Consider the following 70,612-nt stretch of genomic DNA (forward strand, 5'->3'; position numbering starts at 1 on the left):
GTTTGATGATACCCAATTACGGACCTTCTTCTGGTTGAAAAGACTTAGACATAATTGTACTTGCTTCATCGCTTGGATTTATCAACTTTGGTTTCTTTTTGACATAGTCCTGCCGCAGAGGTCTAGGTATTTGGAATGAAAACTGAGCTAAAGTTACACCCTGTGCAACACACTCTGGATTCTCTTGGAGGAACCTGCCAAAGTAAGACATGGAGACTTTAAGACAGACAGGTCAAAGCATATGTAAACAATTCAGAAATAATAAAGAATAGAGACAGTGCGTAACTGGTATAGTTAACAAACATACTATTCATTTGGGGTATCTACTCATAAAAACTATAAATAAAATAATATTTGTTGTGTAAGTTCCACATCAAGAATTCAAGATGTTGCAACTTTTCAGTTTCCACAATCCAATTCAGGGGAAAGAAATCTAAAGTTCAATGGACAAAGAATGGCATTCAAGGAAGTTTTAAAGAAATTAGAGTGGTGTACCTATCAATTTCAACCAGAGACCTTAGTTTCCTTCCGGTAGGAGAGGTATAGTACCTGAAAACAAATTGAAGAAGGCAGCACAAACAATATTAAGTTCAGAAAATGCAGTAAGAAATGTATAACTTTGTATGTCCCATATGTACCTAATTGTACCCATGATAATGCAGGCATGCATTGCAGAATTTTCCTATCTTTGTGATATTTTGCAGAACATTTTGGAAACTTCATAACGTCCCAACCAAAATGCAAGTGCAAGCTCAAATAAGCACCTATGTTTTGGGTTCTTTTCTATATCACTACTGATGATTTGAAAGGAAAGATGGGAGCCATAGAAGAAGTTGGGGGGGGGGGGGGAGGGGGGGGGGGTTGATCAGAGCAAACACAGTACTGAGAGAAAAACATTACTTACACATCAGCAAATTTGGTGCCCCCTTCACCCCTTATCCTGATCTGCCTCTCCCAACCAGGAGGGGGTTGTGCAATATTGGGTTTGTCAATAGCCCAAAGCCTGCTGCCATCCTGAGATATATCTTCTGGGTCATTACACGTTACATTGGGTCTCCACTCACAAGCTCGTTTGCACACAAAAGGTTCCTGTATAATACGTTCACGAATTTCTTCATACTTATGTTTTGTTGGAATAAGTCTCCATTTGAAACATTTAGCACATTGGACAGTGAATGCCCCAATGGATGGTGATATCCCCCTTGTTATGCCTGATTTCTGTGAGCGGTTTTCACCCAGTTCGTCTAGCTCTTTATCTCCTGCTTCAGGGTTGAAAACGACCATTTGATTTGATGCACTCTCAGAAGAAAAGTCATCATTGTCAACTCGAGAGCCATTAGTATCTGAAGGCATAACAACCTGACTCTTCTTTGATGATTGAGGAGATTTAGAACTTTCCATAGGTTTTGTACAAATAGTTAGAGCCTAGGTACCTGCAGTTGGTAAATGTTAGAATTACATTCTATGAACAGAAAAAACAATCCCATGTGGAATATGCGCACATTATGTAAACAACTTGTGATGCTTAAGTCACTAGTAAATAGGGCTCGAAAAATATAACATAGAATAAACAAAAACATACAGCTGAGTGCAAGCGAGAAAAAAAAAACAAACTGAACAAAAAAAAGATGAGTGAGACATCATTGCTTATTTATTCTTTCACAAGTGATGCAAACTATAATCAATTCATTTAGATGAATACTGCCCTTTTAATTTTTGTCCCTTATTGCTCCGCAAAATCAGTAGTAGCTCTGGGAAGATTTTTGAAATGCTTTGGAGTCGGAATATTTATTCAATAATCCCAATCCGATGGTCAAAAATGAGAGATACATATTGGGTAGAAGATACTAGCTGGGACAGATTTGAATGCAAAAAATGAAATGTGAGGTACAGGAGTTGTTCTTTATCTAGTTTCCTTTTTGTTAGGTGGCTTGAATTATGGTCCATATCAGGTGCAAACCAACCCTTTCGTGCAAACCGTGCAAACTTTAATCTAGGCCACCGGATCCACATCCAAGGGACAGGAGGGATTGGGTAATTTTATACTTAACCGCCCGACCTAATCACACTTTTGCAAATTCCCCCTCCCACTCCCCCTGCGCACCCCCCTTGGATGTGGATTAGGTGGACTAGATTGAAGTTTGCACGGTTTGCACGAAGGGGTTGGTTTGCACCTGATATGTTCCCTTTTATAATATGAGTTACGGACTCATGATTCATGAAGTTCAAATATTTCATGAAGAATAATAGTATGATGCATGATAACCTAGCTTCTTGTGGGTTTCAAATCCATTAGAGTGGCTATTTTTTATGCTGGTTTGCCAAAACCTAACGCAACCCTCCTCCTTTACCCGGGCTTGGGACCGGCTATGCTGAGACGACTCAGGAGAGAGAGAGTCTTCCAGTCAGCATAGGAGAGAGAGACTCTGTAAAGAAGGGTAGAGGTAGACCTAAACTGACGTGGGATGAGTCGGTTAAGAGAGACCTTAAGAATTGGAATATCTCTAAAGAGATAGCTTTGGATAGGAGCGCTTGGAGACTAGCTATCAATGTGCCTGAACTTTGAACTTATTTCTTTCGGGTTTCATCTCTAGCCTACCCCAACTTGCTTGGGAAAAAAGGTTATGTTGTTGTTGTTGTTGCATGATAACCTAGCTTACATAAGCAAACGAACCAAATTCGTTAAAATGCGGCAATGAAGACTCACGTGAAGTACCTCATAGGCAAGAATAGCTAGAACAAGCTTTCATACCAAGTTACAAACTGTTGTATGACACAAAATCAAGAAGGATCCCTAAATACAGAAAGCTTTAAGGTGCAGTTGTGATTGCTTATTTTATGCTCCAGTGGATAAGAGATTGTTTGTACAGCACAATGCACACAATATAAAGCTGCATATTCCTCGTTAAACATTCAACTCTATGAATTCTCACTGTCGACCCGATACAACAAGCAGATCCCCAGCACTAGGAACCCATCTCAAGGGTTGGCCTAGCCTAACACAAACCATTAGACCCAAGAACATAAAGAAACTTCAACGGTGACCTATCCATCCGCAAATTATTCCACGGGCGTATCTAAGATGAAATTTAAGAGACAACAGAGGTGTCTGCAAAGAACCCTATGCACAGAGCCGGAGCTAATGCAGGCGTGGCAATTTAGAAAAATGAACAGCAGCCGCGCCTAAGGTGGATCGATCCTGCGCCGTGAAGGACCTAATACAGGCATGCGGGGATGGATTGGACTGCCACGCAGCAAGCAAATGGCAGCCGGCTGAACAGAGAGAGTGGATGATTTGGATGTAATTGCTGTAGAACGGAGTGAGTTCCTAGAGCACCCCGTTCCAGCTTGGCAAGGTCACTCACCAGCGAACGAAGAAATTGATTCGACCCCGGACGGATCTCCACCCCGCGCCGGCCCAGTGCCTAGGATGCGAGCATGCGGGCGGTCCCGAGCGGCGGCCTCAGAAGGGATCGAGTGCCGGAGGGGACAAGGGATGGAGCTGAGGCCGGGGTGCTCTGGCGAAGAACGGCGGCCGGCGGGGTTTACGGCGGAGGGGAGGGGGTGGGGATTTGGGGGTACTCGCGTTCTACGCCCGGTGCCCCCCCGATCGGGTCTCGGTCCGAATGGGAAACCCTTCGTGCCGTGGTGGTGGTGCCAGACTGCCAGCGCCCTCGGGGCCGAGACGAACGAGAGGAGCCCAGTGTCACTGCGCCCTGCTACGGGAGCGACCTCTTCGTTACCGTCCGATCACGATAGGACGAACGCGAGCTGTCTGCACCGCCGTCCGATAATGAAGATTGGGAGTTTTCTTACTGTCCAAATTTCTTCACTAGTAGTATCTTTTTGTCTTTAAAAAAACCAGTATCTTTTTTTTGAGCAAAACTGAGATCTTTTGCCATTTTCCAAACCTATTGTATTCCTTAGAAAACACAAATTTCTTTTTTTTTTAATAAAACAACATATAGAGTTATCATTACTTACTATTATTGTAGTTCTTTTTACATAAAGATCTGTGTTGCCTATTGAGATTAATTGGTTATCTTTAGCATAAGATCTTGAAATTAAAACAAAAAAAATCAAGCGTTCATTTTTTTGAAATAGAGGGAAAATTTGAGCTTTTTATCTACTTTGATGATTTAGTGTATGATCTTGATATAGAAATGGCCAACCAATTATTAGTGTTCATTTTTTCTCATTACGATAAATCCTTCCACATAAATTTGCGAGGAGGGTAGGTGCTCACTGTGGTAGGTCCAACTCCGGTGAGCTCTATTAGGGTTAGGGTTGGCACTAATGGGATTAGAGTTTGGAATTTATTAATTATTTATGTTCGTAGAAAGATATGTCCAGGGAAATCACCACCTTGGTAGTGATTAGTGAAGGTTGTGGCCCATGGGGCAGGGGTATATCCAAAAGCTCAACATTAGGAAGGGGCTCATTTTCTCTTTCTTCTTTCTCCTTTTCAACTATGTTGGAGGAGATATGAGGGTTTTTGACTTGTGGGTAGGGGGGTCATCTTCATTTTCTTCTTCCTCCTTTTATTTCTCATTTTTCAACTATGGTTGGAAATTGTGGAGGGCTCCATGCCCCCCCCCCCAAAAAAAATTGCCTTGGGTGATGGAGGTATGGCTGAGCGTTCGAGTTACCCGAAAAGTTCGGGTCGGGTTTTTTGGGTTTTCAATATTTCGGGTTTTCCAAACTGTAGCCCAAAATTTGTAAGAAAAAAACAAAACCCGACATTTCGGGTTCAGGTTTACCCCAACAACCTGAATTGCCGAGGGTAAAGAAGGAGTAGGCTGGAACATGGAGGAGCCTACAGCGGGCAGGCGACGAGGAGGCCAGAGTCCGAGGAGGAGGGGCGTAGCACTGGACAGCGAGGGGTGGGGGTGGGGGGAGGCAAAGGCGGATCTGCACGCACAGAGGACGTCGGCACTCCACTCGGCACTTCGGCAGCACGACGGCGACCTGCTGGTGGGCGGTGGGTGCTGACTGCTGCTTCGGCGTCTCGCCGGTCGCCGCCCGTCGAGTACTTGAGATGCGTCGCCGCCCGTCGATGCGGCCTCACAGTCACGGGCGCTGGAGCGTGGTGTGTGGCGGCTGGAGCCTGATCCAGATGGATGGGCGCCTGGGCGTGTGAATCTGGGGGTGGGTGCTAGGGTCTACGGGGGAGTGGAGGTTTTGGGCCTTTGGGGTGGGATGTGGGGTGCTTTGTGGGCTGGGCTAAAAACACTAGGTACTGTAGCTATTCGGGTTTGTTCAGAAATTCGGGTACCGGGACTCTAAACCCGAATTATCCATAATAATTTCAGGTACCGTGGCTTACAACCCGAAGTAGTGTTCGGGTTTTTCAGGCTCGGGCTTTTCGGATTCAGGCTCGGGTTTTTTTGGTTCGGAGTTCGAATTTCGGGTAATATGCCTAGCCATAGATGGAGGCCTAGTGGCAGTAGATCCGAGGACATCGTGTATGTCTTGCCGCTATGAAAGCACGTATAGCTACTGATTTGGCGGTGCAGCAATCGAAATCTCCCATTGGTGTCTCAGACAGGGATATAAAATCAACAATGATTTATACTTTTTTATTTAGTGGAGAAGGAGAGTAGTTTTCTTTTTGTTGTTCAGTTATAGAGGTATATAGTAACAAAAGTGCTTATATCAACAATAACAGAATAACTGTGGTAATGTAGTTGTTCTAAATGCCTCATTGGTCTTCGAGCTCAAATAATTTACTTTGATCTTCCTGTCTCCTGAGTTGAAGTTATTCCTCGTGGACCGCCTCCGCTACATCAACACTACAATTCTCACGAGTCACCTCATTTATCTTACGTAGTAGTATCTCCTTAAACTTCTTTGTCTGATCGTACTCTTTCCAACACGCAAGTGGCCTACGATGGAACACCAATTTTCAGCTCGTCCTAGCGCACAGCCCGATTGCAATTAGTACATTGTTATACGCGCATGGTTGCACCATGTAACTATGTAAGCCATAAGTCCTCTTTTCTGATTATTATCAGCAAATCAGTTATAATAGCTACACGACAATGGAGCTTATGGAGGAACATCCTAGCTTTCCTTTTCTCCATGTCATAACAACTTTCCTGAGTGTTTCCAGTTCTTATGGTGAACAAGAATTGCATTGCACTAACAATTTTTGTGAACCATGGACATCCACTTGGTTGGTCAAACTTTTCGGCCGGAATGTTATATTTGCATGGCTTCGCAATTTGGACCTATTTCTCTTATTTTAAAAAAATCAATTTGGAGCTATTTCCATAAGCATGTTTTCTAGCACACGGTGGTGGAATAAGAAGTTAGATCCACATCATCCACCAGTGCGCGAAGGGAGGAGGGCAAGGCGATGCTTTGCAACGCGGTCGATCGGTGGTGGTGTTCATCATGCCGCAACCGCAAAACCCCAGTCAGCACCGGCATGGCTGAATGGCCGTTGAAACAGAGCTTCGCTGCATCCACCGACGCGACGGCGCCATGGCCGACTTGCTGTTTGAAACGTCCGTGAAGCGAGTGCATCCACATGTTTTTTCGCCACTTCAATTTCACCACGGACCCACGGACATGGCATCTATCTGCAAGTATTTAGACCGTGTTTGGTTAGGGGATCGCCCCTTTGACCACTAATTAGAGGTATTAAATAAAATCTAATTATAAAATAACCTCCACAATTATAGTACTGTAATGACCTTTAATCGCATAATTGCGATTAAAAGATGATTTATTACCTTTAATCGCATAATTAAAAGATGATTAGGTGTAATTACTGTTGCATCACTATAACCAATTATGGTAGAATTTAATTCATTAGATTCGTCTCGAAAAGTTAAAAAATTTTACAAATAAATTTCGTTTAGTACTCCTTTTTTTGAAAAATTTTCACCTTATGAACCAAACATGGCCTTACATAGGGTCGTAGGCCTTTTTCAAACTTGAAAAGAAAACATCAGTTGGCTTGACGAGAAAGAGGTATCAACATGATGATCGAATGCGCCGCCACTTCGCCGAGATCCCAGCAGGCCAGCGAGCACAGTGCCACCATCGTCGCCTCGGGCGGAAAACGTGTGGCAGGATTTCCCAAAATCACATCCTCTGCTCGGCGGCTCACGCTTTCCACAGCCCAAAAATCAAGCAGAGCAACCGGAGCAAGTATCCTAATCGCTATTCACTAGCACGTCTTTCCTGCTCTGATTCGCGCCGTTCACCACGACCACGTGACCGGGCTGGGCTGGTAGCTCGCCGCCGGGAGCTGCACCTGTTGCGGCGCCACGCAGTGCTGCGGCGGCCACTGCTGCTGCTGCTGGTGGTGGTGGAACGCCTCACCCTGCAGCGCGACGCTAGCTGCGGGGGGCGTGGGCTGGTGCTCGACCTCCATGGACGCGCCGTCGCCGTCCTGATCAGCGTCCACCATCTCGTCGGCCGTCGCCGCGGACCTGGAGGCGGCATGGGCGTGGACCTGGGCGGGCGCCCACGGGACCACGGCCAGGTTGAGGTTCTCGTCCCTGGCGGCCAGCTCCTCGAGCAGAGCCCTGTAGTTGCTCGCCTCCTGCAGCATGGTGCCTGCTGGATCAAATCAGATCAGAATAATTCGAATCAGATTAGTTTCAGGCTTTCAGACATCGATCAGAATTTGCTCGAATTCGTACGGGGGAGTGGAATAGGCAAAGGGGGGGAGTGGAATAGGCAAAGGGGGGAGGGTTGGGACACGTACTCCTGAGCCCGTGGATCCAGTCGGGGCTGACGTGGAGAGAAGGCGCCGGGCGGAGCGGGCCCTGCAGGAGGCTGCGCGCGGCCTCGGCGGGCTGGTACACCACGATCGCCCGCTCGTCGTTCACCGCCGGTGGCGCCACGTCGCCGCTCATCAGCACCCCCTCCGCCACGAACGGCACGCTCGCGCCGGGCTCGACGAGCGGCGCGCTCACAGCGGCCTCGACGGGCGGCACCTCCGCGTCCTGCAACGCGACAGTAATCCCGACACACAAACGCACGCGTTAGCAACCTCATCGGTCGGAACGGAACCAAGGAGAGAGCGAGCGCAAGCGGGGCTAGGGGTGCGTACCAGTCGCCGGATCTTAGTGGCGGGTGCAGGGACCCCGTCGACGTCGAGCCACGGCTGCGGCCCCTCCGCGCCCTTCCTCTTCAACGACGGCAGCGTGGCGTCCACGGCCGGCGCCGCCTCCACCCCGAAAGCCTGCTGCGGCGGCGGCACGCCCGCGCCGGGCACAGCAAGCGGCGCGCCCACGCCGGACTCGACAGGCGGCACCTCCGCGTCCTGCGCAAACCCAACCCAAACGCCGCGCGTTAGCGGCCCCACCCACCACCGGAATCAACGACGAAGGAGAAGGAGAGCGAGAGCGGGCTGCGTGCGCGTACGAATCGGCGGATTTTGGTGGCGGGGGCGGGGGCCCACGGCTCCGGCGCCTCCGCGACCTTCCGCTTCAGCACTGCCGCCGCGGCGTCCATGGCCGTCTCCTCCAGGCCACCGCGCGCCGGGACGCTCCGCTCTCACCCCTCGCTCGGCGGCGTGGTCTCAGAATCGCACCGCGAATCGGGTCGGGTCGCAATGGCGGCGGGTCTCCGTGCCGAACTGCGGTCTGCGGATGCGGGATGCTGCAGCAGCAGCGGTTGCGCGCCGGCTGGATTAAAACTGAGGGGAGTGGGGAGAGTTGGAGAAGGTTCAGCTCGTGAGGGATCGCGAGGGCTCTAGAATATTTCCGCGGCGTCGTCTCGTCTCCCTTATATTTTTCGTTTCGCTTCCGTGCTCCTCGTCAGATGCCGCGCTGTGTGCCTGTGTCAACGCGAACCTGCGTGTGCGCACGGCACCGGGGCTTGGTGGTGCCCACCGTAACTGGGCTCGGGCTGGGAGTGGGACACGGCGCCCACGTGGCCCCCACCGAGAAGATTTTTTTCACTGTGTTCTGCTGGTGCATGGGCGGCTGCTCGTTGCTGCTCCTCCTGCATCCAGAAGCAGCTGTGCAGTAGTCGGCTGCTTTTTGCGGCCGCCCAGCAGGGCTGTTTTCATATGTCACATTTTCATGTGCAGTAGCCGTTGGGTGGCTGCTTTAGACCCTCCAGCCGTACGGCTTGATTGCACAGCCGGAGCCCGACAGCTGGATGCAGCCCACAGCAGCAGCCAACGGACCAGCCGAACACGGTGTTTATCCACTCTCAAGCTTCCAATTCCTGTACGGGAAAAGGGAAAATCGTAGTAACCGCTGGTTGAGGAAGTGATCGCTCGTGAGGGTCGCAGAACGATTGATCGGCGAGGATGAAGCCGGAATACTCTTTTAGGCTTTTACATCATTATTAGATATTAAAAATATTGTGTCAGGCGACTACCATTTCTCCTTGTTCTTCTTGTCTGTGGGGGAATTTTCCGTTCAATTCTTAGCGTGTGATGTTTTCTCCTACCAACAATGCACGCGTAAAAAAATGTGAAATGAACATATTGCGATGCACCGAAAATGTCCTGAAAGGCTACACGGCTAGTTTCATTAACTAGAAATGCTCGCGGCGTTGCCGCTTGTGGCCAGTGGCAGGCCTTTCATTTTTTCTAGTTCCTCTAGTGAAGTGAGGTTTTTATATTCTGGTTCCGAGATCTCTTGCATGTGGGCTCATTTGTTTTTTTTAGCAAAGCATTGTAAATGGTGTATCTTAGAGCCTGTCATTTCATCATCTACACAATGCTATGTAGTAAGAGCATTAATTAACCAAAGTTGTATCCAGAAACTTTAAGCAAAAGGAGCGGTCCACATCGGTGGTCCCTTTACAACAAAATATCCAGAAACTTTAAGCAAAAGGAGCCATTTTGAGAAGTTCTGAAACTCGGTGTAGTCACTGGCTGAGACCATGGTATTGTACGATGCCATTCCCGCAGCCTTGACCTTGGCAGTCACCTCCTAGAAAGGATCAAAAGATAAGTAAGTGGAATAGAATAAGGACATTTATCGAAGACATCAATAATAGATTGCACATACATAATGATAATGGGTGCAGCACAGAAGGGCAAATAACAGAATACTAGGTAAAAATGAGGAAACGACCTAAAAACAAATAAGAGGTAAGTAAATGTACCATATAACAAATGAAAGAAGAAAATATAAGCAACAAGCAATATAGGAAATGAAATGAATGATAAACTGAAAATTGCAATATTTAATTACAGTAGTAAGAATAATTTACTTCTTGAAAATTTTGAAACTAATACTAAAAACTATGATATTTTTAAAAGGAACTCCTACAATATTTCTCCCAAGAGGCACCATGGGGACCCAAAACGCTTATGGCCCATCAAACAATACTCAGCCCAATGGCACAACCTCAATGGCCCGGCGTATATAAGCAACCTCCTTCTCGAACCCTAACCCTATTTGATCCCTCCTCACTCCTCAGCTGCAGGGACAAGGCAGGCGGCGGCCGCCACCACTCAATCACTCATTCTGCTCCTCCCTCGGTTCTTAGTTCTCTCTACTGGATCACGAAGACCACATCCGTTGCTGCTTTCACAAGTCCCGAGCAAATTTGCATCCATGTGCAGCAGCTAGTGAAGATTAATAGTGAGCATCAAGTAGTAAAAGTACTAATCTGCTTGATGCGTTAGCTTGTGGTTGTTATTTGATAATGTGCCCTCCTCGTGTTTGGATCTGCGGCCGTATACTTGACACACGGTTGGATTTATTAGCTTGTGATTGTTCCGTACTCGTGCTTGGACCTGTTAACTTATGCTGGAGTTTTTTTTTCTCCAACAGAGCTTCGGAGCGCGGCGCCCAGACGGCGGGGCTGGCCAGATCCGGCGGCCTCGACCTCGGCCCGCGAGGTCCTCGAGCCTGCGGGCCGTCTCTCTCCTCCTCCATTGTCCGTCCATGGCCGTGGCGGCGGGATCCGTGTTGGCGCGCACTGCGGCGGAGGCCATGGCGTGGCAGCGGGCGGGTCGCGGGGCGCGTGGGGCCGCGGCGAGCGGTGGGCCTCGCAGTGGAGTTCCCTCGTGCCGTGCTCCGGGCGAGCAGCTCCGCCGCGGGCAAGCAGGCCGAGCGGGCGCGACCCTCCGCCCCCCTGCTGTGGGCGTCAGCGAGGTCGGCACCTCCTCTCGACCACCTGCGCGGCCCTCCCCTGCCGCGGCCGTGAGCGCAGCGGCGGGGCGGAGCGGCAGTGGAGGAGGTGGAGGAGCAGGGGCGGAGCGGCAGCGGCAGCGGTCGAGCTCCCGCACGGCGGTCGGAGCGCGCGGCGGCGGCCCTGCGGGAGGCGACGGGCCTCCTCCCTTGTCCTCGTTCCCCCTCCCTTGCTTGGAGCCTGCCGCTCGCCTCCTTCCTCCCTCCTCCGTCCACGGCCGGATCCGGTGTGGGCCATGCGCGCGGCGCTGGAGGCTCGCGCGCTGCGGTGGAGGCCATGGCGTGGCGGCGGGAGGCGCGGCTTGCGGCGGCGGTTGGCGCATGCGGGGGGCGGCCGCGAGGAGGAGGTGCTCGGCCGGCCGCGGGCCGTTGGTCGCCGGATCGACGGCCACGATTTTTTTTGCTGACGTGGCACGATGTGGTGCCATCTTTTGGCGCGTGAATCGTAGTAAGAGATTCAGTCCACTGGTCCCATGATTTACGCTTGACCTTTTGGGCCGGCCCAATACACGATCGACCCAATACACTCCGTCTCTGTGACAGAATCAGATGGCCCAGGACTACAAACAGTCCGGACCGAGTTCAAGTTTAGCCCACGGTCGCCGCGCAAGCTCGGGTCTCTTCACCGGGCGATGCACACAAAATCGACACGTGCGCCTCTAATTTGACCTGCATATTCCGTTGTTTAGGGCTTGGTAAATAGCAACTCATTTGGAAAAAGAATCTTTTCCAATGCATGGTATGTCCAGATTTCCTTTGGGGTACATAAGTGGTGGTATGTATTCATTGATTTGATTTGCGCTTGGCTTTGGTATCTTCACCATGCGCATCTTAATAATCTTTTTTGAAGCAGGTTCGCTGAAGCCAATTTTTTTTTATCAAATCTATTTTATATATTGTGTGTTTGACAGGATTAGTGCTGCATTTTATAGTTTCCGTAGCTCCTGGCTTGAGATGTTTGCCTGTTGAGCCTCTGCAAAAAGACATGTCGAGAAGTTCTCTGAGGTCACAACACTACAAGAAAACTAGTCATTCGTCCATGAGCGTTAGTACCGGTACTAAATGATCTCGCGGGTGCATTTAGTACCGGTTCTAAATTTTGACGCGCTCCTGATGCCATTTAGTACCGGACCATAACACCAGCCGGTACTAAAAGTCATCATTTAGTACCGGTTGGTGTTTTGGCCCGGTACTAAAATGACGAGGTCATTTAGTACCGGTCAATAACACCGACCGGTACTAAAGGGTAACATTTAGTACCGGTCGACGTCTTGGTCCGGTACTAAATAGACCTTCATGGCTTATTTAAAAGGAAAGCATCTCGCACTTAGTCACATGTGATGCATTGTTGGGATGGCAAAGGAAGTTACATGCGAGGCCTGACGTTGTGAGTTTGAATCCTCACAATTGCATGTATTTTTTCTTCTTTGGGTTTTGGGTGGTGGATTTAGTACCGGTATCCTGCAGTACCGGTTGCTTCAACGGGTACAAACAAAGCCCTATGACCGGTACAAATAGCCAATTTTCTGGCTGTGCAATTTGTCATTGCGTGTGATCCTCGTTTTGAGATGAATGTTTTCTCTTTGTGTCTTTGCTAAAAGGAATGTCCCAAAGTTACTTTTGCGGTACGCAATTTACTGCCTGTAATCCTAATCCATGTGTGATATGATGGATCCAGAGATATAATAACAACCTCATACGAGTAGTTTGATGTCTACTTTGTTTTTCAGAATATCCTGCCTGAGGTGGAGAAATGAAGGGCCAGCGAACTCTAGTACTCCAAGTACATTCCGTTTGTGCTTTGCGAGATTTGGATTTGATCTTGTTGTGTGCTTCGTACGTGTCAAGTGAGTACAGTACCCTAGCTAGCTAGTACTAGTGCATTATTACATGCATCATGCATGTTCGTCCTCCGTTCTATGTATATTCTAAGGGCAATGTCAATGGCGATGGCAGTGGGGAGTGTGTGGGTACACAGGGACATGGACAGCCCCCCATTCCAAGGGTGAGAAATTTTTGAAAAAGAGGTGAGATGAAAAGCAGGCAGCCTGTGAAATAACTGGTGGTGTTTGCACCGGCCAGTAAAAGAGCAAATCCTTATCCCCGGATTTGTTTTTCTTTTCCACCAAAAAAAATAAAGCGGGAGCACTTGGGCACACTTGGCCTACGGAGCAGCAGCTAATAACCAAAGCGATCGCCTAGTCGACCGCACAGCACAGGCACAGCTCTGCTAGCATTAGCAGGTAGGTGTGGCCATGCGTGACGCTCCCATGCACGGGGCGCGCGCGGCTGAACCGGGACGACGCCCCGGCCAGATTCATCACTCGGCCGGGTGAGCTCGGCTAATCAAGCTACCTCGAGTGGGTGCGTGCATGTCAGCGCCCATTTTTATTCACCGGCCGCCCTGCTTTTCTCCCCTGGATTCTGCGCATACGGCATCGAGTGGGTGTTTAGCTTAGCATCACTTCCTCCATAATGTCGCTTTGCTAGTACAAGATAATCACAATAATGTGATTGTGAAGCCATTTGTTTTGTTTTGGCGCCTTTTGTTCGAGAAACCGTCAGCCTTTTGCTACTACTACTGCTATATATAATTGTTGCGAAAATGATGGTTCCAATCCCGGTTACATATCGATATGGAATGAATCGAGAATAATAATACATGACAATGATTGTGATGTTTCTCTCTCCAACTCCACTTTTTCGTATTCTTCTCTCATCTTTAGCTGCCTCGTTTTCTCAAACAAGAACACCAATGCAAAGAAGGTTTTGATATGGCCGGACCATACTACTACGTACTACTATATGTGTCAATCCTGACAGGAGAAATAAGAGATCGAGACTGATGAACAAGTGACCAATGAAATTAAACTGTATGCTAATAAATGCGTACAAAGATTACACTGCCATCTTATTCACTGCTGTCGTTTTTTTTTCTTTTTTGGCAAGCTCCGCGCGGTTCAGCAAAAGCCAAATAAACTGGTGGCTAGCTCTAGCTCTTGCTTTCAGCACAAGATACGGTAGTGCTATCCCACGTGTAACATGGCACACGCAGCTAGCTTTAATTCGCGTACCAGGATGCTGAGAATGGCATGCTGGCGGGGCTGCCTTTCAACCGATCGGTCTCGCTGCCCCCCCGGCAATTGGCAACCAACGCAGACATGCACGAAAGCGGCCGGGTCAAGCGCTAGCTCTCACATCGATCGCGTGTGCTTGCAGCTGCAAGCTAAGGCGGTAGCCATGGATGGATTGGTGGATCGGATCTCTCCAGAATAAATCCCGGCGGAGGAAACGGGTAGCAGCAGGGGTGGCTGGCTGCTCGAGCACGATGGTGGTGAGTGACGAGTGAGGCAGCCAGCAGCTGATCGGGTGATCCGTGGGTGACCACGCCGCCGTGTGGAGCGAGCCAGCAGGCTTTCCTCGTCGTCGCGACCAAAGTAGGAAGGCGACCCCAACCAATGACCGTAGCACGTACGAGGGACAAGGACGACGCAGCGGTCGACTAGCACACCATTCAGTTTTACTTTAGATTTTTTTTAAAGGTGGACTAGACTAAATCATGTAAAAATAGTGGCCGAACAATTCCCTCGATCTGTCCGACAACAATGGCAGCTAGCCTGCCGTGTGCGTCTGCCCCGGTGATGTCAGGCGAGGAACATATCTTTGCTTGTCATCACGCGCATTCCATGCATGTCAGCCAAACCAAACCAAACACCGAACAGGAACGGTGCGGCGATTCGGTTACGAGGCCGGGCGGGGCGAAGTCGCGGCACCGCCGCCGGCGCAACCGGCGAGCCGGCGGGACGAAACGGCCACGCCACCCGGCCGGTGATCGACCGCGTTCGTACGTTTAGACTATATATAGCCAGTACTACTAAATGGAGTATTTTAATTTCTACTACTGCAGATTACTGATGATCTCCTCTACTCACTTGCTCTAATATAAAAGCAATTACGTACTGATGACCTGGTATGTATTCGCCCGGCCGGCTTTCGTGCCGCTACTTTTAGCTGGTGATTGATCACTACTGCTGCTGCTGAAGATTGTGGCCTCTGTGTAAGACGCCACTAGCTATCTCCTCCGTAATCCGGCTGTTGCTCCTCTATATATAGCTGCGCCCGCACACAGACAGCTCGATCCGGACGCCTCCCCACCCCCACCAATCCGACGCGTCACGAGATCAGCAGAGCCGAGCGTTCCGCTAGCTAGCTAGCTTGCTAGTACATGCGTATAGGCAGGCTCTAGCAATTAATCCATCTGCTGAGGCGGCAGGGCGTAACCTCCTGAGATCGAGCTGAGCTGAGCTTGCGCAGCAGCTGCTAGCGTCGTCCGCCCGTGCGTTGGTTCGTTGCAGGTCGTCCTCGATCGGTCATGGAGTGGAGGGACAGCTTCCTGGACCTGGCGCTCATCCCGCTCAGCCTGCTGCTCCCCATGGCGTACCACGTCTGGCTGTGGCGCGAGGTCCGCCTCCGCCCGCTCCGCACCGCCGCCGGCATCAACGCCGCCGCGCGCCGCCTCTGGGCCGTCGGCATGATGAAGGTACGCAGCGCGTGCTCCTACAGTTCTATCCATACTCGCGCACACGCGCGCGCGGCGATAGCATTGCTCGTCGACCGAGTTGGCTTGGCGCCGCCGCCGACCGGCCGGCCGGCAGGCTGGCTGCTGAATAGTGAATACTGATACGCGCGCGCGCGCGTGCAGGACAACGCGAAGAACGCGGTGACGGTGGTGCAGTCGATGCGGAACGTGATCATGGGGTCGACGCTGATGGCGACGACGGCGATCCTCTTCTGCACGGGCATCGCGGCGGTGCTGAGCAGCACCTACACCGTGAAGAAGCCGCTGAGCGACACCGTCTTCGGGGCGCACGGCGAGTACATGATGGCGCTCAAGTACGTGGCGCTGCTGCTCGCCTTCCTCTTCGCCTTCCTCTGCCACACCCTCGCCATCTGCTTCCTCAACCAGGCCAGCTTCCTCATCAACACCTCCGACTGCCTCTTCTCGGCCGGCGGCGTCGCGGACCCGGAGCGCGGCGGCTCTGGCGGCGGCCTGCCGTCCGCCTGCAGGGACTACGTCGCCGAGGTCATGGAGCGCGGCTTCACCCTCAACCTCGTCGGCAACCGCCTCTTCTACGCCGGGGTGCCGCTCCTCCTCTGGATCTTCGGCCCGCTCCTCGCCTTCCTGTCGTCCGCGGTCATGATCCCCATCCTCTACAACCTCGACATCGTCGACCTCAAGGGCGCCCACAGCGGCTGCGTCAGCGCCAAGTCCGCCGAGGCCACCAAGGGAACCGAGTGCACGCACGCCATCTGAAACCTGATCCGCTGATCGAGCAAAGCAAAAAACTCATCGAAGCTGGGAAGAACCTGAACTTGTTCTGAACAAACCATGTGATGTTCTGTAGTATCTTCGATTCGTTTCAGTATTCTGCTGCTGATTGCACGACGGTGTGTGCGGGGCTTTCTTGTACCACAGGTCGCGAGCTTCAGCCAATTGTCCAAAAAAGAAAGGAAGCCGAAATCGCAATAACAAATTACTTTCTTTCTTGTAGTTCAGAAGTTCTCAACTTTACTTAAAATCTTACTAAAAAAACGCTACTTAAAATCAAACAACATTGTATTCTGACAGCCATGGCACCACACTAGGCAGATAGGCCTGAATCAACACGTCCACGCATCGTACAAGGACTGTCTGTTACTTCATGATGGGAATAGCAAGAATCTGGAGTCCAGGCCTGACTTGGCAGCCACCGTGTTTGAATGGTTGGTGCAGGCGGCGGCGAGGATGACTTGCCACGACAAACCTCTGCGTCTGCTGCAACCCAAACTTCGGTCACAGGTGAAGAGACCCACCGGCCTCAATCTCACGATGCAGCCGCTGGTCCCTGCCGGTTCCGGAGCCCATCAACGACACCTGACCAGCCAAACGCTGAAACGCGTCGTGGTCTCGTGGAGTGTACGAGGTTTACAAATCAATGAAACCTGTGGCAGCAGATTAGCCAAGCCGGTCATGAAGGTTTTTTTCCCCCCGGCTCCCGTTTCTGGTATGCAAACCGTGCTTCAGAGTTCAAACGGCAATGAACAATGCTGCTGCGCTTCAGAGCTGAATGCCAACAGAAAACCACACATTTCCAAAAAGAAAAGGCTCATCAAAATCACAGGTAGGTCTAACGCGTACTTGTTCTTACCACCGTGTCTGAAGCCCTGAACTTCGGCCCCGCATGTTGCAAAGTGCCTAAGAAAGGTGAGAAAGATGAGTGTGTTCTAGCCGCAAGATTCCATCATCAAGTAAATTTAGGTAGCATGTGTACGATCAACCACAACAAGACAGATTGTGAGCTTCAATGGCGGCGTCTATTATCCAAAGTGACGATAGTTAACTTCACAGTAAAGTGAACCTAACAGGAATCAGCAGAATGGCAGTACTCTCGCATGCATTTCACTCAGTGATCCAGCTCGACTGCAACGACTTCTTCTGTGACGCCCACCACCTCCTCAACCTCAACCTCCTTGGCTTCATAGTCTTCCTCCTTGTCGCTGGCCTCCCCATCTCTGAGCTCCATCCTATGTGCACGATCCTCCTCGTGCAGCTGCTTCCACTTGGCTACCCATGCAGCCCACTCTTCCTCAAGCTGTGTCCGCTTCATGCGCTCCTGCTGAGTCATCTGGTTAGATGCATCCCGATCCTCTTGTTCATACTTCTTGCTGTACTTCTTCAGGTTCCTCGTGATCTCCTCTTCCTTCTCAGGAGCCAGTAGTGTTGGTGGTCTGGGCCGCCAAGAGAACTGTTGACACCATTCAGTTGAAGTGAAAGGCAAGTTATTACAATAAAAACAATCATACAGAGCTACTTTGGTTCCAACAACTAAGTGATAGAAACCTCTACCTGCTATAGACGATACTTTGACAGCTGGTAAAGCAGCTTGCCACTAAACGACCATATTCGAAAACCATTCTCCATTTCATGGACGGCTGTAACCACAGTTGCAACATATCTGAACACAAATAATTCTAAAACCATCAGTTCCATACTTTCATCAGATTAAAGGGTATCTAAACACATAGAAAGCACGCACCATCATTAAAAGCTGCTTATGAAATTTTCAGGAATTTGCAATTTCATCTATATGATTTGCAGGTGTATGTGTTTAAAGCTGACAAAAAATTTAGAAACTCTAATTTAAGCTGTGGAGCCACAGACTAAAATTTGACAATTTGAGACTAAATGGTGGCACATCCCTATAAGGGTCAGACAAATTTTTAATCCAGCGCTTGGCTCACCTTCCAGTAGGATCCCACTTGATGTCAGTAGCCATAAAATGATCTCCTGTTGCCATTGTCTTAAGTTCATCAACATTGTAGAACTCCAGCTTGCCACTAAAGCCCTTCAGTCCAGCAATGAGAATGAAATGCCCAGTAGGACACTAGTACAATGCATTAGCTTCCCTGGACTTGAGAGTAGTAAGCTTTGACACACGGCTAGTGTTGGCTGCTTGCATGCAGTAAAAGCTAATGTCAGGCTTAGGACCATCACCATGAATGACAGCAAAACGATGGCCTTTGGGCTCCCATGCAAAGGCAATGATCTTGTCATCTTTGTTGTCCAGTTCAAGGACCTCAATTGGGATGTCCCTTTCTTTAATTCTAAAAAGCTCAAACCCTGTGTAAGTGCTCTTCTTTGTTTTTGTATACCTATCAACCTGGACAGCAAGATATTCCCCGTTGCTCTGCCAATACATTTTGCAATCACTGACACTGAAAAGATTTTTCTGCCGCAGCTCCTCTTTTCCAGGAATTTGCACAAGACTCACCTTTAAGTAACAATGCACAGATTATAGCCTTCATCGTTAAATATTGAACAAAAAACTTATAAGAGGTTCAGAGCATATATTTACCCTTGCAGGGTGATTTCCACCACCCATTTCAGGCACAAACAAGGCTACCATAGGATCAGTGGGTGACCAGCAGAAGTCAACTACATTTTCTATCTTCAAAGATTTCTTGTCAATAAGGGAGAATGAGTCGGTTTCATAAATAGATATGATATTCTTCCCAAGCCTTGCAAAATACTTATCATCCTTACCACCTCCCCACCTTGGAAAACATAAAAAATAAAGTAAGAATCTAAGTGAGAACTAAACAAAAATTGATGAATTCATTCATAAACAAATGCAGGGTTTGGTGCTTTTACCTGAAGCAAGGCCATGGAAGACCAGAGAAACCAATGTTCTCAGCAGTGGTAAATTCATCAGCGCTTCCCTTGAAGTCCCGCATTAATTTCCCAGTTCTTACATCAAAAATATTCACGACAACCTTCTACAAGATTAAGAATATAAGTCAGAAAGGGAAAGTTAAAAGCACAAAATAAACTTATGACAGTCTCTTACATGTGTGTCTCTAGGATTGCTGGGTTTATGGCTGCTGTATGTTACCAAAAACCTTTCACCAGGAGAGAAGTCTATATGTTCCACCTGTTACAAACCACTGTCAGGTACAATAACTAGTGGATTAATGCAGAGAATTTAGAGTGATCCCAATCCAAAGCGGTACCAGTGGATGAGCAAAGCGCATTAAACGCACAAACTTATCTTCACCACCCCACACCTGTGATCCCTGCCTATGCACTGTCGCCAAGTACGTTCCGAGAGGGGACCATTGAATGAAACTATCCGTCCAGAACTACAAAAAGTTAGGTAGAAAAGCAAGTATATACGTGAAATTAGTTTTACCCATGGAAGTACCACACAACCAAGTTGAAGGTTAATTCTACTGTAGCAAGTAAATGTTAAACAGTACCTAATGTTGATAAATAAGCTCAGACGTCAACTGCCTTGCATCATTCCAGTAAACTTCCGTATATGTATCAGCACGCATGACAAACTGATCTCGGGCCTTCTCATCAGTTAGCCACTTATGCAGATTTTCCTGCAATACACCAATGCAATACAAAGATATTAAGCAATCTAACATTACGAAGATATTAAGCAATCTAACATGGAAATCTGTTTTTTTATTTTCCTAAAAATGTAAGTGTAAGGCAAAAGACTTACAACAGGAGTGTATGGCTTAGTTTCAGCAGCCGTCCATTCATCAGGAACTTCCATATACCTCTCTAAGTCATCAAATATGTTAACTACTAATTTGTGAGACTTGTCGAGTTTGTATCCATTGCCTATTTCCCTAGCAAGTTGAGCTTCCTGAAGCGCCAAAACATAGATGCACAAATATAACTTAATTACAAAACATTTACCATTATAATCTATCTACCATGAGCATTATTAATTTCATAGGACTCAATAACGAGGTGCCTACACCCATGATGGTGGCAAAATGAAAACGTGGGTGCCAATTGTATGGATATCAAACATGGGTCCGAACAAGTGATGGTGACACAGATGACTTTCCGATTAAGATAGGACTACATCAAGTATCAGCTTTGAGCCCGTATCTTTTTGCCCTAGTGATGGATGAGGTCACAAGAGACATACAAGGTGATATTCCTTGGTGTATGCTTTTCGCTGATGATGTCGTGTTAGTTGATGAAAGCCGTGCGGGAGTGAATAGGAAGCTGGAGTTGTGGCGGCAAACGCTAGAGTCCAAAGGTTTTAGACTTAGCAGGACTAAAACTGAGTGTATGAGGTGTGACTTCGGTGCCATTCATGAGGAGAGAGATGTTAGTTTGGAAGGCCAAGTAGTGCCCAAGAGGGATACCTTTCGATATTTGGGATCGATGCTACAGAGAGATGGAGATATTGATGAGGATGTTAGTCATAGAATCAAAGTGGGATGGATGGAGTGGCGCCAAGCATCTGGCATCCTTTGTGACTAGAAGGTACCTCAGAAGTTAAAAGGCAAGTTTTATAGAACGGCGATTAGACCGGCAATGTTGTATGGTGCGGAATGTTGGCCTACAAAAAGGCGGCACGTCCAACAATTAAGTGTTGCAGAAATGTGTATGTTGCGTTGGATTTGTGGGCATACAAGGATGGATCGAGTTCGAAATGATGATATACGGGATAGGCTAGGGATAGCACCAATTGAAGAAAAGCTTATCCAACACCGGCTGAGATGGTTTGGACATGTCGAACGGAGATCGCCAGAGGCACCAGTGCATAGTGGTATCCTAAAGCACGACGGTAATATGAGGAGAGGCAGGGGCCGGCCGAAGTTGACATGAGAAGAAACAATTAGAAGAGACTTGAAAGACTGGAGTATACCTAGAGATTTGTCCTTGGATAGGAGTGCTTGGAAAGCCGCGATTCACATGCCAGAACCATGAATAATGGTCTTTGTTGGGTTTAAACTCTAGCCTACCCCAACTTGCTTGGGATTAAAAGGCTTTGTTGATGTTGATGTTGATGTTGACAAAACATTTACCATTATAATCTATCTACCATGAGCATTATTAATTTCATAGGACTCAATAACGAGGTGCCTACACCCATGATGGTGGCAAAATGAAAACGTGGGTGCCAATTGTATGGATATCAAAAGCACATGCAGCACAGTTGAAAAGTGCAAGCAGAGCAATTGTATTCGTAAATACGGCATGAGATATACTGACTGGTATGCTGATATAGAACAACCCTAATTAATAAGGTGTGGTTCAAATTATAAGAACATAAATTTGGACACATGCCCCAGGGATGACTTGTAAGGCAATAGAATCAATGGAAGCCATAACATCGATAAAAAACAAAGATATAGGAAAACAAATGCGACTGACAAAAGCAAACTACCTGTGGGGTATTGTACTCAGTGAAACAGTAGCCATAGTTCACATTTGTATCTGCGTTTACTGGCATCCAAAAGCCACCTTCTTTGATTGCACTAGCGAGGCTGAAGATCTTGCGTATAACGTTCCCAAGTTTCTCAAACTTTTCCGGAGGAACAACTGGCAGGTTGTCCACCACAATAGTGTTGGCAAAGCCCATTTCGACCTCTGGAAGGTCCTCATTCTGAAGTATCTCATCATCATCATCACTGCAAGTTAAATCAATCAGCAATTTAGAAGACCGAGGAACATGCCAACAGGACTGCACATTCCAGAGTGCCTAAGATTTAATTTGATCAAGTGTTACCAAATAAAGGAAGTATGTGAGCAAGATAAGTATTTACAGTCATTCACCCATGCTTAGCCTTTGATGCACCCAAATATTTGTGAACTGTACTATACTCCTATAATCTCCCATCATAACTCAGAACCAAGTTAGAAATGGTATATCAAACTCTTTTAGCCATGCTTATTGAACACAACAAATGCAACAAGAAGATAGATTAAAACTGAAAACAACCTAACAACAGAATTTACAATTTGCAAAATAATGCAAAATACCAGAAACTCGATTTGTTAATTGCATCAGTTCAGCAATTTCGATCGAATCTGCGTACCCGCTACAAACAAATCAATATTGCACGAAATGTACCATGGAGGATGACATCTGGACGAAACTAACATAGGGCAAGATGAACTCGTGTTTGCAACAGATGGGGAGAGGGGAGTCCGAGTGAGCATCGCGCATGGCTACCTGGGGATATCGAAGTCCTCGCCAGCGGGCAGGGTGATGGCGTCGAGATCGAGGGAGGAGAGGTCGATCCCGAGCTTCCGCGCACGCGCTTCGAGGCCGTCCATCAGCTGGGGCGGGTGGTGATAGAAGCCAAGCTGGGCCTCCACCATGCTGCCTCCTTGGTGCAAACCCTGCGCGCACAAACAGGAAGCGCGAGGACCATCCCTCAGAAACGGCATCTCGTACGAGCAAGTGAGGGCTTCCTTACCTTACGAACGGCAGAAGAAATCGGGCCGGGGCCGGGGCCGGGTGGATTGCGCTTCCAGCACCAGCGGAGAGCCGGAGAGGTGGAGGCGGCCGACGAGTGCGAGGGGAGAAGCCGTTCGAAGTGGAGGGGCACGGCGGAAGGAGGCGCGAGGTGCGTCGGGCCGGACAAGGGCAGCGGAGGCGGCACGGGCGCGGCGCGGGGGGGGGGGGGGGGGGGGGGGGGGTTGTTGGGCTGGCGACGCCGTCTAGACATCGCACGCGCTGCTGCGCGCCGTTTCATCGCAGAAGGTTTCCCGCACCTGTTTACTGCCCGTTTCGTATTTCCACGGTCCATTAACCAACACGTTCCATTTTAACCCCGTTATCTACTTCCTCTTTCTTAGCCGACCCATTAACCGCGGCCCATTCATTTTGATCACATCCTTTGTTTTGAAACGAGAAACATCATAACCAGCAGATCTCTTCAGCAGATCAAACATTCATTAGAATTCTGGAAATATTTTCAAACATACTGAAACATTCTCAAATGTTTTTTGGCTTCATTATGAAATGTCTGAACTTCTTTGATTTTTTTGGAAACATTTGGAAAAGTTCCGAACAATTTGTAATGTAATATGGAACAAAACTTTGGAACATTTAAAGTTGTTTCAAACAATCTGAAATGGAACCAAAAAAAAACTTCTCTATATGTTCCGGAACAATTAGAAATGTTTTCACGACCAGTTCGAATTTTATCCGGAACATTCGTAATAGTTTCAAAAATAAGTCTGAATGGTGAACAATGGAACGTGCAGAATAGTTCGAAACAAATTAGAATTGTGAAGAACATTTAAAATAGTTTTAAATAATTTGCCCACGAAGTTTGGGCCCATTAGGCCCATTAGTTTCCCCCCGCGCTGGCCACCCAAACAAATCCTTCTGCGATAGCTACGCGTGAATTCACGCGCGCTAGGGATAGACGTCCCCGGGCTGGCTCCTGGTTGGGTGGGTCAGGAGCCCATCAGGCTGGGGGGCGTCGGGCTCGGGCTCGGGCTCGGCCTGGTTCAGGCTCTGCCATAGTCCATGGTGCCACTAGTGAGTCACCGACGTATGAGTCCGAGTCCACATGTCCGTGACTCAACTGCAAGAGAAGTACCGCAGAATCCACTCTGAGCCACGCAGCCTCGAGGGACGGGGCTCTCTTTGTATCCGTTATCCAAGTTTGACGAGTCAAAAATTCAGCAAGTTCGATCAATTTGGAAGCTCTTTGGTCAAGCCAGGATCAAATGCGTCTCCATCCGAAACTGCAACAAAGGTTGCTTACAGTAGTAGCGCTTCAGGCTCGTGGAGTTCCGGCGTACAACGACGACTACATGCATATCTCCCTTCATGCTTCTACTTGACACAAATTTGTGTAGGTTTACAAAAGATCTCAAGCATGTAGTATTTCGTATGTGTAGCTTGGTATTCTATCACGGAGAAACTCTGCCAAACTGCCTCTAGTATTCAATCTTTTTTTTTAAAAAAAACTTCATGCAACGTTGCACATTGAAAAGGACATCGTGGTGAATAAAATGATGGTTAAAATGACATGTAAATCTAAACACACTCAAGTTAGCAACCTGCCCGTCCCATGCAGCACACCACGAACAGAGCGTGCCGACTGCCGAACAGAACCAACCCGAACCGCAGGCCGCCGCCAGGCGCCCACCCGTCGAGGGCGGAATGGCTTCGTCAGCGGCGTGCCCCGACGCGGACGAGATCCTGGAGGCCATCATCACCCGCATCGACCAGAAGTCACACAAGATCGAGGCTCTCCTTAAGCAGCAAGTCCCTTTCCCTCCTCTCCTAACCTTTCCTCCTCTGTTTCTCGAGTCACCGGATTTTTCTGTGCGGCGTTGGGCAGGTCGAAGCCGGTGGAGGCGCTGAAGACGGCGCTCGAGGGATCGCCCCTCAAGACCCGCGACGAGCGCTGCAAGGTTCGGCGTTGATTATCGGTTTCATTTCTCCCATTCATTCATTCGATTATGGGTTTCTTCATTGGTGGGGTTGGATGGGCGCAGTCCGCGAACTGGATCGTTGTGCACTGCGCGATGATGGCGATCAGCCGATCAGGGACGCCGAGGGCATGTTCAACTCACTGGATCCCGAGTACTACGACATCCTCATGAAGTAAGACATACACCTCTCCTCTGCTCCCTTCCCATGATCCCATCACTTGCTTCCAAGGTCTTGGTCAGGGAAGGTCAGTTGTGTGCAATTTGTGTCTTGACAATTAACATTTCCTAGTTGATGAGATCCCAAGATTATTAGATATCGATGTATTGATCACCCGTGATTGTGTCATGGTATTGATTACATACATTAGTTGGAAGAGTTCCATGGTGTCAGATTTGTGCGGAGTACCATCCAGGTGGTTGAGAATACTTGAAAGTAGCTAGCTACCTGTTGGGCTTTGAGGTCTAGAAGTTGTTTGATTGTGCAAAATCTAAGAGTTACATGTGAGAAACACACAATGGAGTCTTGGATTATTCCATTACTTTTGTGGTGGTCAAGAAGCTAGAGCATTTAGATTTTTTTAATCATGACCTAGTTAAAAATTATTCTCATTTAGGCTGCATGCAGTCAATATATTTTAACATTGTCAACAGTATCTTCACACATCTTTGGATGCACCATAAAATTAGTTGTTTTATCTCAAAAAATTAGTATAGTTTCATTGGTTTACAAATAAATTAGAATAGGAATTGTTGATCAAAGTAATGCTTTAGACTGGATGACATACAAATCTAGGAATATGTAGTACAAACTACAGTGCATTTATTGACAAAATGACAATTAGCAAGTCATATTGTACTTAGTTTTACTAAGGCCCTGCATCTTAATATATGCAAGTCTGGCTTAATAGTACTTGCTGCATGGTCATGTTTGAAAAAATGAATTTATGCGCTGATTGATATTCCTACGCCTGTCCACTTCATCACATTATCCTTATCTCCATTTCTTTAGGAGTGTTACAACACCACTTACCGTATATTTGCTGTTAAATTAAGTTGACTAAACACCATCTTACACGCATGTTTCAATTTATTTGTGTCGCTGAATTGCTGCCTCAATATCATTTCGGGTGCTTTTATAGTTCAAAACTCCAAGATTATCTGTATGTAAACACCGATGCGATACAGGTACCTTTATAGAGGTTTATCTACTGGAGACATGCCTACATGTGACCAGTGCCTCAAAATTCATGAAAAACTAACTGAGAAGGCAGGCCTAGGATGTGTATTGCGGTCACTTGCTGATACTGTAAACACCGTCTGAGCTTCATCTCAGCTAAGGGTGGACAGAACAAAGTTTAGTTCCTGCTCTATGTTGTGGTATATCTGACAAATTAGCTGTATGAAAAATTGTTAATTATATGTTTTACATTATCACTTTTTTTTGCCATCTCTCACCTGGCAATTTCAGTTAGAGCATCATTGTACCTTACTGGAATGGCTGAACATATGTAATATTACGACATTTTCAACTCTTTGTACTGGCCTGTTTTCTTTGCTACTTTAGTTAAAACTTTAGGGGGCTGTTTGGATCATCTCATTTTGGAGGAATTAAAATCTACTTGATAAAATCGGCTATTTTTCTTAGAATTCAACATTCCACCACTTTCCAACTACTTTCCAAAGTTTAGATATAAACCAATCCTAAATTCATAGGTTGGGATATGGAAATTAATTCTATACACCACCAAGTTACGTTTCTATTCTGTAACTTATAGCACGCTCTTTGACCCACTCATCTATAGTAGAAATATAACACATAAGTATCTCCCTCATATGGCCAACACTAGTATACAAATATATTCCGTATATAATCATATTAGCTTAATAGATTTGTATATAAATTATGATTATTAGAATGGAATTCAATTCCAAGATTTCAAACGGGGCCTAGGAGATTTTTGGCACCATCAGATGGCTGGAGCACCAAATGGATGTCTTCTTGGCCCTAACTGTTAAGCTTCCAACATATTGTTCTGTTCTTAATGCTAAAGCCTAAATGTGCATCATCTGGCAAGTTGAACCCAAGTTGTTGTGCATAAATGTGCCTCACTGCCCAGCCTCTTGATGTATTGTGGCGGCCAGCGTAACGATTATATGGGAGATAGTAACGGTGGGAGATCGTACAGGTAAGTGGCACAACAACCTCGTAGCGTGGTGGTGCGCGACGCAGGTGTGCGTGCCACCCGGAGTCCGGGATTTCCTCTGCAAATAGTCCTCTTGCATGGAGCCACAAAGATATTGCTGACTCACTCGCCGCCTACAAAGTCTCGGATAACTCCGGTAATCTCTCGCGAGACACAAAGAGATTGAGACCACCTACGAAATCTTGGATGTCTCCTTTCATGTTTAACTGTAAGTCATATCTACAGTGCAATTGTAGGTCTAGTTATGTACGATTAGTGTGACTAGGGTGTGCATGTGTTGTCTGTATAGTTGTATCCAGATGAGAAACGTCAAAAAGGAAAATCCCCCATTTCTTGACCTGGAGTCAAGTTGCCAGCCAAACACCGATGCTTATGGTTGCTGCTAGAGGCGGAGCTACCCATCACGCAGGGTGGGGAAGCTGCCCCAGCTACCGGCGGAGCCGCGCAGCAGAACCCTCCCTACCTTCGGCCCCTGCCAAGTGCCAGGGCGATAGCATTCCAGGCGGCGGCGACGCCGATTTGTCTATCTGCTAGAGGAGGAAGAAGACATGTTTTTGGGCTGTTGGCTAGTCAAGACGGGCAGGTGGCCCATTTGGTTTTTGGCCCACTGACCGCAGTCAAGTTCCCCGTAGCGCCCGATGCCTCCTCCCCTGCATCGCTCTTCTGTCTGCTCCGCCCAACGCCCCGATACCCGATGGCCGGCCAGGAGCCGACGGAGGAACCCTAGCCGACGGCGGCCAGCTCCTCTCGCCCCTCCCCTGCATCCCCTCCCTCCATCTGCAGCAGCGGCAGCGCCGGCGCCGCTGTGGCTGCGCCTCGGTAGGGCCAGGCGCCGGGGGGAGTTCGGCACGCCGGCACCCTTGTGGAAGATGGACGACGAGGGATCTCGGGAGGATGCGGCACCTGTGGGCGCTGTGTTGGCGGCGGCGAGGAGGAGTCCGGCGTCGGCCTCGGCGCGGCAGCTGGGCGCTAGGCTCTGGAAGATCCACAACGTCGCGCGGGAGGCCCGCCGGCGCAGGCCGCGGCGCGGGAGGGCGTCGCCGCCATTCGGGAGCACGGCAGCAGTGGGGAATTCGACCAGGTGAGAGTCTCCCGTCCGTTCTTCCTTCATTCACCCGCGTGGCATGGCAAGCAATCGAAGTGGGATGGAATTGCCGCCGATTAGGCTTACTCCTTTTCTGCTCTTGCGGCGAACATGCTCTGCCCCAGCTAAAATTCTGGGCTAGCTCCGCCACTGGTTGCTGCTCCACCGTGAACTTCTGGAGTGAAGCTGAAAAGCCTAGAGCATGTCTGATGAAAAGGCTAGACCAAGTTACATCGACAAACGCTTGGCACTGTTTACTCTGTACAGTAGACAAAACTACGTCCTGCAAACGAAATGAAATGGTTAAACGTCAAGCACTCAAGCCTTCATTCTGACGCAAAACACGGTATATCCCTTTTATTTTTAAGGGCACCACCAGGCACAAGTCAAATTTTGTCAGCTTTCTTCCTATAAGGGTGTTACCTACAAAATATTTACAAGGCAAAATTGGCTTGCACTTCTACAAGCGGTATGATCACTGTGTTTTGTCTGTATGGTCCCATTTTGCTCCAATCCAACGGATGAAAATGGGGAACAAAATGCCCTAAGAAACAATTTACAGACATCCGCAGAATTCCAGCACAAGGAAAATCAGTTGCGACAGTCTTTTCACTGAATCAATGGTGGTAGGTTCTCCCTCTGTAGGCATCAGCCGTTGCCAATCATACAGCACCCAGCCAGCAAGCAGTTAGCATTCCTCTAGAAATTAGCTTTGCAAGACGAAAACTCATGGTTCAAGCACTTCCTTTACCAAAATCACTTCACATAAGCTAAAGTATTCATGAGATCAACATGATCCTATCAGCAGGCTAAATGTTGTTTACAGTCTGCAGAACAGATGAAATGTCTGCTGCCACCTGATTACAATTTTACAAGTGTGTTAGGTTCAGAACAAACCAAAAAATTGCAGTAAATACAAAAACAGATAAACACAAAGAGATAAAAACTTAATACATAGCGAAGCTTCCTTTGAAAAATGACTTGGAACAAAGGATCAGGTACAGATATGCTGTTGTGGATATAGAATCATAGAAGAATGATTAACCAATCGTATGCAGCCACAGTATAAAAGCTACCATTAAGGATATTTAACCAGAAGGGGCAAAAATTTATCAAAAAAACAAGCAGCAAAAATGATCAAACATGACAACAGAAAAAGAATGTGCATGGTGCAGACATGAGTTCTGTATATAAAGCACAGCAAACATTGGTGCACAACTTTCTCTGTCTTAATGGCAAAGCACTGACTAGCAAAAAGGACATAACCAGTTCTGTTTTAGTCTGCAGCATGGTTAAGGTGGCATGAACTTGCCTTGGCTTCTTCTCATTTCTTTTTCTTGGTATGATGAGTCGACGATGGTATAAGGGCCGAAGAAAGCAAAGAATCAACATCCCCACGTTGCCGTTTTCTTTCTGCAATCAAATCTTTTTTACTACTTAGTTTAGTGGATTGGCTTTTCTTGAGTTCTGGCACATGGCTACTTGCTTCATTAAAATGAGATGGACATGAGGGATCCACTTTTGTTGAATTCTGAGGTCTTGATTGTTCAGAGAACCTCCTATTTCTCTTGGCCTTATTATCAGGTTTTGTTGGTGGACAAGCACCATCATTCTTATTTGCTGGATCAAAAATTCCATCATGATTAACTGAGGGATCCACTTGATTTGGATTATCACATCTAGGTTTCTCAGAAAACTTCCTTGCACCTTTAGCCGCTTGTATCAACTTCTGCAGATCAGGAACTGAAGGTGGAGAAACATCATCTTTCTTGCTTGTTGATTTCAAGTTGAGATCATGTTTCAATGAGCCCTTGATGGTTCCCATATCATTGTTTTGGCTTGCATTCTTTTTATAACTATCATGGGTGACCTTCGGATTCTGAAACAAGTCTTGGTTAGATGAGGCCTTACTAGTTTCCTTGCAAACATTCTGCTCCACAGGTATATTCAATTCCGTCTGCCTTCTGACACTGGAGCCTTCACGAGAGCCCCCTTTCACTAAGCCTTTAGAAAGCTCTAGATGATTATCATTATTCACAGTCAACTTTTTACCCTCCATTTGGTTTCTCATCACAGAATCCTGACCAATGTTTTCTTGCCATGAGCTCTTGGTGGGTCTGATATTATCATCATTCTGCTTTGATTGTTCTTTAGGTATTTTACCTTCCTTTTCTACATTCCTCGCAGCATGTATTGATTGCTCCTTCTGGAGTGGAGAATCAATTCTCTTTGAGCCCATCATAGCAGCTTTTCCATTATCCTTCTTAAGATGACTAGTGTGGTAGCTACGAGTAGTAGCATGTATATCTCTGGAATGATGTTGGACCTTTTCAAACATCAAACCATATGGCCGCTTAATTGAGATGAACAGATTCCGTTCTTCAGCATTCTGCACTAAGGAATCCCAGTGTGAATTTGTCCGCAAGGTTCTTGCATTTCCAACGATCCATAGAGAAAGCCTGGCACGTGTCAGTGCAACATTCATGCGTCTAACATCTGCAACAAACCCAATACTGCGTGCTTCACCAGTGCGATGCCTATCATCTGAGGATTTTGACGCTCTAACAGTGGACAACACCAAGATGTCAACTTCACGACCTTGAAACCCATCCACAGTATTTATCTCCATCGCAGCAACTATCTCAGGCCCAAAAAAGGAAGTGAACCTTGAACGCAGTAGAGAGAGCTGGTTTCTATATGGAGTAATGATCCCTATTTTCCTAGAGAACTCCAACGGATATCTGTTCACGAAGAAAATAATGTGCCTCAGTTTTCTGCACAGTAATAAACCTTAGGCAGAGAGAACCAATCCTCTCACCTTTTCTTTAGAAAAGTAAGTATTGCAAGAGCTGCGTCAGCTTCAAAGTCGTTACAGAGAGACTGTAGCAGCATTTCTTCCACAATTTTCACGACCATCAGCAATATCAAAGAACATGTATGGACCAAGATAATCATGATCATGGAATGAAGCTGATTTCTCAGCCATCTCAGCACCATCAAGCAGTTTATTTTCGTAGAAATGTAAAGATGGAAATCTGCTAATCGCTGGATGCATGCGGTACTGCAGACAAGGCAATAGAAATGATGCACAAGGAATTAGCCTAAAAGACTGCTATTTCGCTTTATCGATACATGAATAATAAATAAATAAATAGATATATAGATAAATAAATAAAGATAAAACAAGGGTCAGGTTCTGAAATTCGTGATGGAGAGAATAATTGTGTGTATTCCTCCAAACCCTAGAAGTGTGGGATATATAGTTCATATACAAGGGCCTCTAGATGAGCCTCTATACATGGGCTCAATATACACCAACACTCCGCCGCAGTCTGAACTACCGGCGCAGCGGTGTTCAAGACTGGACAATAAGAAAGCCAACACCCCCTCACAGTCTGAACTACCGTCGCAGCGGTGTTCAAGATTGGACAAGAAGAAAGTACAAAGGGCAAATACCCCCCGCAGCCACAACTAGCCACCTGCTACGTTGAGGCTGGAGCGAAACTCCGAGAAGGTCGAGGAGGATAGTCCCTTGGTGAAGATGTCAGCAAACTGGGAGGTGGTCGGGACATGGAGAACCCGAACATCGCCGACGGCGACCCTGTCGCGCACGAAGTGCAAGTCTATCTCCACATGCTTCGTCCGCTGATGCTGAATGGGGTTGGAGACTGGAGAGATACACTGCGCTGACGTTGTCGCAGTAGACGAGCGTGTTCTTAGCGAGCGGGCTGTGGAGCTCCGCCAAGAGCTGTCGTAGCCAGGACGCCTCCGCCACGCCGTTAGCGACAGCACGGTACTCCGCCTCGGCACTGGAGCGGGAGACAACCGGCTGCCGCTTGGACGACCAGAAAACCAGGTTGCCGCCCAGGAAGACGGCGTAGCCGGAAGTGGAGCGACGAGTGTCCGGACAGCCAGCCCAGTCAGCGTCGGTGTAGACAACTAGCTCAGCAGAGGACAAGCAGTGAAGAACCAGGTCGAGGTCCACAGTGCCACGGACGTAGCGAAGGAGACGCTTTAGCGCAGCAAGGTGTGACTCCCGAGGATCATGCATATGGAGACAGACCTGCTGAACAGCGTAGGTGAGGTCCGGCCTGGTGAAGGTGAGGTACTGCAAAGCGCCGGCCAGACTCTGATAGGCAGTAGGATCAGCCACCGGATCACCCAGATCAGCAGACAGCTTCGTCTGAGTATCGACAGGAGTGGAGCAGGGCTTGCAATCAGTCATCCCAGCCCGCTCCAGAATATCAAGAGCGTACTGCCGCTGGTGAAGGAGAAGGCCGGACGGACGAGACTCAACAGTGACGCCCAAGAAGTGGTGGAGCTGACCAAGATCCTTCATAGCAAACTCCTGCTGCAGAGAGGCGATGACACTCTGAAGCAACTGCTAACTGAAAGCTGTGAGCACAATGTCATCGACATAGAGCAGCAGATAGTCAGTCTCATCCCCACGGCGGTAGACGAAGAGAGACGTGTCTGACTTGGCCTCGGTGAACCCCAATGTCAGCAAGAACGTGGCGAACCGAGAATACCAAGCCCGAGGAGCCTGCTTCAGACCATAGAGAGACTTGTTGAGCCGGCAGACCATGTCAGGACGACTGGAGTCCACAAATCCCGCTGGCTGGGAGCAGTAGACTATCACTGACAGAGTGCCATGAAGAAAGACATTCTTCACATCCAGCTGGTGCACAGGCCAAGAGCGAGAGAGCGCAAGCGAGAGGACCGTGCGCATAGTAGCAGGCTTCACCACTGGACTGAAGGTCTCATCATAGTCAACACCAGGCCGCTGGGTGAACCACCAGAGAACCCAGCGAGCCTTGTAGCGCTCCAGTGTGCCGTCAGTCCGACGCTTATGCGTCCAGATCCACTTGCCAGTGACCACATTGCAACCAGACGGACGCGGCATGAGGTCCCACATCTGGTTGGCGAGAAGAGCCGCGTACTCCTCTTCCATCGCGCGACGCCAGTGTGGATCCGCCAAGGCGTCACGGACAGAGGAGGGTACCGGAGAGACCCACGGCTCTCCCTCGGTGGCGGAGAGAGTCGCGGCCTGAGACGCCATCCGCCGAGTCACCATGGGATGGATATGCCGAGGATCCCGATGGATGACTAGCGGCGGTGGCGACGGCTCCGGTGTAGGCGCCGCAGAAGCCTCCGGAGCCGGAGGCGTCGCTGGTGTCAGCGCCGAACGACGCCGGCACACCTGCACCGGCTGGGCGTACCGCGGCGGCGCCGGTGTCGGCGCCGAACGACGCCGGTACACCTGCACCGGCTGAGCGTACCGCGCAGGTGCAGGAGAAGGCACCGGGGCCGCGCGTGGCGCAGCAGGAGAAACCGGGTCCGCGCGCGGCACGACCGGAGGTCCGGGGGCCGCGCGTGGTTCGACCGCGGGCATCGGGACCGCGCTCGGCGCAGCAGGGTTCACCGGAAGCGGTACCGGTTTACCAGGAAAACCTGCAGGGAAATGACAGACAGGTAACGGTGGCTGAACCACCGGGTCAGTCGAAAATAGGGACTCCAACTCGAGGTCAGGAGAAGGAGTGGAGGAGGTGGAGTAGGAGAAATCTGACTCGTCAAAGACGACGTGTCGGGAAATCAGGACGCGGCGAGAGGTGAGGTCAAAGCATCGGTACCCCTTGTGGTCATGATAGTACCCAAGGAACACACGAGTCGAGCGAGGCGCCAGTTTGTGAGAAGCGGTGGCGGAGGTGTTAGGGTAACACGCACACCCGAAGACCCGAAGGTGGTCGTAGCGAGGAGGGGTACCGAAAAGAGCGTGGTGTGGAGTGGGAGCAGGAGAAGCAGTGGACGGAATGCGGTTAAGCAAGTAGATGGCGGTGTGGAGGTTCTCCTCCCAGAAGCGTGGGGGCAAAGAAGCCTGGATCAGAAGGGTGCGCATGACGTCGTTCGTCGTGCGAATCATCCGCTCAGCCTTGCCGTTCTGAGGAGAGGTATACGGACAAGACATACGTAGCTGAACATTCCGAGAGAGGAAGAAGGAACGGGAGATGGAGTTATCGAACTCACGCCCGTTGTCATACTGGACGGCTTTAATGGTGAGGCCGAACTGAGTGGACACCCAGGCAAAGAAGTGGAGGGTGGGGAAGGTCTCAGACTTGCGCGCAAAGGAAAAGTCCAAGAGTAGTGTGAGAAATCATCGATCACCACTAGATAGTATTTGTAGCCAGAGAGGCTGAGAACAGGAGAGGTCCACAGGTCAAAGTGAACAAGATCAAAGGCATGCGTCGCATGCGAGGAAGAAGAAGAAAAAGGAAGTCGAACATGGCGACCAAGCTGGCACGCATGGCAAAGGTGCTCCGCAGGAGCCCTAGTACACGGAACATCAGTACTACGATTGAGCTGAGTCAGAACGTCGCGACCAGGGTGACCAAGACGGCGGTGCCAAGTGGTGGAAGACGGCGTCGCGGCAAAAGCGGCAGATGAAGAAGGAGAAAGTGGTGCAGCGGAAGACGGAAGGCGAAGAGTGTAAAGGGGCCCCGTGCTGTCACACCGGAGGAGCGGACGCTGGAAGGCCGAATCCTTTATAGTATGGCCAGAAGAGTCAAATTCGATGGAACAAGAATTGTCAGCTGTAAACTGACGAATGGAAAGAAGGTTATGAACCATCTGAGGAGCAACAAGAACATTGGGAAGACAAAAAGAACCAGAAGCATAACCCACGGCAGTGACAGAAAGGCAAGACCCATCACCAACCATGATGGAAGAAGGACAAAAGGGGTGTGGGGGTCGGACAGAAGAGAGGATACCGGCATCTGGGGTGGTGTGGAAGGAGGCACCCGAGTCGGCGATCCATTCAGTGCTGACCGGCGGCGTCCGCCCCATGACGCTGAAGGACTGCGCCAGTGCGGCCTGGTCCCACCCCCCAGGCCAGGTCGGCTGCTGGCTAGGCTGAGCGAGCAGGGTCCAAAACGACGCGAACAGGGGAGCAACACCGGTGAACATGGCCTCCGACTGGGGCTGAGGACGAGTCCCCCCGCCCTGACCCTGAAACGGCCACATCGGGATGCGCCCTGACCATGAGGCGCTGAAGGATGGCCAGGGCGTACCTCCAGGGCCAGGAGCAGGAGTGGGAGCCGGAGTTTGGGTCGGAGTGCCCCGACGGCCTCCACCAGTACCACCCGGAGCGGGAGTAGTGCCAGCACCACCACCACCACAACGTCCCCCTCGCCGACGACGCCCGCGGCCTCCCCCACCCCCGGTCTGGCCGGTGGGAGGAGCACCAAGGAGGGGGTCGGGCGAGTCGATCAGGGGTCCAGATCCAGAGGGCGGAGCCTGGTGGGAGGACGAAGCGCCGTACTCGGGGAAGGGGACGGGCGGGACAAAGAAGTAGGGCTTCTCCGCGGCGACCCGACGAGTGAGAGCGTCGGCCGCGGAGCGCTCGCGCTCCCAAGCGAGGGCAGCCGCGCGGACCCGCTCCTGAGCCGCCGTAGCCTCGAACTTGGCGGCGAGGAGGGCCGCGGCGAGAGCAGCGTCGGCCGTAGCAGCATTGGCGGCGAATAGCGCGTCCGCGGGAAGAGGCGCCGTTGGCGCGGTCACGGGCGTCACGGGCGCAGGAAGAGGCGCCGCGAGCGTGGCCACGGGCGCAGGAAGAGGCACCGCGAGCGCGGCGGCGGCCCGGGCGGTGGCGGCGCCAGACACGCCCACGACCGCGGCCCTCGCGCCCTGGGCTGCGGCAACAGTGGTGCGGAGGGCGACGGCGGTGGCGCTTGGCGCGGCCAAAGGTGTGGCGGCAGTGGCGGCAGCGGCGGCCCCCGCATCCTGGGCGCCCACGCCCACGCCAGGACCGCCCGGGGCAGCGACGGCGCAGACGCCGGCCAGAGGAGGGCACGCCGAGCGGGGTCCGGGATGGACGGACGCCCACGGCCACTCGCACGGCCGCATGCCACCTCCGAATCCCCGTATGACTGCGAGTTCCGAGTCACGGCGCGCCGGCAGGGCGTCGACGGCGGCGCCCGGGGCCAGGGGCAAGGCACAGGCGCGCGCCAAGGGGCCGCGCTGGCGGCGCCAGGGCCATGCAGGGGCAAGGCGGCGGCGCGGCCACGGGCCCGTGGATCCAGCGGCGCCGGTGGCAAGGCAGGGGCGGGGCCCCAACGCCAGGCCGAGCGACGCCGGCTCCCAGAGCAAGGGAGGCGGCGGCGCCCAGACCACACAGAGCAGGGGAGGCGGCGGGACAGGGCGGGGCTGGCCGGATCGGAGCCCAGGGAGGCCCGACGGTGGCAGCCCCCGTAGCCCCAGCAGCACCTCCAGGCGGCGGCGGCAGCAGGAGCAGAGGAAGGGGCGGCGGCCCACGCGGCGCGCGGAGTAGAGGAAGGGAGAGGAGGGAAGGAGGAGAGGGGAAGGGAGGAGGAGGAGGCCGGCGGCCGGCCGGCCATGAGCCAGCGGCGGCGGCAGCTGCTGGTGGCTGGAGAGAGAGAGGAGAGAGGTGAGAGAGACCTAGGCTAATGATACCATGATGGAGAGAATAATTGTGTGTATTCCTCCAAACCCTAGAAGGGTGGGATATATAGTTCCTATACATGGACCTCTAGATGGGCCTCTATACATGGGCTCAATATACACCAACAATTCGTGATATAGAAAAATTTTGAGGACCCTGTTACTCCATTTAATAATGTCATCAAGGTTGTTATTGTTCAGCACTAGGATTGCATAAAGCTATTTAGAAGCAGATAGTGTAAATTGTTTGGATGGCCCAGCAATACAAGGCATCTAAGCTGTGTTACAGAAACAGAATGATGTAATAATAAACAACCTGCTTAGTCAGCATAATCACTGGGTAACCAGCTCTTTGCAGGCGTTCAAACATGCTGCACTCATAAAGAAACTTGCTAGCCAATCCAGACATCACAGTAGCAGGTAGCTGCTTTGGATCACCAACCTTCACAGGAACATTGCTAAGTAAATAGCTAGTTCCAAATAATTGTACAGGAAAAAATGTATTATAAAGTAACAGAGTACCATTATGCATTTAGTTCCTCTCGATTTCAGAAGCTGAAGTGGAATCAGGGCTGCAGGCTCAAGGGCCTATAAAGAAGAAAACAAAGAAAAACTTATTCTTTGGTTCAATAGAACATCTGAACATACAGCTAGAGCGATTCAAAGAGCCCAGTAAGCGCTAAGACAATACCTGTGCAGCTTCATCAATAACAACAACATCAAACAGAGCATGCTCTGAAAAGGTCCTGTATTTATTAGATGCAGCAGTTTCTGAGCAAACTCCATATATGTCACCCCCGCATCCACTCAGTGTAGTCACAATAATTTCTGCTTCCCCAAGAATTGACTTCCGTACCTTGTGCTTTAGAAACCTGTTTTCATCAGCTATTTTCTTTTCACGTGCGTGAGCAGTGGCAAGTTCTGCAGAAACTTTCCTTTTCTGTGCATACAAAAAGTTAAGCTTTCCACCAAACGCTTCATCAGAAACTTCATTGGCCTCATTTTCATCAGGTACAGGAGAGTCATCTTCACTTCTATCAGACACAATTAGTTTTTGCCTTGACTCATAATGTCTAATTCTGTCCACGATCTTCTCCAAATTAGCCCTAAGTGAACTAGAGGATTCAGCATCAGATGAATTTTTGGCATCATTATTAGTCTTCAGCTCATCCGATAATCTTTGTTCAACAAGTGTATCAATGAAGAAAGGCAATGAATTAGAATGAACTGTCTTTGCATTACCAACTCTCACTATGTAAGGCCTATACATCTTTCCGTCAGCATTATACAATCCCTCACTGAGTCTTGACACAAGCTCATCAACTGCAGCATTTGACTGCGCACAAATTAAAGCCCTTCCTTTAACAAACCGCTCTGACGTTCCAGGACATTCTGTCCGAGAATCCTTTTCTAGTTGTTTAGCAAGGGCTGCATCCTGCCAAGCTCTAGTTACAGCAGCAGATTGACTAATCTTTGCTCTTGGCTTGGTAGAATCAGTACTATTCACGAATTCATTTCTTGGTAACTTGTAAGGATTATCCGAATGCAAAGATAGCAGTGCACTTACAATTGCTACAATTGTTCTTGTTTTACCTGTACCTGTAGGGACAAAAACAAGAAGAAATTTTTACGCTGCTGACATGCGATGACTAGAGTTGCACAAATTTGCTGATAAAAATTGTGAAAGGACAACCTGGAGGGCCCTGAATAAGGGACAGATCAAAGTTTGTTTTAGAGCTTGTTGATCCAATGGCAATGCTTACAGCTTGGAGCTGACTTTCATTATAAGATGATTTCAATACTTTCCTCAAAGGGTGTGCAAGTCGATCGAGATGCACTTTTCCAGATTTATGATAGCTTCCAGCACAAGAAACAGGATTCAAGATTGCTGGAAGCATTGGGATATCATTTAACGATGAGAGAGCACTGAATTCACGAATTTGAGGGGTCATGCTCATAACCCGATTTAAGAACCACTTACTTCTTTCAACAAGAAGTCGTTTCACTTTATTTAAACGTGCATCATTACTAGAAAGAAAGAACTTTATCACAAAAATAAATGCTTTATTTTTATCATTCTCATGCCGCTCCACCTGAAAGAACAGAAAAATATTAGACATCACTTAAAAGAGTTTAGTTCATTTCAGTAGCAAAAATGATGGGCAATAATTGCACCTTGCCAAGCACGTGGACTTGCTGTTCTGGGTTCTTCATTGGATCTTTCATGAGTAGTATTAAATCATTCTCCATGCAGCCTTTGAATTTGATAGACTGACTATTCTCAGGGCGGGCACGGACGATAAGGAATTCATCAACTCTTTCAACTGAGAGGATAGATATGCATCCGCACATCATGTCATCAGGAGGGGTCTCAACATAAGAATTCTGCAACTGAGCCTTAAACTCTTCTAGAACTAGTGGCTGGAAAATCTCAACATATTGAGCTTGTGAATCAAAGCATACAGGAATTTCTTTTAAAGAGGGTTTTTTCACAGTCTCAGAAGAAGACAGCCCAACAACAGCGAAGTAGTCCATTTCCAATATATTTTTAAACCAGCTACCCAGTTTAGGCGGCTGAAGTCGTCGAGTACTTGTAACCTTACCACCAGAACCTTGTCTTCTTCCAACAGGCACTGGAAGCTGAACAACTTGTCTCTTAGGAAGCAATATACTAGGCTTTGATGAAGGGATTTGTGGCCTTCGGCAATTATCAAGTGCATGATCCAAAGGATCATCTTCATCATCAGATATATCCCTGAAGATTGACTTAAAATTTTCTGTATCTGACGACAAAATCGGACGCTGTGGTTGAGAAGTGCCACTAACAGATGATTTAACCGACTTTGGTAACAGGGAATTATTATTTGCATTTTTTGGAAGCCTCGTCTTTTTCATTCCATCTAACCCTTGTGAGGCAGCAATGTTGCCTCTACTATCTGTTGATACAGGTCTAGAAGAAGCACTAATATTACTAGCTGGATTACATATCTGTGGTTTTAAAGGCATGTGTCCATCGTTGGTCAGCATTCTTTGTTCAGGAGGCTTAACTTCTTTCAACATATTGGAGGCAGTGGGTGCATCATTCTCCATAACTGATGATAGGACCTCCTCACTGGACACATCAGCAGCCGGTGAATTATCCTCACTGTCTGAAAGGAGTATTATTTCATGAATATCTGGTGAATGGGAGGGCTCTGTGCCTAAAACATTCACAAGATTGTCCATGCCAGTATGTCTCCCCTGAAGTGGAGAAGGAACACTAACAATTGGTTCTTTGAACATTGGTGTCGTGGGCTTTTGGGGGTACCCACAGCCGGGTGGCGGAACGCACCCGCCTTTTCCCCGAGGGGGAGTAGTCGGGGAAGTGCTAAACTATTAGGCCGATCTAGCTTCGGGGCAAGAACGCAAGAACACACGGATTTAAAGTGGTTCGGGCCGCCGGAGCGTAATACCGCCTTCGCGCCGCCGCAGTTCTCCGGAGCGACCGGTCCCTTGGCGTATGGGACTCCAGGCGGGTGGGATCAGGCAAGCCTGATCGCCGCCCTCAACCAGATGGCGATCCAGGGGTCCAACCCCTGGGTCATGGACACCGGAGCGACATCCCACATGTCCTCCAACGACGGTATTCTTCTCTCCCGTCTCCCATCACCGCCGTCCTCCATTACGGTCGGCAACGGTCAATCAATTCCTGTGCTTAGTCGTGGCACGTCTTTTATACAAATAGCTGATCGCCCTTTTCATCTTGATAATGTTCTTGTCGCTCCGCAGCTCGCTCGTAACCTGTTATCTGTTAGACAGCTTACCCGCGACAACAACTATTCAATTGAGTTTGACGCCTTTGGTTTTTCTGTCAAGGATCTCCAGACCAAGACGGTCCTTCTTCGGTGCAATAGCAACGGGGACCTCTACACCATCCCGCATCGCACGCCTCCCCGCTGCCATGTCGTTGTCGTCTCCCCGGAGCTGTGGCACTCCCGTCTTGGTCATCCTGCGCCCGCCGTCGTCAATACTCTAAATAAGTTATCAGCTATTCAGTGTAATAAAGCAGCCTGCCGCATTTGTCATGCCTGCCAGCTTGGCAAACACGCTAGGCTGCCCTTTGCTAGTTCGGTCTCTAGTACCTCTGCACCGTTTGAACTCGTTCATTGTGATGTCTGGACCTCTCCAGTTCCGAGTATTTCTGGCTATAAATTTTATCTTGCGATAGTTGATGATTATACACATTATTGTTGGACGTTTCCTCTTCGCCATAAATCTGAAGCTCATGAGCACATTGTTCAGTTTATTGCTTACGCTCACACACAGTTCAGTTTTCCTGTGCGCTGTTTTCAGGCAGATAATGGCACCGTGTTCTTGAACAATGCCACCGCCACCTTCTTAGCTGGCCGCGGCATCCTCCTCCGCACCTCGTGCCCCTACACATCCGCCCAGAATGGCAAAGCTGAGTGGATGCTTCGCACTCTAAACAATGCTGTCCGCACGCTTCTGATTCATGCCGCCATGCCTCCCTCCTATTGGGTCAAAGCGCTTTCCACCGCCGTGTTCCTGATCAACCGGCGGCCATCATCGTCCATAAATAACGGTATCCCATACTACCTTCTTCATCGCAAGATGCCGAACTACTCCATCCTTCAAGTTTTCGGATGCTTGTGCTACCCGAACCTTAGTGCCACGACTCGCCACAAACTATCTCCTCGCTCTGCGGCGTGTCTTCCTCGGTTACCCTCCTTCACAGAAGGACTACCGGTGTCTTGACCACTCAAATCGCAAGATCATCATCTCGCGACACGTCGTTTTTGATGAGACTCACTTTCTGTTTGCGGCTTCAAAGCCTCGACCGGATTCTTTTGATTTTCTGTTGCAGGACATTCTACCCGCGCCTGCTCCGTCCACCCCGGACGTTGAGCAAACGCGACCCTCGGATGACGCCGGCGATCCTGTTGGGCTGGACCCAGCCATCCTGTGGCACGGTGCCGCCTACAAGCAGGGACCCCGACCGGCCACCACAGCCGGTCCTCAAGCGCCCCCCTCGGTTCCGGCTTCCTCGGCTCCTCGTGGGCCGGCCACCACTGCTGCACCGGTTACTGCAGACGCGCAGCAGCAACCCAGCGGCGGCCATCAGCCTCTACTCGTCTACACTCGTCGGCCTCGTGCACCGACGCCTCCGGTGCCGATGCCGCCTGCCGCGGCTTCTCCTGAGCAGCCACGCGAGGTGCTGCCGGCACCAGCTCCTCCTCCTCCTCGGGAGACTCGCTCCCAGACGGGCTCCCTGCCGCCGCCCATCAAACGCTATGGCTTCTCTGCGGCGACACCGATCTCTGCCTCTCCGCTGCCCGTCAACTCCCGCGCTGCGCTGGCCGATCACTCTCAGCCTCGTCAGGGTCCTCAGCTGGAGCCTCCTGATGGCGCAGAGGACGGTGAAGAACGCCTTCCACTTGGAGTAGTTGGGACGCTCGAGGTTGAGAGTGATCGGCACGTGCTGCTTCACGTTGACGAAGGCGTAGGCGGCGAAGAACGGAGGAGTGAGCGCATCGCCCATGCCGCCGGAGGACTGGGAGCCGAGGACGCCGGAGGTGGCGGAGGAAGTCGTAGACGACGTCATGGCGCACGGTCGTGGACGGTGCGGCCAGGCAGCGCGGCCTGGGTGGCGGCGCGGCCCGATGGTGGCGCGTCGGATCGGATGCGCGGCCGGAAGGCGACGCGATCGGATCGAAGGCGCGGTAGCAAGCGGCCAAGGCGGCGGCGCGGCTACAGCTGCGGCGCAACGCGAGTCGCGCGGCCTGATGGTGCGGTGGCGCACGCCCGGGATCTGGGCGCACGGGCGGTGGAGGTGCGCCGAGCTGAGCGGCGGCACCGAGAGAGGAAAGCGGAAGGGAGAAGGGGAAACCCTAATTAGGAACCCGAGACTCGTGATACCATGTAGAGAAACACCGCACACCCAATCGTGGGGGGTGACCTTCATTATATAGCCATAGGCGGCTAGGGTTACAATGTGTACAAGGCCAATGGGCCAACAGGCCCAATGTGGGCTGTATGTTACAATTACATTCTAACAACAAGGGAAACATAAGAGGGAGCATAACAAACTAGGGTTCTACGTGTTTTTGGTGTTCAGAGACAAGTCAATTTTAGATAGACCGAAACGTCTTTCATCAAACCATAGACTATATCAGCTTTCAAAATGTCAAGAAAAAACAATGAACAATTTCTACACAGCCGCATAAATTGAAACCCTTCTCACCATTAACTAAGAATTGTTTCAAGATCTATATTTCTGCGGCATTAAAAAAAGCAATAAAAATAAGTTTCCCTAAACACAACACTAGATAAGTATCACGTTAAGATTGGAACTGAAAGACGCAGAATAGGAATTGAAAAGTTGGGTACTGGTCCTTTAATTTGGTGCCCAAGCAGTGGTCAATATTTGGTTTGCCATGTCATTTGCTTGGTACACAGTCATTCAACCCTCTCAGCACATCCAATATCAGACTAAGATACAGAAAATAAGCTGCATAGCTCATACCATGCTCACTGAGAGTTTCCTTGGGGGCTACTATATCTTTTGCAGAAATGTCAGATCAAACTCAGAAGATGCTTCTTTTCAAAATCAAGTAAATGTGACCCAGGTACCATACTGTTTCAGTTATCCAGTGGATAAGTTGTCCACATATCCACAGTACATGAAACTGTTAACAACGATGGGCCACGAACCATAAAATTTGGCTATAAATGCATCATCCAATGTCTAGCACAAAAGCCTGTTACATAACCATCACATAAAGTAACGTAGTAATGTCCTGGAGCTATTTGGAATGTTCAATTCATGCCAGCTAATCTTAAACCCACAGCATTTATTAGATCCACCCTTTAGCTAGCTAAGTTTAAGTTCAGGCTAGTGAATCTTAAACCCATAACTGTATGTAAATCCACACTGTTTTCTTGCTACTTAGGTGTAACAGACATCATATGACGCCTATGATCATCTGATTTTCTAACCTAAACACTTGATCATTATGCCTTAAACTTCATGTCCAGTGTCTACTTCTGAGCACATTACAAATCCAATACTATGTCTGCAACCACCATCTAAAAAGTTCAGTTACACCCTATCAAAACTGCAAGTCTGCAACTACACTTTCAACAGCACGGATTCCATTATAACAATGATTGCATTGACGAGGATAGTAAACCCTGAAATCTGCCAAGTATACCTCCCAGCATATCGATCAGCTACATTTCAAAAGTCAAAGTGAGAAGCACGAGAGACGCCATAGGCAGTAAGGCACCTACATTCACATTACGTAATCCAACTAGCAAAAAAGCAAGTCCGAAGCCTAGACCTAGTAACGTGCAGCCAAGTTATTTGAATCCTAATCACAGAGCAATCCTTAACCCACAACGACACCCCTAAACCCGCGCGCGATTACGCATGGTACTGACCGCCGCGCTGCCTTAAGAGAGATGCGAAGTGGGTGAGCGATGAGGGGAGACTTGGCAGGGCCTCAGCCGCACGTACCACTCCTCCTTGGCCCGGATGAGGCGACGGTGCCTAGCGGCGGACGGCTCGCCGCCGTCCTCGGCCGCCTCGTCTTCCTGGATCCCGCGCCACTGCTCGGCCAGCTCGAGACGCCGCTCCGCCGCCATCGCCATCGCCATCGCCGTGGATGGCGGAGGCCCCCGTGATCGGCGCCCGCCGGCGGGGTTCTAGGGTTCCGGCGAGGCGGCGATGTCGGCTCGCGAGAGAAACGGGAGACTGCCGAAGTGGGGCCTTCGGAATGGAAGAGGATTTGCAAATGGTAGAGTTGCGGCGCCAAATTAAGCGCCGGAGGCCTCGCGCTCCGCGCCTCCGCCTCCGTCCCCGTTGCCCGCCAGTTCCTCCATTTGGAGGACTACGAGCGTTATCGCGTTTGGCGGAGTAGCCGAATTCTGAATTTGCCTCAGTATTTTTTCTCTTTTTTAAGGTCCGGCTTGGGTTAGCGCTTAGCAAACGCGCAACACACCTATCTCATGTCCACCTAAAACTTCACCCTCTTTTACAATAGACGCAGGACGTGGGTTAGAGTTTACACTGAACTAATCGAGAGGAGTTGGAGTGAAATACTGAGATAAATTGAATAATTAATAATTATTGAAAAAAGAAAGATGTATAGAAAACTGCTAGAACATATATTTTTGTCAATAGTAGAAATTTATTGGAGAATGAGAAACTGCCGGAGAGTTTCCATCGATGTTAAGCTTAGAGGAGAGAGTGTTTTGTGTGGAAGGTTAAATTAGTGGAAGCGGATTAGATGGTTTATAGGGTACTAGCGTTGCTGTAGGAAGTCATATAAACATATTAATTAGCATAAAAAATATATATTAACACCGTATGTATTTTATAATAGTAAAGTACGCGTTGGTTGAGAACTTTAGTTTTTTATTATATTTTACTTGTCAAATGCTAATTCTAATCGGTCTCTAACCTTAACTCAACAAATGGGTTGCTTGAATTCTGGTTAGGACTCTAATTGAAGGATCAAAGAATTTTTCCTTACTTTAATAATAGTAAGTAGATACTTGTACCGGATGGTATTGCCGTGTTGGCGGTGAAATATTGCTGACGGATGAGATAAAAATAATTGGGGATAAGAAAAAGCAAACCATTAAAATGGCGAAGGAAGAAGGATAGGAGGCAGACAGATAACAATGTCACAACGTAGGAGATGAATAAGGAACAATGCAATGAGAAAATTCATTTTATACTTTAAAAGGAAATGAAAAAAGGATGGCTAATTTCACATAGACAAAAAGAAAGTCCTATAAATATTATTCAAGAAAACTACATAATCATATGCCTAAATAATAGCACATATCTTTGTTATACTATTTATAATAAATTTTAACCTTACAAAATCAAAAGTTATATTTGGTTTAGCTATTTTTGCATGGTTTTGATTCACGCTTATGTACCACGGAAAAACTTTTAAAGGAATGAGATTTGTTTAGCTAGAAATCTATTCAAATCATAAACAAAATGAACATGAACTATAGACAAATAACGAGTACAAGTGTGAAATCAGTATTAGTCACTATAAGAAAGAAGAAATTTTGATTCTGTGTCTTCGTCATATAATATGCTAATAAGAATTTTTCTCGAGGTTAAATTAGACTAAATCTACTAGTAAGCTCCTCCGACTTTTCTAGTCCATGTGCAAACATTTTCCGTAAATGGCCACTTTTTCTAGTAGGCTAAAGCTACATTTGACGCTTTGATCACTTTCTTTAGCCGTGCAGATTTAACATCACGTAAATGGTGATTCAAACCAAACATTTCAAATCCCTATCTATGCAGTCCGATTTGTTTATATTTTAGAATATATAAACTGCTCTATGTTGAAACTCTTATAAAAGACACAAATATGGGTAGAGCCTCCATGACTTTTATGTGAAGAAATTACTACTCCCTCCGTTCCAAAATGTAGGTCGTTTTGGTTTTTTTAGATTCATAATGTTTGTTATGCACCTAGATATAACATATGTTTAGATACATAACAAAATATATGAATCTAGAAAAGTCAAAACGACATATATTTTGGAACGGAGATAGTATATATTAAATTGGATGGTCAGGTTGAGCTCAACAGTGATATATTAACTGGTTTCACAGTATTGAATGATATATGTATTCGCATCCATATATGCGGGGATGTTCAACGTTTTTGTTTCTATCGCAGCGATCGGCTAGTAGTGATTTTCTTGTGATTCTAGAATTCTAACGGGCAACAACATTTTTTATATACACGTGTTAGTGCATTATTTATTATTTAACACGTGTGCCATACCAGCTCCATGTTGTACACTTTGCACCTTGATTTTATGGTCTATCACTACCGGACTGGTCTTGTTTGCCGAGTGCCGAATACACTCGGCAAAGACCCTTTTGCACTCGGTAAAGGGTTTGCCGAGTGTGGCACTCAGCAAACCGCACTCGCTAAAAAACATGAGGACGAAGGCACCTTTGCCGAGTGTCTTTTTTCGGGCACTCGGCAAAGTCTTTGCCGAGTGTCAAAAAGCACTCGGCAAACTTTTCGAAACCAAATTAGAAAAACAGCGTTTAAAAATAGCAAAACATTTTATTTTCACCCGGTAATCACACCAATCATCCAATGTCCCAAAGTCACAAGTCTCGCTATTATTTCGCGTTAAATCGCGCGCTACGCGGCTGCCTTGATTCGAACCCGTGACCTCTTGTTTCGGGTGTAGCCTCCTCTACCACTCCAACCCTGTATTACATATGTCTAGATTCTGTTTTGATTCTCCACATATTATACTAATTCGAGATAAAATTGCTTGTTTGAGGCCCTAAACGTATTCAAATAAAAAACTTTTCAACTACAAAGTTCCATAACTTTTCGAGATCTACAACTTTGATGTTGTAAGTTTTTTGATCCGAGGTCGTTTGCAAAATTTGAATTTCAAATTTGAGAAATTTAAACACATATTTGAAATCCTAAATGCATTCAAATAAAAAAGTTGTGAACTACAAAGTTTCTTAACTTTTCGAGATCTACAACTTTGCTGTTGTGAGTTTCTTCATCCGAGGTCATTTGAAATACTCCAAAAATTCTAATTTAAAATTCAATCGAGACGCTTTGCCGAGTGTATTTTTATGGCACTCGGCAAAGCCTCTTTTTGCCGAGTGCCAATAAAATACACTCGGCAAAAAAATTAAGTAAAAAAATTTAAAAATACCAAATGGACTTGAAAAATTACCAAAATTTCACGTTAAACAATCTATGTTATCTATTGCCTATACAAAAAGTTTTGAACTCAAACAACAATTCGACCATCAATTTGACTCCAATTCTTATCGGATCATTCTCAACTCTATGATTTTTCTTCGGAGATGTATCGGTTTGTAAGCACGTACATGACAAAAGTGCGCGAAGCCTCCTCAACTTTTTCTCACAACCTACACATATGATATTATGACATCTTGCCAAATCTCATAATTTTTAGACTTTGTTTGCTATTTTTAAATTTTTTAGAAAATTCAGAAATGGGACCTCTAGGCACTCGGCAAACAACCTTGTTTGCCGAGTGCCTTTTTTTACCGAGTGTTTTTTTGATGGCACTTGGCAATTAGATTGTTTGCCGAGTGTCTGATAAATTGCACTCGGCAAACCCCTTGGCACTCGGCAATGTTCGGGTTTCCGGTAGTGTATTTTTTTTTACTAAATACATGCTTTCAGTATCTTATACTACAAGGTGCAGAGTTATTACTATTTTGGTAAGAAGGAAGTTAGAGCCATGGACCATGGTAGACGCGGATTTCATTAGCGGTAACAGATGGAATTTCATTTAGAAATAGAAATGGGTACTCGGCATAGCCACAGTATAAAAGGAAGATATTCAGGGATAATACCAAAACAAAATCAATATAATTACTTACAGCAAACAATTACTGTGCCAGCCGGTTTGTGCACGGTATTCATCCACACACACAGAAACCGGCTAGGAACCCCGTCTCGCTGTAACCCAAACAGTCACATTCCTGCCCTGGGCGCTTGGCCCCTTGCCCAAACAGTCGTGCTCGTGCAGCCCTGCTGCATCTGTTTTACGTACATGCCCTCCACCGGTCAGTGATTCACTGATTCGGACGTCACCTCCGGCCCTACGCCCTCGCCGTCTTTGGAGGGTTTTACATGTATACTATTATAAAAGATGGTCCCGACATACATACCACTAAAAAATTTGAAGACACCTCTATATCATCGCGTTTTTTTTACGTTTGTACCATTATGGATGGATTGGAGGGTAACGGATGCTAACAGAGCTACAAAAGGTCCATGGTGGCCTTAGGTGCTCAAAAAATGATTTACCCTCCATGTCATTCTATTTTGCTTCCAACGTTTTTTTGTCTTTCATGGCACTCCACGCAGAAATGTAATATGGTTTGCAATACAATATATTTTTTTAATTCTTGCACAAATAAATTATATTTGGATAGCACAAATAAAAATATATTTTTTGTCCATCATTTGGACAGCATCAGAACCATTCATGTGGACAGCAACACAACATTATATTTGCCTATTTATAAGAACAATTCACAGTAACTGTCGGATACCACAATTAGGGACGTCCTAATCGGGGTACTAAGATCACCCTAAAAACGCAAAACACATGTTAGGCAACTGGGCCCACGAAGGCTCACGGCCTCCTTCCAACTTGAAAGAAAGGAAATGACTCAAAGAAGTCCAGCATGCGGCCCATTCGCATCCCCCCTCGAACCCGCGGAGCGATCTCCGCCTCGCTCGAGGGCTCCCATCGGGACCCTCGTTTGCGCCCCGCATCTCCGCCTCGCTCGAGGGTAGCGAATCCACCCTCGAGCGGGCGAAACATCTCCGCCTCGCTCGAGGGTAGCGAACCTACCCTCGAGCAGGCGACTCACCTCCGCCTCGCTCGAGGCCACCCCTCGGCGTATAAGGGACAAACGGCCCTGCCGCTCACCTGCCCGTCGTATAGAGGCATTAAGTGTCAACCACTCCTCCACAGCGCTCAGGACAGACGGCGTCAGACCGCCATTCCCCACAGTGGCTGTGACCGGAGTCCCATCCGCCAACCCCGGTCACTGCTCCGCCATCCCGGACGCTGTGGCAGCACTGTGGAGCTTGCGATGCGGGACGAGACGGGCTCGGCACTGCTCCCATCGCTGTTCTGCCAAACCCGGCTGTCCTGACTCCACCTCATCACACGTAAGGCCCCGGACCCGCCTCCTGCTCGGGGAGGGGTCCGGTGTCGCCACGCGCCCCCTCGAAGAGGGATGCCCAGCACTAGCGGCCGGGGGCCCGGACCTCCCTCCTCGAGAGGTTCGAGACCTCCACGCGACCCTCGGACCTCCTTAGTGCGCACGCCAGCACTCCGTCCAGGGGGTCCGGGATCGCCACGTGCCCCGCTACCGCTGGTGCACGCAAGACCCTAACCTGCAGGACCCACGGAACGCCACCACGCCACATCTGGAGGACTGTACACCCTACAGCGACGACCATGCCGCCTGCTGGGGCTGGCAGGACGCCGGCTCGATCTCCGCGAGGTCAAGGACGATGCCCAGGACGACCGCCACGCCCGACGCCATACCCCACAGTGTACTTCCTACAATATTCACCGTCCCTCCTTGTGACTATAAAAGGAGAGGTGGGCCTCCTTTAAGGGGGACGTTAGCTACCATCGCCACCTAGGTTGGTCGGCTCTCTAGGCATTACACCACTCACGGAGCGCACACTTGCTCCTAGCCCCAACAACGCAACTCGAGACGCTCAACTCCTCTTCTAGCAGAGACTTGGGAGCCTCACTCCCTCTCTCGCCTCGCTTGTACCCCATACTACAAGCACTCCGGGTGCAAGATAATACAGTGCCCTCGCACACCCCCTTGCTGGACGTACGGCCCCGCGGCCGGAACCAGGATAAACCCGTGCGTTACTGTGGAACTCCTCGCCCACATAGCGCAGGGGACTGGGATATCTGGCATCGCGCATCACTTCCCAAAGAATGGAGGGAAAACCCTGCCAGTGTGTGCACTCGGAGTGTGCACGCCCATCCTCATCAAACACCAGGAGAGCAGGGGCAGCCATCTGTACAAAAGATGTGCACAAGTGAGTGATGGTTAAAACAGATTTTGGGTAGTGCACGAAAACGAGTATAACTGGAAGCACAGAGCTCTAAAAATTCTCAAAATTTATAGGAACATTCCTAAGGTTCTTAGGCACAACTTTTCTAGTCAACTCAAGAGCTAGATCAGAGCCTAAGAAGGTCTTATCTTTAGAGTTTTCCTTTGCTGTCTGCCCAGAATTTTCAGGGACCAGAGAGCTAGTAAAATGACTGCTGAGGACAAACTACTAAGCCTAAAATTACCAAATTTTTACAGAAATTTGGTGAGTAAATTTGGCACAAGTTTTGTGTTGAACACATCTGCATAAAACATCTCTAGGAAGACCTAAAAATTCGTGCAACCCAGGTGCTCAAAGCTGACAGAAAAACAGGGTGTCAAAGTTTCTAGTGTATCCCACTGTATACTAGTCGAAAAATTCTCAAATTTAAACAAAAGATAGTAGACAAGTTTTGGAGCAAATTGTCCACTATAACTTCTATATATAAGGTCATCTACGATGTCAATAATTTCCTCTCCCGGGATATAGCAGAAAAGGACAGATTTCTAGATAAACCTTAATCGAGAGAAAACGAACCGTACTCGTGTGCAAACCTTAACATTTCCGAATAACCCACATCTATTTTCATTAGCTTTCAGTTTACGATCATGATGCATGCACGACCTATTCGTCCTCACAAGGAAAACAATTGCCAAATAGCTTTGGACTTACGGGGTTAGCACCGGTGGCATAGCTCAATTTACGTCTCTCCCTATATATATATTTAGCCGATTTCTAACCGTTCTTAACTTACGTAATCGTGGTTAGAGTACCTGCAAAAAATTGGCAGATGTATATTCATTGAACCTTTCATGCCAGCACACATGAAAGCATCCCCATACATTACCGCTCACTATAGAAGCGGCATCCATGCGTCCAACACTCCATGGACAGTGCTCATATGTTACCGAGACGACGTATTCACGGTTTCTTTTACTCCCAATATAATCGACCGATGGTCGGTATATTGGCAGCAGCTCAAGTAGGCCACTGCTTGAGCGCAGCGTTCGGTTCGCATCACCGACAGGAAGGTCAGACTCTCTCAGCTGACTGAGTATACTTTACTCCCAATATAGCCAACTAATAGTTGGTATATTGGCAGCACCTCAAGTAAGCCACTGCTTGAGGGCAGCAGTCGGCTCGCATCACCGACGGGAAGGTCAGACTCCCTCAGCTGACTGAGGATCCTTACCGTCTTACCTTAGTGTAGGTGCGTCGTTACATAATGTAAAGTACTGAATTTAAGGTACAAAAGGAAATGTGCTGGAAGTCAGTCATAAATAAATCATAAGTTAGATAGCCACCTAGTACTCCCATAATTTTCCCTAGGGCTTTACGTACTATGCACGATCCTTAGCGAACCAACGTATTTTCCAAACGCGATTGTGTGGCTAAGTTTTAAGAAAAACTTTTGAAATCTAGTCGCACTCTCGGGTGTGCACTTGGTTCGGCTCTGATACCAGCTGTGGCAGCACCGCCCAAATTAATCCGGCTCAAGTGCGCTAACCATCACCTTAAAGGTAATTCCGGCTAACACGCACTTCAAACGGAGTAATCCAGCAGGGCTGTCGGGTAAAGTCCCGAAGAATCCACCTGAGCGTCGATCGAACCCAAAGCTTACATGCAACCCACACGAAGGTGAGTCCAGAGAGTACAACAATTCACCGATACATTACATTACAGAGTCTTAACTTAATTATTACAAACCAAGTTCGAAATCTCAGAAAGGTACTTGAAGTTCAAATTGAAAGTAGTTCAGAGTTCACTGCAGCGGAAATAAAGAGGGTACTAAACGTCGATACCAGATGTCATTATGAAGCCTGTACATGACATCACTCGGCATTGTCATCGTTAGCCGGAGTCGTATCCCACTCTACCGACCAACCAGGAGGTAAGGTACACGGCCAAGTCAAGCTAGCTATCTGATCTTCAAAGGTATCACCTGAAAATAAAGTTGAGCCACAAGCAAGGCTGAGTATGCTAATACTCAGCAAGGCTTATCTGACTAGGATATACTTAGCCCTCTAACTAGACATGCAAGGCTTTTGGCTTGGGGGTTTGTTTTTGCCGAAAAGCAATAAAGAGTAAGTCCTTATTTTCCGATTTTAGCTTTCAAGTTCTAGTTTGATTAACCATTCTACATTAGCATCTATCCAAAAGCATACATGGTGAAAAACATTTATTTTCATCATTCAACCATATTTTTCATCATCATTGTTCCACTTCTTACTCTATGTGGCAAAAGGGTTAAGCAGTCCCAAAATCCGTGAGAGGCGGACGATTCGAATCGAATTTGTTAACCTGGCCAGGCAGACCTAAGCACACGCATGGGAACCCAGTCCCCACGCAACATTTCCCCTTTCTTTCCAGCTCGTGGATCAGGGTCACCCACCTCGACTACAAGAATCCACGCCCGGCGTGCGCCTTCTTGTACCCGCATGTGGCCGCATGTGAACCCAATTCAAAGAGGGTGAGGGAAAAGTCCACTCCCCGGTCCGATCAGGTACTTAAGCTTACCGATTACCATATTTCTCGGCATGTGGTTAGTACGTTCAAACGCTTAACCACCACTACCACACACCGCGGCCTTATCCAGTTTCACTAAACAGACGGGGTATCACAAGTACAACAACCCCGCCCGTAAACCTTATATTGCAGTGTGTAGTAAACATCAAACTCCTATAATTCTCGCGAGTGACAGGAAATCACTCGACTTCTACCGAATCATTAACATAGCCAACTAGCGACCTACACATACTAGTGTTCAAGCATAGGTACCTAGGATCATGCAACTAAGGTTCCAAACAATTCCTACATACTTAAATGCACAAGTAGATAGGAATATAAACAGTTGCATAAATTTAAATTAGGTAGGACATGCTCCAGGGCTTGCCTTCCTGAGCGGAGCTAGCCCTGAGCTCTTCTGAACTCTGGTTCAGGTCTTCAGCAACTTCAGTTAGGTTAACTTGAGCTTCACGCTGCTCACTCTCGGACTGCGGCACCAGCTCATACGTACCGTCGGCGAGAGTAGTCAAATCTACACGAATGCATATGCGTGAGATGTGGTGATGATAACAATCTTAATTTAATTCACTATAGAGTTGTAAAATATTTTCTTAACATATCCTTGGGCAATCATTTATAGAGTATTATCTAGATTAACTATTTCTTATTAAGTAAGTGGGGGTTTTGTTATTTTTAGAAAAGTTATTTTCAAGTGCAAGCATTGAATATTTAAATAAGCTGATGGCTATAGCTTCTGAATATGAAATTTTTATGGAGAGTCAATTACTTAATTACAAACTTTTCATAAAATTTTCAGCTATTTTCACTGAGCATGCTAATTATTAAAAATGCATTAAACAACCACTGCTAGGATTAAGATTCATTTATACAGAACAAACCCTACAAGTAAAGATGCTAAAATTTTTACTGAGTGCTCCTAAGCTGATGTTAAGTCTACTGTAAAAATTTCAGATTTAATTAAGCATTACACAAGGCATGAAAAATAGTACAATGTATAGCTGCATGGATCAAAAACAAATTCCATAGACTGTTATAGCAAGTTCTAGAGCCTCATCTTTTACCAAAATAGTTATATACTCAAATTTAACCCCTAGAAAAATTATTAGAATTTTTCATGTGCAGGAACTATTTTTCATGATTTAAGGTATCTATCCTCACCAAAATCCTTTGATCCAGTTGGATTTAACTAAAAATTCTCAACCTTTTTCTGTAGACTCTGGGAACTAAAATACAGGTACTGCAAAAGTTTGAATTCATGAAACATGTCATAACAACTTGGATAAATGAAACTATCTATCCTAGGTATACACCAAGATGTAAATAAACTGACAGCTAGGCACATCAAATGTCCACGAAACTTTTACACAAGGCCAAACATCTAACATGTAACCTACTGACCAAAAATGGCTAACAGCTCAAGCTTGTAACTTGAGATCTAATAAAAGCTATATTTTTCTTGTGTTTTAAATAAAGCAATAACTATTGAGCAATTGAAAAAGTGCATGTAACAAAAGTTGTAGATCTCTTTGAAAAGATTCCAGAACAGTTGAGTTTGCATTTTTCTGAATTTTCAATGATTTTTAAACTAATTTACAAGTTTGCTGTTTTTTTTCAAAACAAAAGAAAAAGGAAACGGAAACTTGCATCTAGGCCCTTGGAAAGAATTGGGGGCTCGCAGATAAGCCCCTGGCCGGAGCCAGGAACAGGGGAGGCGGCGGTGGTTGTTTCCCGGCGAGGAGGAGGCTCGCCGGCGGCGGGGATGGCGTCCAGGGGTGAGAGCTCACCAAGCTCTACCTGTGGGTGGGTGCTGTGGTCGACGGGGATGGCCGGAGCAGGGTCGGCGGCGTAGCAGCACGGCCGGCGGCGGTGGCGAGCTGCGACGGCGGCGCTCCGGCACGAGAGGAAGGGCAAGGGTAGGCCGGGGAGCTTCACGGCGCCATGAGGAAGCTAGCTCGGGGGTTGATTGGAGTCGGGGAGGGACGGAGCAGGGAGTTCCGCGGCGGGCGGGCGGCCGGCGGCGGCTCTGTCCGCGGCGGCGGCACCCGGCGGCGATGGGGATGGGCGAGGCCTAGCCGCAGAGCTTCACCGCGGCGAGGAGGTCCCATTTCGGGGTTCAGTCGGGACCGAGGGGCACCGGAGGTAGGGGCTCCACGGTGAGCTCGAGCAGCGGCGGCAATGGCGGGGCGGCGGCGCCGTTCTGGCCCAGGGATGGCTCGGCTCGGCATGGGAAGGAAAGGGGAGTAGAGCGGGAGGGTGGAACGCCCTTTGGCGAAGCAAATGGTGAGGGGAGAGCTCGGCAGGAGGGGGAGGGCGTAGAAGAAGGGAGCGGCGGCGCGTGCGCGGCATGCGGTGGCGTGCTCGCCGAGCGGGCTTGATGGCGGTCAGGGTGCAGCGAGGGGGTGTGGGGGCGTCGGCGGCGCGCGGTAATAAAGGCGGGCCGCGGTCAGCGGCTCAGGCAGGGCACGGCCGGCTCGTTTGGGCGCCACTGCGGCGATGCGGCGCGTCGCCGAGCGCTTGTCATTCGTGGTGGGCTCGTCGACGGGCAGGGCGCCGCAGGCGTCGACGGGACGGGGGAGGGGAAGGTCAGCGGGCGAGCATGCAGACGAGCACTCATGGCCGGGCAGCGATCGCTGCGTGCAGCGGCGAAGCGAGCGGCGGCAGCGCGTGCTCGAGTGCCTGCGTGCGCAGAGAAGGGGAGGGAGAGCGAGGGAGAGAGAGGGGAGAGAGAAAGGGAGTGGAGAGAGAAAGAGAGAGTCAACGATTTGACTCAGTTCAAACTCAAAATTTTTAATTGAAACTCGAAAAATTTTGAACACGAAAGTCGTTCAAAATTCAATTTCCTACAACTTTCCTTTCAGGCAAAACTTCGTTTGAGCAACAATTTGAAAGTTTAAGATTTGAATTCAAGTTTAATGAACCCACTGTTTTTCAGGTTAACTCCAAATTTCATGTTATAGCTTGAAAAACTTTGAATACGAAAGTTGTTTATCTTGTCAAACTCTACAACTTTCGTTTTGGGCAAAAGTTCATTTGAGCCAAGGTGTGAGAGTTGACTTTTTGGGTTCATTTAAACGGATTTCGGGCTTTTAAGTAATTGAGAATTTTGGGGGTTTAACATGTCATTTTCTATTAATTGCATGTTTTAAATAGTGCTAAACACCGGAGGTGTCACAGTTACTGTGTTGCCTCTTGCATCAATATCTGGGACGAGAAAACACGCAGCATTTACTAGTTGGGATCCGGACCCCCGGGTCGGGACACAGACAGTTGGCGCGCCAGGTAGGGGCTCGCTGCGTGACATTTTCTTTCTTGTTCACATTTGATCTCCAGGGATGGCGGGCAGATCCAACCCATATCCCATGGGTGTCTTGGATCCACTCCCAGCGGGATACGTGATCTGGTTCGGGAGTCTCGAGTTCAGAGCAACCGGCAACGGCTACCTCATGGAGCTCCTCCCGCCCAGATGCAACCCCGTCACTCCGACTTCACCAGCCCGGCGCAACAGGCGCTCAGGCCAGCACTCACGACAAGCACGCGCGGTTGAGGCTGGCATGTCGCAACTCAGCATCGCGGCCAACGGGGCCACCGCTTCGTCATCACACGCCTCGGCGTCATCTGCGCCGGCACCATCATCTGCTGCAGCACCAGTGCCTCCTAGGGGGGCTCGACCTCGCCGTCGCCCTTTCCCTTCGGGATGCGCAACGCTGCCACCTACGCCTCTTCAATCAGCACTAACTTCACTGAGTATGAGGATCTGCCGGGTCATCATCTTCTGTCGATCCGCAACCTCATCGCGTCGTCTCCTGACGAATCCTACCCCGAAACGGCGAGTTCGATAGCCGACGACGTCAACTTCTTCATGAACAATTTCACGGCTGAGGAGGCCGAGGACTACTCCGGGGTCCGCGACCCCAATGCTTTCCGCTCGTTCCAGCTCGCGACGGCTTATTGCCTCACCTGCTCTGAGGACTCCAGTGAGGGGGAGTACAATCCCACTCGGGAATGCTTCATGGACGAGCTTGCGGACGAGCAAAACGACAACGCCCCGGGCGACGACGGGGACGGCGGGGCGGACGCACAGGCGAACCAACCAGTGGTGCCGCCTGCAGCCCCTTCTTCTTCGTCAAGCTCAGCAATGCGACAAGCACAGCTGGCACAACTCAAAGAGCTTCAAGCCAAGCTCGACGAGCAACGTCGGCAGACACAGGAGCTGCGCACCGCACTTGAACAGCAGCGCACCGCGCGTGGTGCACATGCCCAGGCGTTGGGGCGCGTTGGCCGGGAGCGCATCCTGGCCGACGACAACGTCGACAAACCTCCGGAATTGAAGACGGCCGGCGAAAAACTCATCACTGCGGCCTACCTACTCCAAGCCATGCCCGAGCCATCGACTCCTTCGGGCCGCAACTTGCGCTGTGAGGCACAGGTGCTCATCGAGCAAGCTGCCGTGCAGCAGGCCGAGAGCTCTACGTCTCGTATGCGCTCGAAAGCCCCGGAGCAGCCCGGTGGGACTTCGCACCAGGACCACGAGGCTTCAGTGCACACTCCACCAGTAGGGAAGGGCAAGGCAGCCGTAGCGCCCGGTGCGAAGGCACCCTCGGTGCACGACCGCATCGGAAAGGCTCCCGCAAGGGAGCGACTCCATGACACACGCGGGCACGCCGATGACGGCGACGCCCGCTACATCGTAGGTGGGAGGAAATACACCCCTCGATGGGGTGGACGTTTCGACCCCGAGAATGACAGGGGCGAGTCACCGGAGCCTCCGGGCACCCGGGTGTTCAGCCGTGAGATTCGTACTGCATCTTTTCCCCCCGCGCTTTCGACAGCCCACCACCCTCGTCAAGTACTCGGGCGAGACAGATCCTGCGGTCTGGCTCAATGACTATCGCCTAGCATGCAAGCTGGGCGGTGCGACAGACGACGCGGTCATCATCGGTAACCTTCCTCTTCACCTTGCCGACGCCACACGAACGTGGCTCGAGCACTTGCCCGCGGACCAGATCCACAACTGGGCCGACTTAGTCAAAATCTTCGTGGGCAATTTCCAGGGCACATACGTGCACCCTGGGAACTCCTGGGACCTCAAAGGGTGTCGCCAGAAGCCCAACGAGTCCCTGCGCGACTACGTGCGGCGCTTCTCCAAGCAATGCATCGAGCTCCCCAGCGTCACCCACGTCGAGGTCATCAACGCCTTCCCCGAGGGTACAACGTGCAGGAACCTGGTGCACGAGCTTGCGAGAAGCCGACCCGCCAACACCAACGAGTTGTTCGACGCCGCCACCAACTACGCCGCCGGCAAGGAGGCTGTTGGTGCCATTTTCGACGATAAGCCGAACAAGCGCAAGGAAGATGCGCCCGCGGAGGGCAGCAACGCCAAGCTCAACACCCCCGCCAAGAAACAGAAGCGGGGGAGGAAGGGAAAGAAGCCGGTCCCACCGAACCAGCACGGATTGGGGCAGGAAGAGGACTCCGAGGAGGCCTTCGCTGCCGCCCCGGACCGCAAAGGACCTCGAGGCCCCCCTCTAGGCGGTGGCGGCCTGTTCGACGACATACTTAAGAAGCTGTGTCCTTACCACCAGGGCTCGGTCAATCATACCCTCGAGCAGTGCGAGATGCTCAAGAGGTATTACAACCGCGTCGCGCATCGCGACGAGGAAAAGAAAAAGGATGCTGACGACAAAGGTGGAGATGACGAGTTCCCCCCGGTGGAGAATGCCTTCTTCATCTTTGGAGGACCAACGACGAACATGACCTCTCGGCAGCGCAAGCGTGAGCGCCGGGAAGTCTTCTCCGTCACCAAGGCCACGCCATCCTACCTCGACTGGTCGAAGCATACCATTTCCTTTGGCCGCGAGTACCACCCCGACTACGTCCCGCATCCGGGACGGTACCCGCTCGTTGTCGACCCCATCATCGGCAACACCCGTTTCTCCAAGGTGCTCACGGACGGAGGCAGCAGCCTAAACATCATGTACGCCCACACCTTAGAGCTCATGGGGATTGGATTGAACAAGCTTCGCCCCAGCAAGTCGCCATTTCATGGCGTTACGCCGGGGAAGCGCGTCCAACCCCTCGGCCAGATCGATCTGCCTGTCTGCTTCGGCACGGCAGCCAACTTCCGCAAGGAAGTACTCACCTTTGAGGTGGTGGGGTTTCGGGGATCTTATCATGCCATTCTTGGTCGTCCCTGCTACGCCAAGTTCATGGCCATCCACAACTACACCTACCTCAAGCTGAAGATGCCGGGTCCGAAGGGCGTCATCACCGTCAGCTCTTCGTTCGAGCACGCCTACGAGTGCGACGTCGAGTGCGTTGAGCACGCGGAGGCTCAAGCGGAGGACGAGGCCCTCGCAGCTACCCTCGACAGAATGGCAAGCGAGGCTTTGGACTCCACGCACCGACACGTGGGTAGTTTCGAACCCACCGAGGGTATCAAGAAGGTGCCCCTCGACCCGAGCCACCCCGGCGACAAGGCGTTGCAGATCAGCGCCACCCTCGACAACAAATAGGAAGTGGTGCTCGTCGACTTTCTCCGAGCCAACGCAGACATTTTCGCGTGTAGCCCCTCGGACATGCCTGGCATACCGAGGGAGGTCACCAAGCACTCCCTTCATATCCGACCCAACTCCAAGCCGGTGAAGCAGCGCCTGCGACGCTTCGACGAGTTAAAGCGCCGGGCGATCGGCGAGAAGTTGCAGAAACTTCTAGCGGCCGGGTTCATCAAGGAGGTATTCCATCCCGAGTGGCTAGCTAATCCTATATTAGTGAAGAAAAAGAATGGAAACTGGAGGATGTGTGTAGATTACGCTAGCTTAAATAAAGCATGTCCGAAGGTTCTCTTCCCTTTGCCACAAATTGATCAGATTGTAGATTCAACTGCGCGATGTGAACTTTTATCCTTTCTTGATGCTTATTCCGGCTATCACCAAATTAAGATGAAAGAGTCCGACCAGCTCGCGACCTCTTTTATCACACGATTCGGCATGTATTGCTACGTTACAATGCCCTTTGGCCTCAGAAACGCCGGAGCTACATATCAGCTGTGTATGCTCCATGTTTTCGGAGACCATCTCGGGCGGAACGTAGAGGCATATGTCAACGATATCGTTGTAAAATCCAGGAAGGCGGACGACCTGGTCACCGATCTCAGGATCGCATTCGATTGCCTACGGGCCAAAGGGGTAAAACTCAACCCCGAGAAGTGCGTGTTCGGGGTGCCTCGAGGCATGCTCTTGGGCTTCATTGTCTCCCAGCGGGGCATCGAACCCAACCCTGAGAAAGTCTCGGCCATCGCTCAGATGGGACCGATCCGAGACCTAAAGGGAGTACAGAGGGTCATGGGATGCCTAGCGTCCCTCAGCCGGTTCATCTCGCGCCTCGGCGAGAAAGGCTTACCCCTGTATCGACTCTTGAGGAAAACCGAGCGCTTCACGTGGACCCCCGAGGCCTAGGAAGCCCTCGACAGGCTGAAGGCATCGCTCACTCACACCCCCATTCTCACACCACCCACGGACGGCGAGCCCCTCTATCTGTACGTAGCTCGACAACCCAAGTGGTCAGCGCGGTGGTCGTTGTCGAAAGACAAGAGGAGGGCCATGCTCTGCCCGTCCAAGGCCGGTGTACTACATCAGCGAGGTGTTGTCTGAAACAAAGACACGCTATCTGCAGATTCAGAAGCTGCTCTACGCGGTGGTTTTGGCTCGGCGCAAGCTGCGCCACTACTTCGAGGCCCATTCCATCACCGTGGTCCCGTCTTTCCCTTTGGGAGAGATAGTCCGCAACCGGGAAGCCGAGGGTAGAATTGCCAAATGGTCTGTGGAGCTGATTGGAGAAACTCTCACCTACGCCCCCTGCAAAGCGATCAAGTCCCAAATCTTGGCCGACTTCGTGGCTGAGTGGACGGACATTCAACTACCCCCACCACAAATCCAGGCCGAATGCTGGACCATGTTCTTCGACGGGTCAGTGATAAAAACCGGCGCCGGTGCCGGCCTCCTTTTCATCTCACCCCTCGGAGACCACATGCGGTACGTGATACGCTTGCACTTCCCTGTGTCTAACAATATGGCGGAGTACGAGGCTCTCCTCAGTGGCCTCCGCATCGCCATCGAGCTCGGCATCAAATGCCTCGATGTGCGCGGTGACTCTCAACTCGTCATTGACCAAGTGATGAAGGAGTCTAGCTGCCACGACCCGAAGATAGAGGCATACTGCAAAGCAGTGCCCACCTCAAAGATAAATTCGATGGCCTAGAACTCAATCATGTCCCGTGCAAGTACAACGAGGATGCCGACGAACTAGCCAAGATCGCGTCGGGGCGGACTATCGTCCCCTCGAACATCTTCGCTCACGACATCACCAAGCCCTCCGTCGAATTCAAGGATCTGACGGAGCCAGGCCCCTCGTCCACCGGGCCCTCTGGCGGGAACCCCCCGGCGGATGAGGTCGAGCCCATGGACATTGACTTCGGGACCTCCTCCGCAGACGAGGCCAAAGCAATGGAGATCGACGAGGCCCCCACTTCGCAAGATTGGCGCGCCCAGTACCTTGACAGGATGATTCGAGGGGTCCTACCCTCGAACCGCGCTCAAGCGTGTCGCCTCGCTAGGCGGGCCAAGTCTTTCATCCTAATCGACAACGAGCTATACAAGCGCAGTCCCTTGGGAGTCTTACAGCGATGCATCCCCATCCCCGAGGGCAAGGAGCTGATCTGCGACATCAACGCTGGCGTCTGCGGCCACCATGCCGCGCCACGTACCCTCGTGGGTAATGCGTTTCGGCAAGGTTTTTACTGGCCCACCGCAGTTGCCGACGCCACCGACGTCGTGCGGACCTGCGAGGGTTGCCAATTTTACGCTCGAAAAACGCACCTCCCCGCGCATGTTCTGCAGACCATCCCCATCACATGGCCTTTCGCTGTGTGGGGACTGGACCTCGTCGGTCCGCTGCAGAAGGCGCCCGAGGGCTTCACCCACTTGCTGGTGGCCGTCGACAAATTCTCCAAATGGATCGAGGCTCGACCCATTGGCAAGATCAAATCCGAGCAGGTGGCTCTATTCTTCACCGACATCATCTTCAGGTTCGGGGTCCCGAACTCGATCATCACCGACAACGACACCCAGTTCACAGGCAAGAAGTTCTTGGCGTTCTGCGACAGTTTCCACATACGTGTGGACTGGTCGGCTGTGGCACACCCACAGACGAACGGACAAGTGGAGCGTGCCAATGGCATGATCCTCCAAGGACTGAAGCCAAGGATCTTCAACAAGTTGAACAAATTTGGCCGAAGATGGCTCACGGAGCTACCCTCGGTCATTTGGAGCCTGAGGACGACCTCAAGCAGAGCCACGGGCTTTACCCCATTCTTCCTCGTCTATGGCGCCGAGGCCATACTCCCCATGGACTTGGAGTACGGGTCTCCAAGGCTCAAGGCATACCAAGAGCAGCAGAACCAGCGAGCTCGCGAAGACTCGCTGGATCAAGTGGACGAGGCTCGAGATGTGGCACTCCTACACTCTGTGCGCTACCAGCAGTCTTTACGAAGATACCAAGCGCAGAGAGTCCGGCGCCGAGACCTCAACAAAGGGGACTTGGTGCTGAGGCTTCGACAGGACAGCAGGGGCCGCCACAAGCTCTCACCGCCATGGGAGGGCCCGTACATAATCGCCGAGGTGCTCAAACCCGGTTCGTACAAGCTGGTGAACGACAAAGGCGAAGTCCTCACCAATGCTTGGAACATACAGCAGCTACATCGCTTCTATCCTTAGAATTCCCGAAATAATAAAGAAGTACGCTTTACTTGTTTATTTTTGGGAACCTTCCGGATCCTCGAGGGCTCGGACACGCACGAACACTGAGGTATGCTTGGCTTTACCCTCGGCAAAGCCAAGCCTCCCTCGGGGGCTACTACGGGGGGAACTCCCGAACGTCCCCAAAAATCGCCAACGTTTTTTCGAAATATTTCCATCTCGTCTCTAAGCTTCTCGTATACTTGGAAAAAACGGACGCGAGGCGTAAGCAACTACGGTACGGGGCCGGCCGAGTCGTGGGGCCGCCTACGCCTCCGGGATACGGCACCCCCCTCACCACCCCACGCCTATGTCGCTTATGAATGCGAAATTCCTCGCAGAAGTCTATCTAAGTCGCATACGAGAACACGGAAATAAAGTAAAAAAAACGAAGGCTCGAACGCACAAGGCCTCGATGGGCCACACTGTCGATTTCAACGATAACGAATTTCTTATATTTATAAATAGAAAGTGCGATTACAAAGGACACTAATCTATTACAAGGGCTTCGAGGCCCAGCCTATCTACAGGTTGTCATCCCCCTCTGTGGATCTGCGACAGTGTTGAATTCAGCTATCGGGGGGATGTCGGCTTCGAGCTTCTCGGCAAGCACCACGGCGAACTCCTCGGCGGCTGCGTCGGCGTCGTCCATGATGGCTGAAGCGGCATCTGCATCGGCGTCATCTGGAACCACGTACCTCGACGACACTCTCTGCAGGTCCATGAGGTAGTGCGTCGAGGCCACGGCGAGGGCGCGAAGGACACCGAGGCGGAAGGTGCTCTTGGCGTGCTCGGCGATCCGGCCACCCAGCGCTCGCAGGCGGCTGATCACTGAGCTGCCAGATACAGCGCCTTCCTCCTCGAGCTCCTGGCACACGCTCACGGCGGTCCGCTCGAGGTCAGCATACTCCGTTTGAGCCGCCATGAGCGCGGTGCCTACCGCCCCTTTTGCCGCGGTCTCGTCCGCCACCCTCTGCCTCAGCTCTGATCAAAGAAATCAATATCAGCTGCGAAAAAGTAAAATCCAACTACTGCGAAATTTCGAGTACTTACCCACGATACTCTTCTGCGCCTCCTCCCTCTGGACTCGGGCGGCCTCCTCGAGCGAGGACAAGGAGTTTTCCTTCTCCTTGAGGGCGGCCTCCACGTTCTGGATAGCCACCTCCTTCTCCTCAAGGGCTTTGCCCTTTTCCTGGAGGGTCCCGGAGAGCGTGACGACGGTCACCTCTTTCTGGAGAAGCTCAGTCTCCTTCTGCTCAAGCACCGTCCTAAGGCGTTACAGCTCGGCAGTCTGCTCCTCGGCTTCCCGAGCTTTCTGCTCTGCTGCGGCCCTATGGACGTCACGCTCGCCGGTAACCCGCGTTAACTCCTTCTCCAGCGCCTGCTGACAAACCCCCAGATCTGTCATCTTGGTGTTGGCCTCGATATTCTTGAGCACCAACTCAACATTGTGCTGTCCGAGCCAGCCTATCTGGGAGTGCAGCCGGGTCATCTCGGCGCTCTTTCTGCGCGAGATATCCTTCAGCCGCTGTGAAAGGAAAGGCGTGGGTAAAGCAAGCAAAATCAGGGCCAAAAAATACGAACGCTTCTTGGGGAGGAGTCGCTTACCTGGCTGATCTGGTAATCCATCGTCCGATGAAGCTGCAGGGCGCGTTCGAGGTGGTTCTGAATCTGAGAACCTGCTTCGAGCTGCGCCTGCCAGACAGCCTCCTCCTCTCGCTCATTGCGGAGAAGCTCCGGGGGGACCACAGACTGGATGATTGCCCCATGCTAGGGCCCCCCGGATGTCCCCTCATCGAGCACCTCCGCGCAGGCCGACGTGAACTCGGCGATCTTGTCGGCGGCGCTCGCCGCAGCAGCGGGGTCGATGTCTCTCGAATCCCCGTATTCCCCGCTGCTGTCCGGCAGCTGCACCACCAGGATCGCGATGTCCGTCGCCGCCTGCGCCCTCACCGTCGGCACCGTCATTACCGCAATGACACCCACGTCCTGGGCCTCTCCGGGTGCCAAGACGCGGGTTTCCTATACCATCGGTCGCCTCTGCGCTGACTCCTCTACGACTCCCTCAACCCCAGCTCTCGGGGGCTCGAGGACGAGGGTCTCCACCTCCGCCTGACTGGCGGGGCGCTCCTGCGCACCCCCACCAGATCCTTCCTCTGCGACCGACCGGGCGGCGCTATCCGCGCCGCTCCGACCGACCTCGGCTTCGATGTCCGGCCGGGCGGCGCCGTCTCTGCCGCCCCGGCTGGCCTCCCCCATGGCGTCAGCCGGAGCAGTCGTTTCGGCTCCGCTCTGGCCGGCGTCACTTCTGTGCCCCGGTGTTAGAGCCCGTTGCGCCGCTTGAGTCCCTCGAGCCATTGCCGCCCGCAGCTTCGCGGCCTCCGCCACGATATCTACGACGGGCAGAGGCTGCGACGTCGTGTGTGGCGTGGCGCGTGCCCCGGTCTTGAGGGCTTTGACTGGCGCGAGCGGGACTGTATCCTTAGCGACGGTCCCGGGGCTGGATATCGGGGAAGGAAAATTGAGGTTAGCTGGAACGGGGAATCAACTAAACGAATGTAAAAGAGCAAAACCAGAGACACTTACCCAGACCGGGCACTCATACTGCGCTTGCCTGTGCCGCTCCGTCGAGCCCGCGGCACGCCGACGCCCCTCGACGCCTGATCCGAGGGTGTCGCCTCCGCGCTCGCCGCGGACCCATCGCCGCCCGTCGACATCGTGGGCGCGGGGACCCCCTCGCCCGTCGCTGGCTGGGGCGACCTCCGCTCTGTCGCGGGCGCAGACGATCCTCCACCTACCGCCGGCGAGGGTGACCCTCGTCCCGCCGCCGGCGTGGGCAATCTCCGCTCCGCCGTCGCTGGCACCTCGTCGCCATCCCCCTGATAGGCCGGCGGGGAGCTCGCGCCCGCCGCCGCTGCCGCCTCGTCGTCGCCCGGGGGGTGAGCCTCGGCATCCGAGGTCTCCTCCTCGTCATTCGTGGATTCGGGTGTGGCGGGCCGCGGGTTCCCCTTCGCCTTGTCATGCTTCTCTTTTCTCTTTCTCTTCCTCTTACTCTCGGCCGTTGCCTCCGCCGCGTCTTTCCGCTTCTTCACCACCTCTGCGTGCAGGCGATTGATTTGGCGTTCTTCCGAGACCGGAGGCCTCGAGGGGTGGCACTTCAAGCCCTGCAAAACACAACCAAGTTGAAGTCAGGAGGCGGGGAAAGGAACAGCACAAGACAACAACGAATTCGGAATCGAGACTCACCAGAGAAATGTACCCCGGCTCGGGGCGCATCTTGATCCTCCAAAGATCTTCGGGGTCATTGGGGAACTCCGCCACCGCGCTCCTTGCCCTCCGGGCAGCGACGTCCCGAGGGAGCAGCTCGACCGACGTCCTCGAGCCCGAGGCCCGAACCCCGGGGGTGAGCTTGAAGATCGGCAGGACCCTCTCCATGAGAGGGATCACCCTCTGTCGGTGGAAATTCGTGATGACGGCAGCCGCCGTGAACCCTCTTCGATCCAGGCGCTCCAGCGCGTCGGTGAGGACCTTGAGCTTGGCTTGTTGCGCTGGGGGCGATACCCCCCAGTCCCACTTCTCGGGCCTCTCCCGGAGCACCCTGTTGGTGAACGCCAGGAGCTTACTGCTGAAGTTGCGCAGGTAGAACCACCCTCGAGTCCACCCGGCGTTGTTTGTTGTCATCTTGTTGGAGATGTACAAATTCTTTTGACTGGGGCGCAAGTGGAGCGTCAGGCCGCCTGCGCGCGCGTACCTCTTCGCTTGGTTCCGCACGTGCTCGACGAAGAGCTCACCGCGGAAGAGATGGATCCACAGATCCCAGTGCACCTCGATAGTGGTCGCACAACGCCCGCATGAATCACCCCACGGGAACGCCGAATCCCCGCTCGTGGAGCCTCACGAGGCTCACGACGTAGCCCGCGGGGGGATTCGGCACTGTCTCCTCCGGCCGCGGGGAGATCCACGCCGACGCCCCTGAGACGGGGTTCCGCGGGAGCAGCCTGTCCTCGACTAGCCGCTCCAAAACCGCTTCGGTGGCGGTGGATCTCCCCCACGGCAACGGCTCCTGGATATCCGCCATTGCTTCAGACCAAAGGGGGGACGCGGGGAGGCAAGCTCTGCGGTGGCTAAGGTGCGCTCTCGCTTTCCTTCCTCTACTTCCTCTAGCTCTCGGCTACGTGCTCAGAAGGCAGAGGAGGCGAAGGCAAATGGCCAGGTGAGCCCAAAACAACCCCTTTCTCCTCGCTTTAATTCACCGTAGCGGACGGGTCCGCCGCCACGGCCAGAATCTACCGCATTGAATGCGGTAGATTAGGCTGTCGCTGACGGATGGGTCCCATGACCGAGGAGTCTCCCACGCGCGCACTCGGCAATAATTACGGCGTGGTAATCGACTGGCGCTGCGCGACTGTTGCGCTGTTCCATCCGTCAGTCGCTTCGCCTGCCCGAGGTAGATGCCTGAAAAGGCACGCCCGCACCGCACGAACCGGGCCACGTCGCCCACGACCGGCAAAAAACCCGCTCGCGTGACCCGCGACTCCGCGCCGTTCGTGAATTGTGACGGAATATTCCTCCCGGGGGCTCTTTACCCTCGATGGAATCGCATTCCGAGGCCTTACTGATCAGGGGTTCGAAGCCTGGCCCGTCGAGGGTTCGACAGGTGCACCAGATCGCCAGAGTCAGGGACTGCATGGATGTGCCGTACAAGCTATCCTTGAACGCGGAGTTCGAGACATCCTACGCAGTGTTCAAGGCCAGTCGAGGGTGCCTAGTTGGGGGATCCCATCGAGGGAGAGCATCGAGCCCTCGGACCCTATCGAACGGGTCCGAGCCCCACCTAGCGAACCTTCGCAAGTGCTATATGTGACGTGTCTATGGACCACAAGCCGAACCTTATCGAACGGGGCATGGACGTCCGCTTGAACTACCCGCTAATAGCTCACTGAAGCAGCCATAGCTCGCGGTCCGGGCATGGGTAGCATGGTGCGCTTCACCCCTCCTCCCTGCGGAAGGGCGATGAGGGTCATATTCAAAGTCGAGGGTTCCCCTGAACGCCTTCACGAGGGCCTGGGCTCGGGGGCTCCTCGCACACCGCGGCTCAGGCCACACCCTCGAATAAGTCAACGACTGTCGATTGTGAAGTTCCGCGTGTCTAACCAAATCCCCTACTATTAACGCGCGCCCGCCTGATGGTTAAGCTGAATGCCGGGTCGCTGTACCAGCACTGAGAATGCCGAGGGCGGCTGAAAGAGTGCCGATGCCGGCTGAAAAAGACGCTGGATGGCCACCCCAGTGAAGCAACCCAGCGGGGCAATGTTTATAGCCCTTGGACGAATGTAAACACTCCTCCAAGGCCTCGGGGGATACACCCGCGGGTGCGCTGATGCGCCCCCACGGAGGAAACTTCACACATATTCGAGGGCTGAAACCCTCTATATACCCCTATACCCTTGGTCATCCTCCCCATGAAGGAGAAAGGGACTTTATTACCCGATGCAAATAAAGATTACAAAGGGTTACAGGGCACGAAGCCGTCGAAAGGTACAAACACGTTGCCACCTGCGTGGCAATTTTCCCTGTCTTGGGGAGGATCGAGCGACAAAGAAAAGCACCAAGCCCCTGGCTGACGCGATGGCCAGGCTGCTAGGGATGCGAGGAACAGCCCCCAGACCGCACAGGTCCAGCGGGATGCTCTCCTCGCAAGCTTTCTTCTAGCATCTCCTCCACCGAAGACCATGCGGGGGCTCGAGCTGGCGGACAACACCCTCCACACCGTCTCCCCGAGAGCAACCTTGTTGCCGGGGGGCGATGCGAAGAACAACCACCAAACCTGGCACCAGTGCCATGGTCAGGCGTCTCCATCCCCCTTCAGGCTAGGGGACATCACAGAAGCAGGACCCCATGGGCCCAATGCTCTTCTGCTGATCCCACTGAAGCTAAGGGATGGTGCGCACGCCCTCTCCAGCTTTCTCCCGCCGCTCGCAAGCATTCTTCTAGCATCAAAGCCTAAAAACACCAGGCCACCCCATCTGGGGGCCGGTCACGAAAGGCAAAAGAAAACATTACAAGACTTAGGCAATGCTAGAAGAAAGGCAGGGAAGTTGAAAAGGAAGGGGAGTCCCACGACTCCTATTTATAGCTGTGTCGGGCGCCAAGCTTCAAAGCCTGTCGAAGGGCGAAGGTTTGGGCAGCCCGTGACGGCACGGCACTCCACGAGCAAAAGATGCCCTCGGTTACCGTGCCGAGACACGACCCAACAAAATAAAGACGGGTCCCTGGACGCTAAGCGACACAGCATCAGCCCAGGCCGACCGCCCTCAAACGGCGCGTCGCAAGGCGACCAGGGAAAGCGGGGCCGAGGCCCTGAGCACGAGACAGCGCGACGAAAGCACCACCTGCTAAGCAGCAGGCGCCATCATCGCCCTGGCCCACTCAGCACGCGGATGTGTCTCGTCCCCGGAACGAACCAAAAAAGGTGCGCTCCTCGAAGTACTCTCCCTGCAGGCGCACTACCCCGACCGACGGGTTGTCACACCCGCCGGGCTGGCACCCAGGTGCGCCTGGCGGGTGCACGGCACCGACCGATCACGTCAAGGGGGAAAATCGCCGAAATACCCTTTGGCCGAATCCTTTGACTCGACCAAAGCCTCGTGGGCTACTGTCGGGTACCACGATTAGGGATGTCCTAATCGCGGTACTAAGATCACTATAAAAACGCAAAACACACGTTAGGCAATGGGCCCACGAAGGCCCACGGCCTCCTTCCAACTTAGAAGAAAGGAAAGGACTCAAAGAAGCCCAGCATGCGGCCCATTCGCATCCCCCCTCGAATCCGCGGAGCGATCTCCGCCTCGCTCGAGGGCTCCCATCGGGACCCTCGACTGCGCCCCGCATCTCCGCCTCGCACGAGGGTAGCGAATCCACCCTCGAGCGGGCGAAACATCTCCGCCTCGCTCGAGGGTAGCGAACCTACCCTCGAGCAGGTGACTCACCTCCGCCTCGCTCGAGGCCACCCCTCAGCGTATAAGGGACAAACGACCCTGCCGCTCACCTGCCCGTCGTACGGAGGCATTAAGTGCCAACCACTCCTCCACAGCGCTCAGGATAGACGGCGTCAGACCGCCATTCCCCACAGTGGCTGTGACCGGAGTCCCATCCGCCAACTCCGGTCACTGCTCCGCCATTCCGGACGCTGTGGCAGCACTGTGGAGTTTGCGACGCGGGACGAGACGGGCTCGGCACTGCTCCCATTGCTATTCTGCCAAACCCGGCTGTCTGGACTCCACCTCATCACACGTAAGGCCCCGGACCCGCCTCCTGCTCGGGGAGGGGTCCGGTGTCGCCACACGCCCCCTCGAAGAGGGATGCCCCGCACTAGCGGCCGGGGGCCCGGACCTCCCTCTTCGAGAGGTCCAGGACCTCCACGCGACCCTCGGACCTCCTTAGTGCGCACGCCAGCACTCCGTCCAGGGGGTCCGGGATCGCCACGTGCCCCGCTACCGCTGGTGCACGCAAGACCCTGACCTGCAGGACCCACGGAACGCCACCACGCCACATCTGGAGGACTGTACACCCTACAGCGACGACCACGCCGCCTGCTGGGGCTGGCAGGACGCCGGCGCGATCTCCGCGAGGTCAAGGACGATGCCTAGAACGACCGCCACGCCCGACGCCATACCCCACAATGTACTTCCTACAGTATTCACCATCCCTCCTTGTGACTATAAAAGGAGAGGCGGGCCTCCTTTAAGGGGGGCGTTAGCTACCATCGCCACCTAGGTCGGTCGACTCTCTAGGCATTACACCGCTCACGGAGCACACACTCGCTCCTAGCCCCAACAACGCAACTCGAGACGCTCAACTCCTCTTCTAGCAGAGACTTGGGAGCCTCCCTCCCTCTCTCGCCTCGCTTGTACCCCCTACTACAAGCACTCCGGGTGCAAGATAATACAGTGCCCTCGCACACCCCCTTGCTGGGCGTGCGGCCCCGCGGCCAGA

General features: G+C 50.9%; 4 protein-coding genes and 2 pseudogenes across 5 annotated transcripts in view; 2 read left to right on the top strand and 4 right to left on the bottom strand.

Moving 5' to 3' along the window:
* Positions 1-3,678, bottom strand: part of LOC120695730 (methyl-CpG-binding domain-containing protein 2-like) — a 4,923-nt gene extending 1,245 nt beyond the window's left edge. Inside the window, exons 1-4 of the mRNA XM_039978943.1 lie at positions 3,366-3,678; positions 905-1,433; positions 496-549; positions 25-194 (exon numbers count right to left, since the gene is read on the bottom strand). Coding sequence (XP_039834877.1) covers positions 25-194; positions 496-549; positions 905-1,401 — 721 coding nt within the window. The 5' untranslated portion in view covers positions 1,402-1,433; positions 3,366-3,678. The remainder of the gene's footprint in view (positions 1-24; positions 195-495; positions 550-904; positions 1,434-3,365) is intronic.
* Positions 3,679-6,912: 3,234 nt separating this feature from the next.
* LOC120695731 (protein transport protein SEC31-like) lies at positions 6,913-8,777 on the bottom strand. 2 transcript variants are annotated; one of them, XM_039978944.1, is made up of 4 exons: positions 8,383-8,777; positions 8,069-8,281; positions 7,721-7,961; positions 6,913-7,572 (listed from the first exon to the last, which is right to left on the bottom strand). In XM_039978944.1, exons 1-4 carry the CDS (start codon positions 8,470-8,472, stop codon positions 7,211-7,213), a joined length of 906 nt encoding a protein of 301 aa, XP_039834878.1. In that variant the 5' UTR covers positions 8,473-8,777; the 3' UTR covers positions 6,913-7,210. The 2 variants fall into 2 exon arrangements, with proteins under 2 accessions (XP_039834878.1, XP_039834879.1); XM_039978945.1 differs by having other exon boundaries at positions 6,913-7,569; positions 8,383-8,776.
* Positions 8,778-14,989: 6,212 nt separating this feature from the next.
* LOC120695732 lies at positions 14,990-16,668 on the top strand. The gene is made up of 2 exons (XM_039978946.1): positions 14,990-15,657; positions 15,820-16,668. The coding sequence occupies exons 1-2, from the start codon at positions 15,490-15,492 to the stop codon at positions 16,429-16,431; spliced, it is 780 nt and encodes a 259-aa protein (XP_039834880.1). The 5' UTR covers positions 14,990-15,489; the 3' UTR covers positions 16,432-16,668.
* Positions 16,669-17,382: 714 nt separating this feature from the next.
* LOC120695729 lies at positions 17,383-23,080 on the bottom strand (annotated as a pseudogene).
* A 1,515-nt stretch (positions 23,081-24,595) lies between these two features.
* LOC120695410 lies at positions 24,596-26,445 on the top strand (annotated as a pseudogene).
* A 2,045-nt stretch (positions 26,446-28,490) lies between these two features.
* On the bottom strand, positions 28,491-40,076 carry LOC120695733 (helicase SEN1-like). Its single transcript, XM_039978948.1, is given in 9 exon segments — positions 28,491-29,015; positions 29,471-30,899; positions 30,977-31,030; positions 31,032-31,219; positions 36,929-37,054; positions 37,135-37,200; positions 37,304-38,211; positions 38,306-38,705; positions 38,788-40,076. Coding segments are annotated over 8 exon segments (4,266 nt in total). The 5' UTR covers positions 39,895-40,076; the 3' UTR covers positions 28,491-29,015; positions 29,471-29,482.
* Between the last annotated feature and the right edge of the window lie 30,536 nt (positions 40,077-70,612).

This window comes from Panicum virgatum, chromosome 2K, assembly GCF_016808335.1.
Source record: "Panicum virgatum strain AP13 chromosome 2K, P.virgatum_v5, whole genome shotgun sequence".
NCBI classification, from domain to species: domain Eukaryota; kingdom Viridiplantae; phylum Streptophyta; class Magnoliopsida; order Poales; family Poaceae; genus Panicum; species Panicum virgatum.

What these genes read in the sequence shown, in the direction of transcription:
- LOC120695731 (XM_039978944.1), bottom strand. Translation starts at nt 8,472, where the DNA reads ATGGACGCCGCGGCGGCAGTGCTGAAGCGGAAGGTCGCGGAGGCGCCG. An exon ending in CCACCAAAATCCGCCGATTC is followed by an intron (nt 8,282 to 8,382) that starts GTACGCGCACGC and finishes GGGTTTGCGCAG; the next exon opens with GACGCGGAGGTGCCGCCTGT. An exon ending in CTGGATCCACGGGCTCAGGA is followed by an intron (nt 7,573 to 7,720) that starts GTACGTGTCCCA and finishes GATTTGATCCAG; the next exon opens with CAGGCACCATGCTGCAGGAG.
- LOC120695732 (XM_039978946.1), top strand. Translation starts at nt 15,490, where the DNA reads ATGGAGTGGAGGGACAGCTTCCTGGACCTGGCGCTCATCCCGCTCAGC. An exon ending in GGGCCGTCGGCATGATGAAG is followed by an intron (nt 15,658 to 15,819) that starts GTACGCAGCGCG and finishes GCGCGCGTGCAG; the next exon opens with GACAACGCGAAGAACGCGGT.